Source organism: Scomber japonicus, chromosome 18 (genome assembly GCF_027409825.1).
Source record: "Scomber japonicus isolate fScoJap1 chromosome 18, fScoJap1.pri, whole genome shotgun sequence".
NCBI lineage: Eukaryota > Metazoa > Chordata > Actinopteri > Scombriformes > Scombridae > Scomber > Scomber japonicus.
Genome location: NC_070595.1, coordinates 4,477,454 through 4,549,542, shown reverse-complemented (window position 1 = coordinate 4,549,542; position 72,089 = coordinate 4,477,454).

Sequence of the window (72,089 nt, the reverse complement as noted above, 5' to 3'; positions counted from 1 at the left end):
GCAATCAGTCTGGGTTTCATTAAGACTTCTGTCAGTCGTTTGATGTCTTTTTCATGTTTGATAGGGGTTTTAGAGGCTGTGAGAAATCCTGCTCTCATCCACTGGCTCAGTTCCACATGTATTGCTCCTACAACATATGCTGAGTCTGTGTAGATGTTAACGCTCTTTCCCTCAGACAATTCTAATGCTGCTATCATTGCTTGAAGCTCTGCTAGTTGTGCTGACTCTTTGCCTTTCACTTTCCCTGAAAGTATTGTCTCAAACCCTGCTGGTGTTGTTCTTACTACCGCCCATGCTGCTTTCAGACCTTCTGTTGGATGTCTGAAACAACAGCCGTCAGTAAACAATGTCTCCTCAGCTCTATCTATTGGCTCTCCCTGTAAGTCTGATCTTATCCTGACATCTTTCTGCACCCTTTCTTCACATACATGGGGTTCCCCTTCTCCCATATTGTCTGCCATGTTAATACCCTCATGTGTGAATGTTATGTGTGGTGCAGTTAGGGTTTTTTCAAGCCTTGTTTGTCTTAGTGAGGTCATAGTGAATGCTTGTGAGTTCACATATGCCACTACACTATGTGTGGTGAGTACTGTTATTGGATGTCCCATAACAATGTGTGCTGTTTTGTTCAAAATTTTTGCCACTCCTGCTGCATGTCTTGTGCATGGTGGTTGTCTGTTCTCTGTTGCATCTAGCGTGACGCTTGCATATGTCAGTATCTTCCTATCAACCCCCTTTTTCTGAAAAAGCACTCCGTTAACAGAGCGTGTTTTTTCAGAAACATCCAAATAGAACGGGAGTGTGTAGTCTGGCACAGCCAGTGCAATGGCATTTGACATGAGCTGTTTGAGAGTTATAAAACTCCGCTCAGCAACTTCATCCCATTCTAATGTGGCTGTGAGGTTACGCATGCCTTTGGAATTAACCATAGCGCGTAGTGGTGCAGTGAGTTCAACATAGGCTTGTACAAAATGTCTGCTATATCCTGTCAGGCCTAGAAAAGAAAGCATGTCTTTGACCTTTTGTGGTTTTGTGTGGTGTAGGATTGAGTCTTTGTGTGCTGGGGACACCCCTGTACCTTTCCCTGAGATAACACGACCCAAGAAGGAAACCAACTGTCTGCAGCACTGAAGCTTTTTCTTTGAGACTTTGAACCCTACTTCAAACAATCTGCGCAACACCACGTCTGTGGCTGCTAGACACACTGATGGTGAGGGGGAAGCTATCAATAGATCATCAACATACTGTACTAACACAGAGCCCTGTGGTAGCTCAACTCCTGCAAGGAGATCCTTCAACACATGGTTGAAGATCCCTGGTGACAAAATGAAACCCTGTGGGAGTCTGCTGTATGTGAACTGTCGACCCTGATATGTGAATGAGAAAATGTGTCTTAAGGCTGGGGCAAGGGGAAGGCAGAAAAATGCGTTCGCTAAATCAATGCACGTGAACCACTGATGAGAGGGAGTAACTCTGGACAGAGCAATGTATGGATTGGGTACTGGCAATGTTGCTGTGGTGATGATGGTATTAATGCTGAGTAAATCGTGAGCCATACGAAAGTTGCCAGTGTTTTGCTTCTCCACAGGTAGAATAGGTGTATTCCAATTACTACTGCTGTCAATTAGCACACCAGCAGCTAACAAACCCTCAATGGTGTCTGCAATGCCCTCTTCAGCTACCTCTTTATGGGGATACTGGTTTAACCAAATAGGTCCTGCATCTGGCTTAACATCAAAAGTGATAGGATCAATAGTGGAGCAAAATCCAACATCTGTCGGTCCTGATGACCACAGAGACGGCGGCAGAGCCTCTAGCATACTAGAGGAGTCAGGATGATCAGTTTTCTCTCTGCCATGAAATCGTTCGATCTGCCTTTGCTCCAGTAGAACAGAGTCTACTGCTGTTTTGGTGATTTTGTAAGCTTTTTCAGACTCAGAGTATGAAAGCTGTGGGATCTGTGTTGTAACCCAATCAGAGACTTTTAACAGTCTTTTTGTCATGGGACCTAATTCTTTGGCTTGATGATCAGCATGTACGGCCAGAGTGATGTGCGGGGCTGCTTCAGCAGCCATTTCATAAATTTTTATTAATTCATTGGGTAAGGTTACTGCAGCAGCCACTCCCTCAGGACCTGCAAACAAACAGGTGGATGTCACTTCCAACCCCTTACCCTCCACATCCATAAAGGCCTCATGATACACCCAATTCTCATCGCGATCATAGAACAGAGTTACATGGAGAGGATCAGGTGGGAGAGCGTACGGATGTAACATGTGCAGCCAGGTTTTCCATTCAGTGTACAGAGAATGCACCCCACCCCCTTTTGACTCTTCAGGCTGTACCAACCCCCAATAAATGTCTGCCCATTGCCCCTCAGCCCCTGGTGAGTTATCTGGAGCCAAAAACATCTGGGAATGCGATCAAATCTGTCCAACTGAACAGTTAAAAGACTTTCCATTAGGAAATGTAACCACTAGGCCATCAGGGCCGCACAAAATAGAGGCTCCACTGCGCACCAGTAAGTCTCTTCCCATCAAATTGACAGGACACTGAGGGGAAGATACATATCTGTGAGTGAAACATTGTCCAGCTATCAGTGTAGGTAAGGGAGTGGTTAAAGGCAGCAGATTAGGTTGTCCCGAGAAGCCAGTTAATTCAACAGTGTCTGTAGTCATTTTGGAATTAGGCACGCCACAGTTAAGTGTAGAGTACCTTGCCCCAGAGTCCACGAGAAACGGCAAATTTCTCTCCAATATTTTGACTGAAAGATAGGGATCTGCCAGCCCTATCTCAGAGGCTCCTGGGCATCTTCATTGTCCATGAGGTGGGTCTATCCACTCAGGAGTTGGATAGAGATCGGGGTCGTTGTGGGGGCTGAGGGCAGGGTGCTGACCGCCTCTGGGGGCGGTAGCCGCATTAGGGGCTTGGTGGGGGTTAGGTTGACGCGCAGCTTGTGGGGGCGGGCCATGGTTATGACGGGGTTCATAATAACCTGGGGTTGGATTGGTGGGACAATCTCTAGCCCAGTGACCTTCGTGGTGACAATACCAGCACGCCCTGGATCTCTGCTGCTGTCCTCTCCCTTGTCCCTGTCCCCCTGGTCTATATCCTCCCCTCCCTATTCCTGATCTACGCTGAGAACGGCCAGGATACCACTGAGGCTGCGTGGGCGGATACACCGGCGCCGGAGGGGCCACTATCTGCCGCGGACCTGATTGTGGAGTCTCTACAGGTTGCTGCACCATCTGTTTAGGGCCCTTTTTACCCTCGTTGAGCTTATTACGCTCATTTGTTAGTTGCATTTTAACTAACTGGGCTGTGTTAGCAGATTGTTCATCAGCCAACGCTTTTTGCTTTGCTTCCTCTTGCCGTACATGATGAACTAGATGCTTTTCCCACTGTACTGTGGTGCATCCTTGTAAGTCAGGATTTGCTGCCATCTGTGTTTGTACTGATTTAGGCATACAGTCTAAGATAGCTTTTCGGAACAAAGACGTTTGCAGTGCGTCGTGGCTGGGGAGAGCCCCTGCCACGTTTAGCCAAATTTCAGTGCATCTCATTAGAAACTCTGGCATGCTCTCATTATCTTTTCTGCTAAAGCATTCATCTCAATTTGTTGTCTGGAATGGGCGGGGATCTGGCGGCCAATTAAAGCCCTCCAATCTCCCATGGCTAAAGTTTTTCCCTGTGTCAAATTGATCTAATTTGCTCATCCACTTATTCCCTCCCTCAGCAGGTGCAGGCATTTTCTCTAAAATGCAGTTTATATCTGTGAATGAGAACGGCTGATAAACTGTGCTCCCGTTCCGCTTAGTTAGCAGAGGGAAATTCCCTGCTGCAGGTGGAGTTTTAGGTGTAGCTTGCAACAGGTTGTGGTGATGTGTTTTTAACTTTGTCTGTGTCTGGGTTCGTGTGCGACTAGATATGGGGGACTCAACTCTATCTGCAGCTTCCATTCTAGCCTTCATCTCAGCTCTCTCGTGCTTCTGCTCACTCTCGAATCTATCCCTGTGAAGGTCGGTATAGCTCATCACCCCCCTAAAGGTACACGCTATTTCTCCCCGTCTACAATCTCCTTCCTCTAGTCCTCCTCTCTGCTCCACTGTGACTCCCTGTCTTCCTCATCTGACCCTTCCTCTTCTTTTCTACCGCTGTCTGCACCCTGTGTGGCAAACTGCACCTTGCATCTTTGTTGCCTGTCAGCAAATGGTTCAGTACTAAGCCACACTTCCCCCTGCTTCTCTGTCCCTGTCGGAGTTTTAGTTTTTGGTTTTACAATTTTTGGAGTGGAGGTTTGCATGCGCAAGAGTGGGTTATCAAATGGATCACTACGGGCATGGGGTTGCTAGGAGCCTGCGGTTCAGTCCTGTTTAAGTCAATCAATGATCGTTCTAGATCTAATATCCTTCTAGCTGTAACTTCTTTCTCCTTATGAAACTGTTCTCTCTGCTTGTCCATTGACTTCCTCATGTCATCTAACTGTCTCCCTGCAGCGTCAGTCTGCTCAATATCAAGTACTCCTCCTATAACCTCCATTAATGGGGCCTGTATGACGCTCTGAGATTTTTCTGTATATTTTGGCGGAGGAGAAGGGGTCGAGATTGTCACAACTGTGGTAAGTGGGGTCAAGTCTGGGTACAGTGGTTTTGCTACTGGTGGGCCACTTTTAGTCACAGTCTGAGTCGGAGTGTTTATTTTTTCTCTGTTCAAATAATTATTCACTGCCATGCAGGCAAGAGTCATACTATGAACTACTGCTCGCTTATCTTCTTTCTCCTGTAACTCTCTCTCCCACTTCTTTTTAACCCCAAACTTGCCTGGCTGCTTCGTCCTGTGCTCATTCACTTCCGCTAGCAGAGTCCTCTCTGTCCTAGCCAGATATGACAACAATGGCATCTTCTCTAACTCCCTAGGCATGTGACCTTGCTCCTTGAGCCAAGACCAAATACTATCCACTTCTTTCATTCTCTTATCTCTCTTTTTGCAAGAAAATCCACTAGCTAGCTGCTGTCTTCAAGTGAGTCCGGAGCACAGCCCCCGTACTCTTCACACTCTCTCACAAACTCTCCGTCCATGTTAACACACTTTTTCTGTTTTCGTACTACTGCACAAAGTTAGAGATAAATTTTACAACACATACAGGTTCAGTGTGAATGACTCCTCTTGGTCAGTTATTTCGTGCAAAACATTGCCCAGTGAGACAAGCTTCTAGGCTGAGCTAACCTCAGTCCGGTCTCACTCTCGGGGTCCTATCCCAGGCTTTACACGAAAACTTTTTAGACACACTTTCCCCGTATCAAACCACCTTTTTCCCCACAGAGCAGCCTCCGAGCGAGATGTCAGAGAATCTCACGAAAAGCTCGGTGACTGAAAAACCTCCCACACAATTTCCCTCCTTTGTTATTCACACAATATACATAGACATTTTATACATGTAGCGCTACTTTTATTTACACTAGGTTGCTGCTTTTATGCCGACTTAACGGACAAGGGGCTCGAAACCTAAACCTATGAGGCTGCTGCTTTTATGCCGACTTAACGGACAAGGGGCTCGAAACCTTAACCTATGAGGCAGTGTTGCCAACTCCTCAGTAAGGAAAGTAGCTATTGGCTGTCCTAAAAGTCGCTAGAAGTCGCTAAATGACGTCATCGCCTTATTTGCATAATTACCATTTGCATGTTATTGTAACGGACACTGTAAGAAAGAGGAATAAAGACAAAAAGTGAGTTAAAAAACCCTAAATATGTTAAGAACTACAAATGAGCTTTCTTATGTTGATTCTTGGTTTGTTTGTTTTTTAAAATGTAAATACATGTTGATATTTATTGTTAAATGTTAGAATATCAAATTGAATCAAAAGACTGTTATGCAGGGTGGATGCGGAGTGGTGTGTGGGGGGGTGTGGGTCTCCTCTCTGCTCTGACTGCAGCTGTGTGAGGCTACTGTGAACCTGACCGCCTGTGAGTGCTTTGGGACAGGGGAGGGGCTCACGGCAGCACCCACTACTCATTGACAACAGTAACGATACGTGCTTTCACTTCAGAGTCTCCAATAACACCAGAAAAAAGTCGCTAGATTTGTCGCTAGTCGCTTTTGAGGAAAAAAGTCGCTATGAGGGTTTGGAAAGTCGCCAGATTTAGCGAGAAAGTCGCCAAGTTGGCAACACTGCTATGAGGTTGCTGCTTTTATGCCGACTTAACGGACAAAGGGCTCGAAACCTTAACCTATTGGGCTGCTGCTTTTATGCCGACTTTAACGGACAAAGGGCTCTAAACCTTAGCCTATCAGGGTGCTGCTTTTATGCCGACTTAACGGACAAAGGGCTCTAAACCTTAACCTGTTTTTACTGCTTTCGTGGGGACTCTAACCACCATGGGGAAATCACCCCTCGGGCTTGCTCGCTGCCGCGAGTTCCCTTACACGCACTCCTTATGGGAGCCGCAAACCTATGCTTGCACACTTTACTGGTTTTACACTATTCTAGGACGAACTACTCACAAGTGACTTCAAAACAAATTTAGTTGTTGCCAATTGCAGAACTTTGATATAACAGGTGTCTGCTTACCTTAGTTTTTTCCGTTGGCCAACGAAGTTTTGCTGTCACTCGCGCTGCTCGTCCGTTGTTCTGGAACACACCTTCACACCTTCTAATTCTCCTTTTTCATCACGTCGGAGTCACCATTTTGTTGAGGAGTTTGTCAGTTTGTCCTCGCGTGTTCTTTTAATGAAATATAAGGAGAAGCATTTTAGTTCAAAACAATCAGTTTTATTTTAACACCAGTAGAATGTGCAATATTACAGAGCTCTGGGTCTGACTTATAGTATCCCTGACAAGCAACAGAATGTTCATCAGTTCACGAAGTCTGACTAACTATCTCTTCCCTGACCCAGTGTTTTAAAGCGTACAGAGCAATAGGTGTAACGCAAGGCGGCGTCCTCTTCTGATTGGCTCAAGACGTGTCATTCATTTGCCTCGTAATATCTGACTCCATCCGTTGTTGTGACGCCTTAGAGCCCAACCTGAAACACAACTGTTAAGAGACAAACATCCTACTTTCTCATACTTGCTGAAAACACATTCAAGGTCATCTTGTCACTCTCTGTACTTTTCCACTTCAAGTTACCTTGTGTATTTTTTTTTGGTACAGTGGTGTGACTATGGCTAAGACAATGCAAGCATTCACTTCTTATCACTTATAAAAACCCTTATTAATTAGTGCAACATAGTTCCCTTTAATCATCACAGTCATTTCCCGTATACTCAGAAAATTAAACAATGCAACAGTTCAAGGCTATATGAAAATAATATAACAACTTCAATATATTGACACTCTTACTATAATGCTCAAATGCAGGCAGGGGTGTGTGTGTGTGTGTGTGTGTGTGTGTGTTAGCACAGTGTATGTGTGTAAAGGGCTGTAGTGTAGTGCATGTTGCTACGGCCTTGTGCTCTGTGTGTGTCTGTCTGCTTACATCTCCTGTCACACTTGATGCTGACCATTAAGATGAACTTAATACTGCAAAAGTAAAGGTTATTTAGTTAGTGTTAGTGCAATTATCAAAACCAGAATATGATGAGGGTGACTTTTGAACACTGGAAATAAATCATGTATTCATCCAGGCAGCAGTCCAGTGGCACTCAAAGTTTGCATATAATATTAGTAATAAAAACAATAAAACATAATAAAAACAATAAAACATCAACTTCAGCTCCCGATGGGAACAGCTGGTGACGCAACCAGGAAATGCTGCGAAGGCTAGACTGTCTCATTTAGCGACGCTTGATGCATCCTTCAGAGGTTCCTCAGAAGGAGTCGCCTTCGAAGGCCACAAGGACCACGTCAAAGGATGCAGCACCTGAATTGGGACACGGCTTGAGGAGGGACAGCTGCAGGCCTCCATCGTAAACACACAAAACTGGCAGAAGCAGAGAAATGTGACACTGGCTTTCATAGCATCACTACATGTAAACAACAATATTATTTTTGTCAAAATAAATACAATAAGCAAGTCCACTACATGGGACCAGGGGTGAAAGTAGTTTTAAATTCTTACCGGTACTATTACCAAAACCTTCATCTCTCTCTCACTTCATGCATTTAGAAATAGCAAAGTAAAAATCCAACCAAATTAAAACATTCCAATATTTTACTGTAGGCTACCCGTAGGCCGATGGAAGGAATTAAAAAGACTTGACAATATGGTAAACTTTTTTTTATATATATATATTTATATTCAACACAAGAACATCATCCAGATACAATCTGAGCAAACCTAATGATGGTAGGTCTTACATTTTTTCTTTGTGCCCACATGCCCCCCAAAAAGAAAATAAACAAAAAAACACACACAAAAACAACCACATAAAACAGCAAAAGAATAATAAATAATAATAAATAATAGGGGCATCAAAACTCTCAAAACTATTTATTTTAATTTAATCTTTTAATTCTTTTAATTTTCTATCTATCTTATCTATCTATAACATTGATAAACATCCAGACTACAACTCTCTAAGAACAGATCATGAGGTCACAAGCAAAAACTCTACCAAAACACATCACCTAAAAGATTTTCCACACAGGCCTAAAGTAGTGATCCTCCTCTGAGTGGTGGTGAGCCATGCCACTTGTTGTGTGAGCTGCTCTTCTTCCTTTGCCCAGCCAGGTCTTCACATAAGGCATTGGGTCCCACTGCATGCATGGTGGTCCAACTGAGCTGACAAAGAGGAGGTTTGCAGCATTCTTTGCTGTCAGTTTGCTCCTGTACTCAGTGATGATATTGTTCATGGTACTGAACCCGCGCTCACAGTCTGCATTACTTGCTGACAATGTATCCACTGCCACAAGCAACTTCCTCATCTTGTCAGGAATGCTTCTTCCTCCACTGGCCTTGTACTCTATGAATCCAAGGTGTGCCTCTTGGTCATTCAGATGTAGGACGTGGCACAAAGCCCTCACCTCTTCTTCTCCATATCGAGGATTGTCATGGTCCCACTTGTCAGGGTTAAGGACTGCCATTTGATTTAGAAGGCCATTGTAAGTCTCTTTTCTGTTGGCTGTGACACTGGCGTATGCTTTGTTAGCTGTGGTTGTGAAGAGTCTGTCCTTCATACTCTCTGCCACTGCTCGACAAAACTGTGCAGAGTCAATGATGGGAGACTTGCCAACTCTTAACTGTTCTCCCTTAAATTTCATCTCTTCCTCTGCCCGGCTAGCTTCAACTGCATGTTGCCCTGGGTATGAACTGAGACTATCAATGCGTTTGACATACATCGTCATCATTTCATGAGCCTTTGGGAGTGTGGTCTTCCTGTTCTGAAGAAACTCTGACAAGTTCTTCAGTTCAGTCAGGACATCTGCCATCAATGCGAGACTTTTCAGAAAGTTTATAGAGCACAGCTTTGACAGCAGACCTTTGAATTTCGCCCTCTCTCTGCTGTCCCTTGTCTCATCCTCTGATGCGTCCCGGAAATGTTGTGCTAGTGCTGGATAAGAGTGCCAAACTGCAGTGACTGTCCTGTATGACGAAGCAACCCAGCGAACACTGAACACTCTTCCAATTCTTCGGAGTTGAATGTGTAAATTGTGAGCACGTTCACGTTCCCGCATGTTTTTTGGTGACTAGCTATACAATGAATATAAGCTGTCAAGGAAGGCCTGGAAGTCTTTTGTTCCCCCTGTTGCCTCCAGTGCCTGGTCCACAGCCAGCTCCAGTCTATGATTAAGGCAGTGCCACAGTACAATGCCAGGAAAAGTCATCCTAGAGCAGCTTCCCAACACCTGACTTCACTCCCAGCATCACATTGGCCCCATCACTGCAAAACCCTATGAACACTTCCTGCATCAATTCAGTGGTGAAGCCACTCTTGAACAAGCAGTTCATAAGCTGTTCTTTAATATGAGCAGCAGACAGGCTATCCAGCTCAATAAGGTCCAATGGAAAAGCTATGGGCTCCATCTCTCCATCAACACTGGCTTTCAAAAACACAATTAATGTTGATTTGTGTCCCACACTGGTTGACTCATCAGCTAGTACTGTGATTTTACACTTATTTTCTATTATGTTCCTCAGGAGTTCCTTCTTCATCTGTGATGACACATGATCAATTATGTCAACACAGACAGTTGTGCTGTGCAAAACACGTCCTAAATCAGCAGAATCGGCTTGCTGCAGTTCAATCAGACTCTCAAAGTCAGTGAATGGCTTATTATTTTTGGCTACATAATATGCTGTCCTGACTACCCTGGCAGTGGACTCAAAAGCAGACTCCTGACTGGTGGCGTTCATGTTCAGAAGAATGTCTTTCTTTGCTGTCTGAAGAATTTTAACCGCTTCATTGTGTGCTTGGGAGTTTTCGGTGCTCATGAATTTTTTTGCACAGTGATAAAAGCTGGACATCTCTTGAACTACCGAATGGGGTTATCTTTCCCTCAGCCTCATTGACACCACTGGATGCCATGAGACCAAGATCCTTTACATCGTGGCATGGAGTGCATCCCAGTTTTTCATGTTGGGCATACAACCATTCATTTTTTATCTTAAACTGCTCATATTGACACTTTGTCCAAATCAAAGGATGAGTAGGAGGCATTGTATTAATATCACCTGTGCTTTTTTCTGGGGGCCCTGCTGCTGCTTCTTTTTCCTGGCATTGGTCCTCCTCACCCTGACTCTCAGCTTGCTCAAAATCTTCTTTATTGATTTTTTTTGGTATCCCATCTTCAGTGTCCCTGTCTTTTCTTTTGAACTAATAAGTTATTTTTCTCTGCATTATAACTGTACTAACTGTGTTGTATTGTTTGTTTCTCTCCGCGGCGTTTCTTGACGTTTGTGGACCAGTTGTGGGACGTTTTCCAGTGCATTAAATCAAATCACTGATCCCCATAGCAACCGTTGTGTACCGAAGTAGATGCGCATGCGCACACGTAGCTGAGCGAAATCTCCGGTCGTTAGCCGTTAGCTCGTAAGCAGTTTCTTTTCTGAGCTGTTCTGTATCGTCAAAATTGAACAAAAATAACACGAAACACACCTGCTTACTCTCCTACTGATTTTAATTTGGACAATTTGCAACGAACGTTAATGCATTAAATGTGTTACACATTTTGAAGTCTGGGTACAGAGGAGACCACCGGGCGGGCTCTCTCCGAGGGGAAGGGGAGAGAAGCAGGGCAAGAGCCTTGAGGAAAAGAGGGAGATGCCCGGCCAAGGCTCTGTCCAGCATGGACTAAAACACAGCATGGACAGTTTGGAAACAATTGGAATAAGTTAAAGGGTTTTTTTAAACAGACAAAGTAGTTTTCACGATTGCATATTGCTAGCGGATCTATTTTCTGACACAGAGTGCGTCCGTGACTGGTTTTGAATGAGGCTTTAAAGCAGCCAGCCGCTCTCCCATCTTCCAGGTACTGCGTACCGCCACTGAGTCTTTTAGTGGTATGCAGTACCGGACCATACCGGCTTACTTTCACCCCTGGATGGGACTTATAAAGTATTTAACTATCTAGAGAAATCTTTGAAAGTATTCACAAAGTTAATTCCGGAAAGAAAATCGGTCACACGAAACAGGCTATCATGAGATCACTACATTTAAATATGGCACGTAGGGGTTGAGCATGGCTCAGCGGGTAGGGCGCCCGCCCCATGTGTGGAGGCTGTACTCCTCGTTGCAGGTGACCCCGGTTCGAATCCCGAACCGAGCGGTCTTATCCTGCGTGTCATTCCCCCTCTCTCTATCTCCACTGTCCTGTGCATTAAAGGCAAAAAAGCCCGAAAAAAATATACTTTAAAAAAAAAAATATATATATATGGCATGTAAACAACTAGGCTGATATTTTGTCAAAATAAATGAAATAAACAAATCACATATGATTAATTATATATATATATATACACATACACACATTCTTTAGTATCAATGTAGATCTCCATTAATATTTTCGTTACCAGTCCACACCACGTGGCTGCAATTAATTTTCTTTTAATTTGTATGTGACCGGGGAACATAGGAATGATCCCGTCTACAGTTAGCTGCCGAACTAGCAACCGAGTTAGCCGCCGAGCTAACAGAGGAGTTAGCCGCTGAGCTAGCAACCGAGTTAGCCGTGATCGGGGAACATAGGTACGCTCCCATGTCGGCTAGCAAACCACCCGAGCTAGGTTAATTGGCTAACATTTATATACTAAATTCCTGCCCATTATGTCGAATGGGTGTATGCTTTTATTAATTGCACACTTTAGCTTAGCCTGGATGTAGGAGAAAGAGTTGTAGTCGGCTATTTTTTGCCTGATTTCTGCTCTTTGCCTAAGTTTTCTAGTGTCAGACAGTCACCCCCAGGCAGCTAGCATGTTAGCTCGCAGAGATAGACTTTAGCTGTTTCTCCAGCTCCACCTGCTCCCCAACCTCCCCCCTCAGAGGATGAATTATAACCCTTCCTCAAAAGCCTGGTTCCTTCCCTGGAGAAATTGTCGCCCCAAAGGAAGGCATTTATTAAATTTCAAATACATAAACTTATTTATGAAGCCAGCACTGTTGTGCTCAATTTGGAACCTGCTGAATAGCTTATTAGCAATGGGGCAACAATCTCTGCAGGGAACGTACCAGACTTTTGAGGATTAATTCATTCTGTTCAAATATGTGTCCCTGAGGCTCTGTGATTTATTTTTATATGTTTGTGTATATACATATATTTTAAGTTTTAATTTTGTTACATAAAGAAAAGACAAAAATCTCAGCTGTCTTTCATCTACTCTTTCCTACAGTGAGAAATCTCACCAGACTTCAGATATTTGTTGCACACCTACATTGTGTACTGTAAACTTAGATTCCAGTTGTGCAGAGGTTATTCACATAAAGTAAACAAAAGTAATTTTAAAAAAAAAATGTTAATGTTGAAGTAGTTCTAGAATAGACAAACTGTTACCCTTATATAAACTGATAATGAATTTTTGTTCCTGTAATTATAAAATCATTAAAAAAGCATTATATTGGACATTGACTAATAATTTACAGGACAAAACAATAATACCAGATGGCACCATTCATATAATAGTCAGCATATTTGTCATGTCTGTATTTATTTTGATATTTATTGTATTGTTGCAGACATAAAGCCAAATTAAAGCTTTATTATCTCACAATATGATATGAATTGATAACCTAGCATTTACAAACACAGGCTTATTATTTTTGGTGCTTATATACATTTCATTTTTATTTCTGTGTCAATATAGTATTACTGCAGGATGTTTGCTCAATAGCAATGTGTGGGTGGCTCTTAAAAGAGCCGTTAAGGGAATGCTTGTGCATTAAACGCTGGCTTGCCACAGGAACGTTCCCTCCTTTGCCGCAGTGGAAAGGCCTCATCAGCAACGAAGACGTGTGGCTAGGGTCCTCTGTGGTCAGCTCCTGGTAACGGCCAGTCAGCAGGCAGATGGAGGGTGCCAGAGCGGCGTGCTCGACCAAAGGCTGAGTTAGTCAGGATACCACCACTGCTCTACCTTCCGTAGCCACCGACATCAGTCACCCTGAAACAATAATGGGCATCCACAACAGCCAAGAGGACTATGGAGAATGAATAGAATAGATCCTTTATTGTCATTGTCACCACAAAGAAATGTTTAAAGTGCTCACCAGTCAGTGTATTATTCATAAAAAATGTCCCCTTATAATTGAAAAGTTGGGATCCTGAGTTGGCAGGGGCTTGAATCACCTCATGCTTCCCATCCACAGCTCCACAGCGGAGAGGAATATTCCATCGCTCCTCAAACCCCTCTACGATGGACCTCCACTCCTCTGTGGTGGGCACAGCCATGAACTCCCCCACAAGGCAGTCCCAAACAGCAGAGACCACATCGGCCACAATCACGGACACACCGGAGACTCTGACATGGAAGCTGTTGGCGATGGTCCTGTAGGAGTCACCAGTGGCCAGGTATCTGCATCATAGAAAACATTTCATTTAGCAGTGATACTTTAGGTGTCAGTTTATAGTTTATTTAGATCCCCATTGGCTATTGTACATAAGTCATTTAACAATACTTCAGTACGGAAAATACACAAATACATAGTCATACAGTATGCATCAAATTCATCCTCACAAGCCTCAAAACACAAAACAACCACAGACACAAACAAATAATCACATATGATAGCTCATATGATATCACTACCACATATGATAGTTGTACTATTTTATTGATATGGCTGCAGATGTGAAAATGCTCAAGCAATCAATGCATGTAATTTCTTTGTTGTAAAGCACTTTGAGCTGCATTTCATGTATGAAAAGTGCTATACAAATAAAGATTTGCATATGGGAAAGGCGATCTGATTCTGTTTCCAAAAAACGGCAATAATGAGGCTCACTGCTCAAGTTATGGCTGGTGTTTCGGTTTAACTGGTCACTGTGTTAACTGGTGACTTTCTCACATTACATTACGTTACGAGAGGTGAATGAGTCATCTGAACGCAATTAAACTTGGGTCATTCCTACTATTAGGTGCCATTTCAGCTTGGTATACCTCCAACCAAAAATTAAAAATTTTCTATGATCATAATATTTCTTGTTATTATGACTTGTTAAACTATAAGAAAACTATATAAGTCCAGCTCAAGATATTACGATTTAATATTTTTACCAATTTCTTTGCACGCGGCAGAGACGAAATGTCCACCCTGTTACCGGACATTCTTATCTCTATTAATATATTTTTTAAAGCCATAGTTATTGTACTATTTACATTTTCTAAGACTCACAATGTCCCTTACTTTACCTTTTAAATATGTTTTAAAAACTACTCAAAAATAATTGTAATTTTGAAAAAAGTAATTCTCTATTTTGATGCACGATGCGATTTCAATGCATTACCTGTCGAATGAAAGAATTTTAGTGGAATTTTGCCATACTTTTAAGTGATATCATTTCACCAATTTATACCCTGCAAATAATCACAAAGACACAGGAAGTAACAGGGTGGACAAAACACAGTGAACAACAACACATTTCATTAATGAAAGTCAATTTATACATCAAGAATTCATCCATACACACACACAGCTCTTGCAAACAAAAGCATAGAGGAAGAGCACTGCTCAAAACTGCCAGCTTAAATCTTTTCACGTTGAAATGTACTCTGTTCCCTCAAACAAAACACAAGAACTATAAAAATTGTATAACAGTGGCTGCCAGCAGGTACATAACATGAGCAACACAAACACACACATACATACTTACTTATGTCCACTTTGGGGGCGCACATTTCAACACCCCCCCCTTAGAGGACACCACTTTCTGAATAGTTTAGAGAGATGCTGGCAAGTGGGATATATTACTGGGAGTCTCCAGATTATGAAAATCACTTGAGATTTTAGTTTTAAACATCTTTTATCCAAAAATATTTTTTACCTTGAGATTGGGGACAAATAATTTTAATGTGGTCTTCAGCTATACACAAATACACAGACTGATAAATGTCACTTTTGGGTGCCTCACTTTCCTTTGGGGACAAGACTCATTAAATGTCATTATCTGCATGCACATTCAGCTATGTTCAGTAAGGAGAGCATGTCGTGATCCACAAATGTGGGCACACATCAGTGGGCATCACATACTCACCCAGACCATGGAATAATGCAGATTAAGCGGTAGACTGAATATGTCATAGTAGCACCACAATGAAAATCTGCATGAAATAATAATACACCCAACAGACTTGTTTGCTGTTAACTTGTGTTGGAATAATTGTACATAAGTTATCTCATATTTACCTTTTATATTGCAACTAATCTTTTCTATTAGAATATACAAGTGTGCTGTTCTAAAGTTGCTTTTCAGGAAGCCTCCGAAGTGTGAGTGTGACCGGCTTATGGCCCTGCTGAGCTTCCGACGAAAAAGAGGAACCGAACCAAGAGGCAGAGGCAGCAGAAACCAGCTAATTTCTGCCACCGTTTCTAAGAAGAAGAGATTACACCTACTGAAGAACTGATATGCTAATGCAAACTTTAAGTTTCGATTACAATGCTGCTGTGTGACCCCCACCCTTTAGAGCAGCGACGATGATGTAAATTAGGGAAAGTCCTGAAGACAATAAAAAGAAAGGGTTCGGCAAGATATGCTCAGAGCGGAAGGAGATGTGTACTGAGCATATCTCTCCGTGTCTCCTTGCAAGTAAAAACTCTAACGCTGTGTCTTGTCTTCCTGTGTCTGATATTTGAATGTTATAGGTTGCCTGAACCTGACAACTTGTATTTTAGTAACATAATGCATGGACATAATGTACAAGTGCCACACAGCTCAAATGGAATGTCCTTGAAAATTACAGGTTTTTAATTATTTAAACACAGTTAAATTTGTAAAAAAAAAAAAAAAAAAAAAAAAGGCTCCCTGCTCCAACGACATTAGCTGAAGAAAGCATTGCCTTTCTGGGAGCAGAGCTCAGGTCCTGACGATATCATACAGACATGAACAGAAAGAAAAAAATTCATGATATCGACCAATAGCTCTTAGAGGGTTACGCCTTTATTCATAGAATCTGGAGTTACAATACGTAACGTTTTAAGCACTTTTCAAAGTGTTACTACTTAAACTTAACATTCTTCTCCAAATTCAATTGTTAGCTGCAGTTGTACTTGAACACTTTTTAAATCAGAGATTTTAGTATCAAACAACTTTTTAACAGAATTTTAACCTTAAGACTGAGGACAAATCATTTTAATCACGTCACGTCACTTTTGAGATCTTCAGATGTACACATATATACAAACTGATAAGTCACCTGTTGGTGCCTAACTTTCCCATTAGGGACAAGAGTCATTAGATGTTATTATCTGCATGCACTTTAATTTCTTCCTGTTGTCCTCCCGGGTCAAATTGACCCGTCTGTTTTGACTGTTCCTTTCTTCCTTCCTTCCTTCCTTCCTTCCATCTGTGCTTCCTCTCTCCTTCTCCCTTTCTTCCTTCTTCTCTCCTTTCCTCCCTCCCTCCTACCTTCTTTCTTTCCTTACTTCTTTCCTCCGTTGTTCCTTCCTTCTTTCCTATGTCCTTCTTTCCTCCCTCTCTCCCTCCCTCCTACCTTCCTTCCTTACTTACTTCTTTCCTCCGTCGTTACCTTTCCTTCCTTCCTTCTTTCCTATGTCCTTCTTTCCTTCCTTCCTTCCTTCCTCCCTCCCTTCCTCCCTCTTGCCTTCCTTCCTTACTTCTTTCCTCCTTCCTACCTTCCTTATTTCCTTTCCTCCCTTCCTTCCGTCCGACCTCCATCCCCCTTTCTGCCTTCTGTCGTTCCTTCCTTTCTCTCTCCTTCCTTCCTTTCTCCCTCCTACCTTCTTTCCTTTACTCCCTTCCTTCCTTGACTCGAACACAACAGGAGGGTTAAGCTATGTTTTGTAAGGAGAGCATGTTCTAATGTGAATATGAAGTTCAGCCTTTGTCTCAACAGAGACTGCAGTGCAGACTCTGCCATAATGACCTTCTTTAGGCTATCACGGACAGACAAGTTGTCTGTTAGTGCAGTAGACAGACACATTTATAGGTAGGTAGCAAGACCGGCAGCGAAGCATGGTAAACAGTGGTAATGTCTAAGCTGGGAGGTGCCGGGAGGGACAGCTAGGAGTACCATTAGCCATGTTATTATTACGTTATTGATCGTTGTATTTGTAAGTCTTTCATGAGGTCGCTGGTGTAATATGTTTTAGACATATATTAGATTTAGCTGCATTTTCATTCAATTTTGTAAAGTGGACCAACACCTTTGAACGTTTTGCCCTGTCAGCCATGACTGGGGAGCACAGAATGTAAACACAAAGTTACAGCATGTCAAATATGATTACTGACACCAGCATCTTCATCATTAGGGGACGATTAAGAAAAATGCCTGCTATGTTAAAATAAATTCATGTTTTATAAACACTCATGGCAGCAATATTTCTTTACTGAATAGTCAGGAACAGGTACCAAATTAGTCTTGTTTCTCCCATCCCTACATATTACTGATCAGTTGTTAATGATTAGTATGTTTTAGTATGTCCATTTATCATTAAATAGCCTAAGTCAAAAAAGGACGTTCTGAATATGCGTCTTTATTTTTACCACAATTCAAAACCGTGCCAGAGTGGCTGGGATGGTTTGGCTGCAGAGTTACTTGAAGGGCTCAGTATTCACCTGTAAGACCAGGTTTATTAGGTTAGATTTATATTGTAGATACTAACTTTCTTACATTAAAAAAAGATCTAACCGAAGCCAAAACAAACCTTGATTGCGAAGACCAGTGGGAGGAGTGGAACTGGAAGCAGTGGCCGGAAGTAAAGGTGTAGTTTCTGGTGGCTCCTGGCCGTCCTCACCTGTAGTCTCAGTAGACGACTCAACAGACTCATCCTCATCACTTGACGCATCCTGATGTTGGGAGGAATCAACTTTATCTGAGGAGAAAATGTAAGAGAATATTTAAAAAAATATGGCATAGCCTCAGCAGTTGTAGCCTTAAGATGAAAAACCAACAGCCAATTCTGAATGTATTGCCCACATTATTGCAGTTGCACATTTAATCAAAATAATTTGATCTAGTGTAGTGTTCTATATCAATTAACCATACATGTACGCAATATCTAAGGAGAAAGTAATCCATATTTGACCTGATAGACTACATTTGCATTCTTTCAATTTGAAACAGATTGATAAGGTTCCTAATTTCTAGACTTCAATTACCAAATACAGCATAAACATTACCTTACTGTTAAAGAAGTACTGATGATGCATTTCTCATCAGGCAAAAACCATGGGTTGCCCCAGCATCTGAACTACATATATTGTACTAATATACACTAAGATACACACATGTATCCATACCTTCAGGGTCAATCTCAATGTCATCAAGGGTTTGACCTTGATACTGTGATAGAGTCCCCTTCTCCACTGCCAAAAGCATTTTGCTCATTTTGGCAAGCTGAAGTGTTCCCTGTGGAAGGCGGTAATACTGCCTGTGCACACGAAGGTCATGACCCAGAAAGTCAGCAAGTTGGTCTGCTTCATTTTCTTGAAGATTAAGAACTTGAGACATCGTTGCTATGTGCTTCCGGAGCCTTGTTGAGGTTAAGACCTCGGGATGTTTGGCACCACACTCCCTTGCAAACATTTGGATGCATTCTCCCCCTGTGTAAGCTGATGATGCTCCTGGTCTAGCAAACATGTAGATGTTCTCTTTGGAGACTCCACACAGTTCACGAGTGTCAGCTAGAAGCTCCATAGCTCACACCATTGATGGTTTTAGGAGCACAGGGACTCCTCTTCCTCGTTTCCCCCTGATTTCTACTCTGGTGAAGAAATCACACATCTTGTTCTCAAGTGGGGTAAGACATAGGGCCATGTCCTCATTGAGTTCTGACTTTCTCCTTGCTTTGAAAGTAGCCAACTCCATTCTTTGACACCTCTCCTTCTCTTGAAAATGATCAGCTGAGCTGAGTGTCACTTTGGCAAGCATTGCATAGTTCTTTGCAGAGGGACACAGTCTCAGCATTCTTTCAGCAACAACTTTAACATTCTCCATGTGAGAGTCCAAAAGTTTGACATCCTCAGTGAGAGGTATAATCTGTGGTGCATTCCAATTTGACTCTCTCAGAGAGGTTGTTGCTCCTCTGGTAATCATTCCCTTCCATCTGAATTCTTTTATGAATTATCTTTCTACAAGTCTCCAGTCTCTGTCAGCTACGGACAAATTATCACTCTCTACCAGCTCACAGATTATACCCAGGCTGTTACCAAGTTTGAGGGCTAAGGAAGGTGTGCGGAATGCGTTGTTCTCTCTTTCACTGCAGATATCACATGATTGAAGTTTGCAGGGTAGATGAGTTCCTCTGCCTTCCGGATGGGAGTATTCTTCTTAGCCACAAGTAATAGTCGCCCACGTTCTCTAAGTCTTTGCCTTATGTAGTCATGTCTGTTCTTTCTTGACCCATTCAGATCAAACAGGTGTTGTCCAAACTGCAGGAGAAGTTTGTCATTTTGAATCAGCTGAGTGACCCCATCATAGGTCATGGAGGAAATCACATTCTTCAAGCCCTCACTAATCTCACGCACAACGGCCGTTTTAAGGGCACATTTGGATCGAACTCGACTCTTCCCACTGCTGGATTCATCACTAGTTTCTTTCTTTGCTGGGCAGATTTTCATGTGCTTCCACAATGTTTTCTTGGCGTAAAGTCCTTGACAATGAAAACAATGAATAAATTCAGAGGCACGTCTGGACTCTTGTGGTCTGTAGCAGGCCTGGAGCTCTCCAGCTCCCTCCCTCACAACATTGGCGTTGTGGGCAAAGTTTCCACGTCTTCTAAGAATGTCCAACTTTTTGCATCTCTCTTTGGAATTCTTTGGATGCTGAAAGGCTAGGGCAACCTCCATTTCATCCCCATGTACAGCTTCCAGGTGTCGTGAAATTTTTGATGAGGGATGGAGGCAGAAGGGACAGTAGTTCCTCTTGTTGTACACTCGACGAGTTTCAGAATTTGAGGGAGGCAATACTCTTATTGAGCCACAAATTTGTTGGATTCTGCTTTTCTTAGCAGTTTTTTCTGGGCTTCCTGAATGAATATCTTGTTTTGATGGAGGTAAAATGGGATAGCGTAGAGATGGCAGGGGCTTTTTTTCGCAAGTGGATACAGTGGTGTGTCTTCATCAGGCTCAGAGGAACTTCCTGCTTCAGAGTCTGGGACATAGTCAAGATCACTATAGTCTGTGACATCGGAGTCATCAAGGGATGTTTCCATATATGAAGTGGCCTTGGAAAAAAGGAAAAAAGATTCTGTTTTGTAACATAGGTCATCCTTTACTATACTGAGTGTCATGTACGGTATTGATGCATTGGACTTTTATTACAGGAAGATTATCTCTTTTAGCTTTGGGATATGACATATAAAGGCTACATTTATCAACGTTGATTTAATGAAAAGCCACATTATAATGGATTTAGCTTTATGTACACATCAAAATGTATACAAATGTTATTAGACTGTAGAAAAATACCTGTCTTTGTCTTGAGGATGTCCTTTTTGAGTAATCCACTGAACAATTCCAAGATCTTTGACCATCTGATGATGTAGCACATGCAAGAGGAGCTGTTGTCTTTGAATAGAAAAAAAGACAAAAAAATAAAAGCATTCCATTTAGTACAAATTACTCAGCAAAAAAAAAAAAAAAAAAAACATTCAGAAGCGTTTTTTAACTTAAAGTAAATGACATAATAAATAATAATACATAATAAACACTGGTATGATTGAAAATGATGTAAAATGAAAAAAATTCCACTCCCTATAATGATCGAAGAGTGATCAACCTTCACTCTTTTTCAGGGATAATACATTGGTAAATAAACAAATTATATGAGTATGTATTTTTGAAGAGCATCATGAAAATTATTGGATTAATGATGGTTTATTTAACGATGCCAAATGATAATAGTGATATTATCCACACTGAATATACGTGTACAATTGAAAAGTAAATAATAGGCTATTGTTCAAATGCAGCAAGCAATGCAGTGTTACCTGTGTTTTTGATGCTAATAAAAAAAATAATAATTAAAGGCTGTATCTGCCCCACTGGCCATCAGTTGAAGAACCCAGCTTTGACTGTGCTGCATTGAATAACAAGTAATAAAAAAACACAATCAAGTTCCTAGGAATGAACCATAAGAGGTTGGGCACAGAGAGTAATTTCTGCAAGATGTTCAAGTATATTACTCACAAGCGTATCCAGTTGTGCCAATTGTTGAACCAGTTGTGCACGCTTTAACAAATTCATTGTATGCCATCTTTCTTTAGCATTTCGCTCCTCCTCTGCAATTTTGTAACGATTAAAGCATTCCTCATGGTGCTGTCTATATTTGGCCATTCGAGACTATAATGACAGCAATCAAATAAAGAACAGATTGTTTCAAAGACAGTTTGCGAATACAACTACAAATTATAACACCTCACAGCCAAAAATGAACAATAGTGATTACATTTAAAGATGAAAATGGACTCTTACTGTATGTGCCGCTGGATTGCTGCTGTTTATGTTGATCTCATCATACACCTGAGATGCATTCACAGGACTAGATGACAGCTAAAATAAAATATAATTTAAATTGTGTGTGCAGCCCACATGATTTTTGTTAAGTGTTACAGCAACTGATGTCATGTAATTGTTATCCTAGCGAATAGCAAACATTAGCTACATGCCAACACCAACTGTTAATGCTAAAGAATCGTGGTGTTCATAAGGCATGGGTTGGCTAAATTGATCTTACAAAATTATATTGTGTTAATGTCGTCACAGTGAGACAAAACCTAGTGGGGGTTTTTTCCCCAAAGTGTTTTTCAGATTAAACGGGAGGGTGTGATCACCTACCAGAGGTTTGTCCCTGACATCAGGTGTCAGTTGCTCGCTGACATCAGGTGCCATTTTCTGCTGGAAAAGGAAACCGGATAAAGTAAATATATAATCAACCTTGACACAGTTGAAATCTCAAGACATATTGAGACGAATGTGCTGCATGACCCCATTTAGGCATGAGTATTGTGTGTGTGTTTAGAACGACCCCAAAAGTAATAATATAATAACAATAACAATAATAATAATAATCTTTACAGAAGGAGCACTTTTCTAAATCCATGTCACAAGGTGCTTCATAAAGGCATCAACATAAAAGTCATAAAATCATCAAGTTTTCATACCTTTATCACATAGCCTTTCCTGATTATCATAAAGTTTTTTATTTTCTATGTATGGGTTTTAGACACTAAATTGTTGTCTATATATTTTCATTTAAAACTTTTAGGGACAACTGAGATTTTAAGAAAAACACATTTTTGAGCGTGCTGAACTCAGAAAGCCACAGGGGATGGTTCGGCTGTTACATATAACACTCCTGTATGAAGAGCCCAGGGTCACCAGTGCACCCCTCTGCAGCCTGTATTTTTTAGAATTTTTCCAATTGTTGTTCTAGCGATCATTTGTTTCTCCCGTTCCTTCCTGGTGTTTTGGTATTTATTTTTGATCTCTTGAATTATTGATTCCTGCAACAACAATCTTCTCCTAATGTTGTTGTTTACTGTTTGATTGTGCAGCAGGGCATCCACTACAGAACATGGTGGTTTTTTTCACCCCTCTCAAGCGCTGGTACCTCTTCTTGTATTTTTCTTTTTTTTTTCTTTTCCCCCTCCAACAAGGCCTTCAGTTCTTCAATTTCATTCTGCATTTTCCTTCTCCCACGCCTCACATTCTTCCTTCCAACAATATATTGCCTAAAAGAAAGTGAACATATTGTCACAATTTATAAGTATATGGTTTTGTAACAGTACCATGCCCATAATCACATGACAGTAAAGTGAGTTGGCTTTATACTTATTTATTACTTTGTTCACCCCATAAGCTATGTGTATGTGTGTGCTCACTCACTCATTCTCACTTTGATGGCCCTGGTTTTGGGGTATTATATGGCCCTGAGGGAGTGCCTTAGTCCTGACTCTCTCCCTTTGATTTCTCTTCCTTTCCTTCCATTTCTTTCTCTGTTCTCTCAATTCTCTTCGACTGAGGTCTACTACCTTCTTTTTTCTTCCTTCTTCTCTGTCCCTCCTCCACTTATCCTTCTCTTTATTTAAATACTCCTCTCGTTTTACAGGGTCTGCATCACGCCGTGCCCTGTAGTGCCTCTGCTTTTCTTTGCAGACGGGGCGCCACTCCCTAACAAATATACACATGACATTTTAACAAATATTTTAAAAGGTAGCCTATATAACAAATAATTTCATAATTATTAATACCAAAACATCTAGTCATCTTATGTCCCCCCTGTTACTGTGTGTCCCTCCTGTTACTGTTTTGGGACAGTAACAGGGGGGACATTTTAAGCTAAAATTAGCCATTGCTACTTATGTGATACACTACAAGCTAGCACTTTGTGACAACCAAGTAAGATTTTTGTAATAAATATTAACCATATTTTCAAAATTACCAAAAATAATCAGCTTCACTGAAACAAAAGGGGTGGACACGTTATGCTTTAGCACATAATTTAAGCACTCAAAAACATGGGAAAAAAGGTATATAAAAGAGTGATACTTACTTAGCTTTTTGTTTGAGCTCTTCCCGCCAAAAGTATATACTACATCCATAGATATAAAAGAAATGGACGTAACATCCGTGACGTCACCCATTGGTTTGTGGACTGCTGCTCGGATGCCGATAGTATCAAATCTAGGCAGCGCCATCTTTCAGGTGCATGCCGGGAAAAAAACACGGATTCTACTTATATGGGCATGAGGCGGAGTCATGGACAGACGTATGGGCGGGACCAACGGCGGAGCGGGGAGGCTGCGATTGGTTGCGAGGGCTGGATCTCAAGGACATTGGTCAATCAACCCGTCAATCACAACGTAGCCACGTAGCCTGCTTTATCGTCAAATATAAAATCAGGGAGGCCAAAATGTCCCAAATGAACATCATACTGCATTGAAGAACGCTTTAAACTAGCGATTGAGACCATAAACACATTTTGAAAACGTTTACTGAGGTTAGAAATCAAGTGAGAAATTGGTGAATTCTCCATTGACATGTATAGAGACGGAAGTCCTTTTGAACACAAAACGGTCGCCCCCTGGTGGCCTTTTGATAGAATGCAGCTCTAAGTTACTTCCGCATTGGCTTCTTTTCAGAGGACAGGAACTCCCCGCCTGACTACATCCCAAAGTCACATGACTATAGGAATAGTCAGAGGGGGTGTTCAGAGTTATTTGCATCAGAGTAACAGGGGGGACAGTTGACTCGGGGACACAACATATTTTCAAGATTTTAAATATTAAAAATGTTTTAATCTCAACAAATAACGTTTGGTAAACAATATTGTTAATACAGATATAAAACAAAAAACTTTTTAATTTTTTTTTTAATTACATGTGTAACTTAAGTTGAGCAAACATGATTGGGGACATGGCAGTTTAGCCCACTTCTGTTCAAATCTGAGTAATTATTTTAAGTTAAATTAATTCTGTGCACATAACATTATGTTCTATGGTAAAGGAGGGTTAACAATGTAAAATAAGCTTTTAAAAACTAGTATAAGTATATTTTTACACAAAATATACCATATTATGTCATGGGGACTCAAATGGCACTGGATAGTAGGAATGACCCACTTACATAAATGATTAAATGTTACACAGATTATCGTGTATTTTATCAAAGGCTGTTTTATGAGAGTCACCTGTTAACACGGTCACCAGTTAAACCGAAACACCGGCTATGAAGCAACAGCTCTAGACAAACTGAATATTTATTGATTTAATAATACACTGCTACTCACCGGAGACAGATGGACAGGCCTTCCGCAGCTGAACTGGAGCACCAGCCTGGAGATCCTGGCTCCTAGCTAGCAAGTCCTCAAACTGAGCAGCAGTCAGCCTGAAGTACGGCTGGAAAAGACGGAGCTCCTTTGAAATCTTGAAATCTTCGAAAGTATTCAAAGTTAATATGGAAAAAAGATCACACGGTACTGGCTATCATGACACTACTACATTTAAATATGACGTAAACAACTAGGCTGATATTATTTTGTCATGTCACTAGTATATTTTTCTGTGAGAAAAAAAATTGGCTGCAATTCATTTTATTCTATTCCTTCCCATCTTCCCTACCGGCTAAAACATAAGAGAGAAGACAGAGAATTTGGAAAGTCGTATCGGTGAGTGAAATTACGTTTCTATAATAAATGAAATTGAAAAACTTTGTTCACATCTCATGGCGCTTTTGTTACTGTGTGTGTGTGTGTGTGTGTGTGTGTGTGTGTTTTAACAAAAGTAATCTAACGTGGAAATGTTGTATTTATATATAAATGAATTAACCTAAATGTAAAAGAACACTAATGCAGTCTGATTGGATGCCAGACAGCCAATCAGGAAAGGAGTTGAACATTGGAGCCTCCCACAACCATAGACATATATACGTATGTCTATGCCCACAACGATACTGGGTTGCATCTATAGCAATGGCATAGCAACCGTATGTACCAACAGCTTAGCAACTGTCTATCTATGGCAACAGCATAGCAATTTAGTTGTCAGGCTAGCTCAACAGCCAATCAGGCTGCGTTCTGCCCTCGCAGTCTGATTGGCTGCTGGTTTTGTGGTTCATTTACATACACTGTGCCAACTCGAGCAAGCGCACATGAAGTTTTGAGCGAGCGCGCTGGGTGCCTGTTGTCATATCGCACAGAGCAGAGTTGAGCGAGCATGTAGGCAGAGCTGAGCGCGCACAGGACACAGTTTTGTTTGCTCAGATTAATATTTTCTGTTCAAAATATAAAGTGTGCGCTCAGTTAAGTCTCACTTTGCTCTCACTAATGTGGCAAATATAATGCCATACCTTTTCCCCTACCCATTACAAGTACGTGTGCTTCTGTAGGTGCATCGTGTGTGAGGCTGTGAATAGCTCTAATGTAATACATATTTTGCCTTGCAGAATACCGTATCTGCAAATGCAGTCTTGGATGCAGAGACCGTTCACATTTCCACTGCCTCAGCTGTCTCAAAAGTATAATCAGGAGAAAATGATTAATTTCTCACAAGACCTGCAGCAAAACATCTGTTCCCAAAAGCCCTGTAACATCCCCCCTTGCTCAGAGCCCCATAACAGCCCCCGTTGCCACACAAGAAGCACCCCAGCCACAAATTTGCGTGCATGGACCACAGCAGCCAAAAATCCAGTGTGTACACTGTGGTCTTTCACTGAATAGGCGCAATTTAAGGATGCATCTGAAGAGGAAACACACTGGAACAAAGGACATCACTGCTGAATGCCATTTAAGTTGCTAGTGTGTTGACCCACAAAATGGCATTTATGCAGTGAAAAGGAGCACTCACAGGACCAAGCAATCCAATTACGTGATTAAAAAAAACTGCTCAAACCAACAGATTACATGTGAAATTGTCTTGTGCAAGGCAAATGCAGAGTTTGCAGAAAGAAGTAACTTGATGGCATTTGAGTGTCATCACCTGCGGTCGCTCACCTATTGAGGGGGTTCAATGTGTTCATTTAATCTTATGTTACAGGTTTTGACACCCTGAGTGTTTTTTCTTTTCCCCAGGTAACAGGTTTGTGGTACGACCCAGTTACCATAATTGGTCCACACACACACACACACACACACACGATTCAGATGTGGTTTGTGGATTTTGTTGTATTCAGTGTTTAAGACCACTGAATACAACAAAATCCACAAACCACATCACCTAAATGAAGCAGCAGAGTGCTCGATTACAGAGGAAAGACTCACTGATGAGATTCTTAAACTTAAAAAAAGGTATTTACACTAACGTTTTTTTCTTAGGTTAGGTAATTGTTTAATCCATCAGGACCATAACATCTGCTATTAAACATCTTAGATGGAAGCTGTGCGTAGTCTTTGCAAGGAATGTGGCATAGACTCCAAGGGCTCCAGGATGGACCTAGTTTATGAGGTTGAGGACAGAAATGCAGGACCGCTCAACATTTGACAAAGTGTTTTCAAAGGTCTGGGGGGTCTCTGGTGAGTTGATTCATATTCACAAGTGTTTCCATCAGTAATTAGTTTTTACTTTGAATATGTACTCCTAATGATGCTAACTTTCTTTCAAAAAGGTGGATGGGCTGTTGTCACATGCCCCTGCGCTTCCCCAATGTGACTTTGTATGACTTTGTAAGGGGACTGGCAACACATACAAACATTAGGGAACCACTGTCCTTGCCCTTTAGTCCTCAAGAGGGTAGACTGATGGATGCTACTGAGGAGAATATCAGATTGGCCTCTGCAAGTCATGCGAAAGTCAGCTTGACGTGGCTAGCGACAAAGAAGCCAGAGCCAGATGTAGGTGGTCACCCTCTGACAGGATCTTCAGAACATGCTTTGCCTCATGGAAGCGGTCATACAAACACAAAAGACAAAAAGGATGTGTTGCAGAAAATAGAACTTGTTCCTGAGTTATGTGGCTGGGTCAATAGTCAGTGTGCTGAGCAGCTCTTCGGTGGAATGAGGAAGAATAATCATTTTTTAAATATGATGATCCCATATATTTCTAATGAGGAACATTTTGCACCATTATAACAATCGACATAATGCAAAAGGGATTGATGACATGAAGAAAACTTTGGGGAGTGGACTGGAAATACAGTTGAACTCAAATGGGCAAACAGTTGCAGGTATGTAGTTGTACAGTATATTGTGGTTTTAGGTAATTTAAATCCAGTTAGTACATTATTGAATAGGTACAGTAAGTTACCATGGTGATTTAACCCGGTAAGAAGTGAACCAGCGTCGTAGGGCGGAAAACCCAGGGTTAACCCTGAAGTTACCTCGATAAGAGAAAATCCAGCTTCGTAGTACAGACCTCTGAAAGACGCTGCACCAGCTTTATCCCCCATCGAACATTTCTCCTGCCCAGCCAGCGCTAAAGATATATCGGCAATATCTCTTGACGGAAACCAGGAAAAGAAGCGCATTCTTTGACAGCACTTTTTTGCAACAAGGAAGTGGCAGACTTTGTGGAGACTATTCGGTATAGAGGCCAACCTGTGAGTTTTACTATTGATGGCTAGATAGAAAATAATAAAAAAAAACACAGTTGATGTATCAGATAATAGAATATTCTCTTGGCGTTAAGTATCCAGCAAAAGAAAACAGGCCAAATATTGTCAGCATGGTGCACTGTAACAAATTTCTGTAATTTCTACAGTAAAAAATTACAGTAACTTCTTGCTCTATCATTTTACAAGGTGTAACTGTATATTGCAATGCATTATGGGTAAAAATTACAGTAACTTAAAGCATTTTTTCACAGTATCACATTGTAAAAGTACAGGATGGTTGTGTTTTCACTTGGTTCTGACTTTAAATGATACATATTACAGTTAAACACTGTTAGTAGAAGGCGCGGTGTGAAAGAGGACACCACATTTGATGGCGGACGCAGGGGAGCGCCAAGGGGGGAAGTTGTGGGTTCTCCGATTGAAGACCACTTCCGCGTTCAAAAAGCTGCAGTCCCCCCCGCGGCCTCTGGGGGCTGGACCCAGAAGTGAGCAATTTCCCATTGAGCCCAAGGGGGGAGTTGTGGGTTCTCCGAGTGAGGATCACTTCCGCGTTCAAAAAGCTGCAGTTCCCCCCGCGGCCTCTGGGGGCTGGTGCCAGCAGTGAGCAATTTCCCATTGAGCCCCATGTTAAAATAGCCGACTTTACAGCTTAAAAAAACATATTTAAAGCCTGGTGCCTTTGACTTTTTTGGTCTTTACCGATAGTTTCCACCTCAGTGAACACTCTGGGGGGGGTGAATTTTTTTGTATTTTTTTTGTTTAAGTGTTATTTAGGCTTACAATTCTGGCATAAATTAGGGCGTGGCTACGTTGAGTCACAGGTTCATAGACTGTTGCCAGCAGTTAGCTCTATGCTAAAGCATCGGCTGGGCTGGCTAGGCTAGGCTAGGCTACACCACACCCAGAGGTCCGCGGCTACATCCAGCAGACAGGCGCTGCGGTGTCCGTGTTTGTTTGCCTATTTTCGGGTAGTTTTTAGCTGGCAATATGGCGAGTTGTGCTGTTGATTGTACTAACCGACCGACAAAGGATTCTGTGTTGCAGTTTTTTCGGTGAGTAAACCGTAGTACTATTTTACCCATAGACTGTATAAAATATATGTTACCTGGATTTTGGCACTGTATAATGACTTTATGACAGATGACCAGAGCAGCTAATGTTAGCTGCTGTTGTGGTGTGTTTTGTGTTCTCAGAGTCCGTTTAATGCGGGATATAATATAGAATATACATAATGTTGTGTATTATCTTTCATTTAATATTATTATTATTATTATTGTCTTTCGTTTAATAATACTTATATACAGTGTCAAGAGTAACTTAAATGAATAAGGGTTAGGGTTAGTGATCTGTGTTGTATTGGTGATACTGATTTCAGAAATGTTCAAAAACAAGATCAGAGCACCCATAAATAAATACAATTCATGTTTCTTATTATATTCATTGTTGGTATTATTAAAGGTGAACTGTGTAACTTTGTTATTTAGGAACTTTTTATCAAGCAAAGCCCTTTTTATTACTCCATATCCTCAAATAGCTGTTAGTATCATAAAGGTTTGTGACCTCTGATCTGTAAGTTGCTGAGCATCTATATGTGTCATTTTAAAGTTTCCCTCTAGGTGATCCGGACAGGCTGGACAAGTGGGTCGTCAGCATGAGGAGACAGAACTGGACCCTGCTCTCCAGCCCCCCCAATCCTGCCCTGTGCTTTCAATAAAATCTGTATTGAGCATGAACTCAGCGTCTGCCTGCCACCTGTTGTCACAGATACTCTGAAATGTTTTTTTTTTTTCTGACTTTCTTAAAACTAGATGTATAACATGCATCTTAAACCTTATTAAAATCAGTTAATCATGTGGAGAGATTTCTCATGCAGGTAGATAATTATCTACATATTAGAGTTCCACTGTTAGTAAAGGTAAGACATAGACATATGATTTAGCACATTTGAAAAAATATTTACTGGTAAAGACTTTCTAAGGTCCCATGGACTCCCTGGAAAGGTCAAAAAACAGAAACACTGTTGTGAGAATTTTTACAATTTTCAGTAAAACTTTGCAATTGGTGGGTAAAAACTTGAGCTTTAATGGTTAATATTTGTGTTTAAGTTGATATTCCTTTTAACTGACTATGACATTTTTAACATTTTCAATAAGTGTAGAAGACAAAAGGAGTGCAATTATGAAAATTATTTATTTGAACATGAGGTACTCTTTAAATGAACAGACAATGAACAAACAAAACAATCAGTATATATAACAAATAATAAATAAACTTTTAAAATAAAATAAAAAAATAGGGGCAGTGTTTGGCTCGGTTGGTGGAGCGCCCACCCCATGTGAGGCTGTAGTCCTTGCTGCGGGCGGTCCGGGCGGTCCGGGCGTGGAAGCTGGCCGGGGCCTGATCTGGGCAACCAGCAGAGGCTGGACGGTGCCTGGCCGGGGCCTGGGCAGCTTTCTTTTCCATTTTCTAAATATAAAGAAAGACAAACATCTTGTAACCAGTGGTGTACAAAGTACTGAAATGCCTTACTTCAGTAAAAGTAGCCTACTAATACCACACTGTGAAAATACTCCACTACAAAGACCTGCATTCAAAACCTCATTTTTGTGAAAGTGTTAACATTAAGTTTTATCTGCAAAATGCAATTAAGTATAAAAGTAAAAACAGTCCCTCTCTGTTTTACTGTTATAGAATGTTTGTGGATTGATATCATTGATGAATCAATGCATATGATGCATTTTATTGCTGAGGCTGTTTAAGTTGAGCACAATTTAACAATTAAATATACTATTGAGTCAATTTATCTATATCTATCCCTGTCATGTGAGGACCCTGTATCTCACTTCTTTTAAAAAAATGTTTAAGTGTATAAAATGCTTAACAGACTTTCTTTACATTATTCTACATAGTAATTTCACAGAGTAGTAACGTTAACCCTCAGATCCTGTTGCCACATTTTATGGACCATCAGATTTTTCATTTGGCTGTGATCATGCTATAATGTTCATAGGTTGCAGAGAGGTGGCTTTTGCAAGGTACGTCATGATCCTAAAAGATCTCCTGTCTTCACCTTATAATTCTCTGTTTATCGCGGCTCCCGGGGTAGCTAAAGCTACTCGCGCTGCCCCCAGGGGACTCAACGCCCCCGGAGCCGCAACTGGGGCGCGCTGGGGGGGATCGAGCTGAGGGATTTCATCGGGCTGATGATACTGGAAGTGATTTTGTCTCTGATTTTCACCAGATTTAACATTTTATCAACATTTGCCGTAAAAAAAAAACTAAAACGAGAACCAGTCCCAGAAGCTCCAGCTCCAACAAAAAATAAATATTGTAATACCTATTTTAACTTTATCATGGTGTGTGTTTGCAAACAACAGGAGGACGTTAGTCATTTCTAACAGGATCTGAGGATTAAGATGAGTTTTGGTCCCCAGCGGACTTATTTAACTTTATCTCTTATGTAGTATAATCTCAATAAAACATTATTTCAAGTGCTGCAGCGTTATATTTGTTTTATAAGGAACTTAACGTTACCTGCGGTCGAGTCGCTGTCAGGTCGCTGTGCTGGAGGCTGGACTGCCGGGTAGCTGCTGCCAGTAGCTGCTTGTTAGCCTAGCCTAGCTGATTAGCCTCAGGCTAGCTCCGTTCGGTGCGGTTAATCCGAGTTCAGTGGGCGGGATCTCGGCCGGCTGACCCCGGCTGACCCGTAGAGTTACCGCCTCTCCTCCAAATATGGAAAATACACGCCCACTAAAATCCAAGATGGCGCAGTCCTAATGCCCATAGTAGAGTCACAAAACACACTCCCCCAAACCAATGGGTGACGTCACGGGTGCTACGTCCATTCTTTTTACAGTCTATGATTGAGCCCCATGTTAAAATAGCCGACTTTACAGCTTAAAAAACATATTTAAAGCCTGGACCCTTTTATTTTTTTTGTTGTTACCGATAGTTTCCACCTCAGTGAACACTCTGGGGAGGGTGAATTTTTTTGTATCACAACCGTTTAAGTGTCATTTAGGTTTAAAATTCTGGCATAAATTAGGGCGTGGTTACGTTGAGTCACAGGTTCACAGACAGTTGCCAGCAGTTAGCTCTATGCTAAAGCATCGGCTGGGCTAGGCTAGGCTAGGCTAGGCTAAGGAGGATGGGTGATGAGGTGAACCGATCCTTGAGGGTCTGGAAGGCTGCTGCAGCTGGGGGTGACCACTGGAAGGGCACTTTTGAGGAGGTCAGGGCAGTGAGAGGGGCTGCCACGGAGCTGTAGTTGCGGATAAAGCGACGGTAAAAGTTTGCAAACCCCAGGAAACGCTGAAGCTGTTTGCGGTTTTCAGGAACTGGCCAGGAAGTGACAGCAGAGACCTTGGCTGGATCCATCTGAATGTTGCCTTGTGCCACAATGTTCCCCAGGAAAGACACAGATGAGACGTGGAATTCACATTTCTCTGCTCTGAATTCTCCAGGAGGCGCTGAAGGACGGACTGGACATGATGGATGTGTTGCTCCTTGGACTGGGAGAAGATGAGGATATCATCGAGGTAAACAAAGACATATCGATTGAGCATGTCTCTGAGCACATCGTTTATCATTGCCTGGAAAACGGCAGGGGCATTGGTCAGGCCGAATGGCATTACGAGATACTCGTAGTGTCCAGTTGGGGTGTTGAATGCCGTCTTCCATTCATCTCCTTCTCTGATGCGGATGAGGTGGTAGGCGCTTCGCAGGTCAAGTTTGGAGAAAATGGTGGCCCCCTGGAGCAGTTCGAAGGCAGTGGGTAACGGTTCTTTATGGTGATATCATTCAGTCCTCTGTAGTCGATGCAGGGTCTCAAAGTCTTGTCCTTCTTATCGACGAAGAAAAACCCCACCCCAGCAGGAGACGAAGAAGGACGAATGATGCCAGCGGCCAGGGAGTCATTGATATAAGTCTCCATGACTCTTCTCTCGGGCTCAGAGAGAGAGAGTACAGGCGCCCCTTGGGAGGTGAGGTACCAGGCAGGAGGTCTATGGCACAGTCATAGGGGCGGTGTGGGGGCAGTGACGTAGCTCTGGCTTTACTGAAGACCTGGCGGAAATCATGGTACTCAGGTGGCACCCCGGAGAGGTCAGGTGAAGAGCTGGAGCAGGGACCCGGGGAGTGAAGTGGAGCAGAGGCATGCTGCAGGCATCTTTGATGACAGGAGGAGGATGGCCCCGGTGCCCCAGTCGATGTGAGGGTTGTGAAGACGGAGCCATGGATACCCCAGGATGACAGGCTGGCAGGAAGAGCTGAGGATGTGGAACTGGACTGTCTCATGATGATTACCAGAAAGCAGCAGGTGAACAGGAGAGGTCTGATGTGTGACAGTGCCCAAGATGTGTCCATCTAAGGCTCTAGCAGGAACTGGACGAGGCAGAGGAACCCGCTTGAGCCCCAGCTGAAGGACCACCTCCTCATCAATGATGCAGACATCGGCCCCAGAGTCAATGATAATAGCCAAGGTGTGGGGCCCATCCGGGAGCAGAAGACGGCCTTGGAACAGAGGTCTCTGGCTTTGGGGAGGTGAAAGGGCAGTTGAGCTCACCAGGGTCTCCCCAACTACTGGTGAGCTCTGGCTTTTTACTAGACAGCTGGCTGCTGTAGTACCCTCACGGGAGCGAGGTGGAAGAGAGCGTTGGGCCCCCCTTTGACGCTTCTCTCGTCGACGGGCCTGGATACGTAGGTCAATGCGGATGGCCAAATCAATCACCCCGTCCAAGGTGATGGGGGTGTCATGCGAGACCAGTTCATCTTTAATATAGTCAGCCAAACCGTGGAGGAAGGCCTCACAGAGGGCAGAACTGTTCCAACTGCTTTGGCTGGCTCTGGTGCGGAAGTCAATAGAATAATCTGCCACCGTTCGCTCACCTTGCTTCAGGCCTATCAGTCCCCTTGTTGACTCCGAACCACAATTCTCGAACCCAAAAACCTTGCGAAGCTCGGCAGCAAACAGGACAAACGAAGCACAGGCTGAAGACCGTCTCTCCCACTCAGCTGTTCCCCACAGTCGAGCTCTGCCTGTCAGATGGTTGATGACAAAAGCTACCTTTGCCGGTTCTGTGGCAAAGGGGCGGGGCTGCAGGGCGAACAGAAGAGAGCAGTTGGTGAGGAAGGGGCCACAAGTCTCTCGATCACCGTCGTAACGCTCCGGGGTTCCCACCCGGGGCTCGGGAGCATCTCTGGGCGGTGAAGAGGCTGGTACAGGTGCAGGAGCAGAAGCCGATGCTCCTGAAGCAGGGACGGACTCAGCAGATGGAGCGAGCTGGGAGAGGCAGGCTGCTAGCTGTTGCATTTGTCCAGCTAATGCTGCTAGCGCTTGTCCATGAGTCTCTGCAGCTTGTCTGGCTTCAGCAGCAGACGCAGTCATCACGGCCTCATGCTGCTGCAGGACGCCCTCAATCGTCTCGAGGCGACTAAGTGGTGAGGGATTGTGCGCTGGGTCCATAACTGGCCAGATTGTACTGTAACGGGTATGGAGTGAACCCAATAGCAGCACAATAGAACCAGGAACTTGTATGAAACAATCTTTATTCAGCAGAATAAGCACAGCAGGTCAGAGGATGGCAGCAGAGAACCAGGTCCAGGTGAGCATGGCAGGTAAGGGGGGGAAACTCACTGCTAATGGAAGTCCCGCTGGAGAAGTGAAGCTGATCAGGTGGGTTTCTTGATGAGCAGAAACCGGCCAAGTGCCAACCAGCCACAGGCAGACGAGGAGCAGAAAACAGACAGGCAATACTCGAGGTCAGGGACAGAAGGCTGGTGGGTTAACCGGGACTGAGACGAGAGGCGGTGGTCGGTGGCAAGTCGGGTCGATAACAGGTAAGCAATCCGGGAGTAAGTACTGGAGAGTCAGGCATGGAAGCAAAGACAATCTGGCAAAGAGTGAGTGGAGTGAGGCTGCTCATATACTGGCTTGATTGGAGATGGTGAGCAGGTGAGAGCAGCAGGTGAAGGCTGTTAGACTGATGAGGGGTGTGGCTGAGCAGCAGAGCAGGGGAGGAGCAGAGCAGACTGTGACAAATATAGAATATACATACTGTTCTGTATTATCTTTCATTTAATATTATTATTATCTTTCATTTAATAATACTTATATACAGTGTCAAGGGTAACTTAAATTAATAAATTAATAGCCTAATTAATTCCACACTGCAAAAAGCAAGCTTGTAATTCAGAGAATGTGTGATCTGTGTTGTATTGGTGATACTGATTTCAGAAATCGTCAATTATGTTCAAAAACAAGATCACGCCACCCATAAACAAATACAAGATATATTTCTTATTATATTCATTGTTGGTATTATTATTAAAGGTGAACTGTGTAACTTTGTTATTTAGGAACTTTTTATTAAGCAAAGCCCTTTTTATTACTCCATATCCTCAAATAGCTCTTAGTATCAAAAAGGTTTGTGACCTCTGATCTAGAAGTTGCTGAGCATCTATATGTGTCATTTTAAAGTTTCCCTCTAGGTGATCCGGACAGACTGGACAAGTGGGTCATCAGCATGAGGAGACAGAACTGGACCCTGCTCGCCAGCCCCAATCCTCCCCTGTGCTTTCAGTAAAATCTGTATTGAGCGTGAACTCAGCGTCTGCCTGCCACCTGTTGTCACAGATACTCTTAAAACTAGATGTATAACATGCATCTTAAACCTTATTAAAATCAGTTAATCATGTGGAGAGATTTCTCATGTAAGTAGATAATTATCTACATATTAGAGTTATACCGTTAGTAAAGGTAAGACATAGACATATGATTTAGCACATTTGAAAAAATAAAAAAAATGTACTGGTAAAGACTTTAAGGTTTCATGGACACTCTGGAAAGGTCAGAAAACAGAAACATTGTTGTGAGAATTTTTACAATTTTTAGTAAAACTTTGCAATTGGTGGGTAAAAACTTGAGCTTCAATGCTTAATATTTGTGTTTAAGTTGATATTCCTTTTAACTGACTACGACATTTAACATTTTCAATAAGTGTAGAAGACCAAAGGAGTGCAATTATGAAAATAATTTATTTGAACATGAGGTACTCTTTAAATGAACAAACAAAACAATCAGTATATATAATAAACAATAAATAAACTTTTAAAATAAAATAAAAAATAGGGTCAGTGTTTGGCTCAGTTGGTGGAGCGCCCGCCCTATGTGAGGCTGTAGTCCTTGCTGCGGGTGGCCCGGGCGTGGAAGCTGGCCGGGGCCTGGTCTGGGCAACCAGCAGAGGCTGGCCGGGGCCTGGTCTGGGTGACCGGCAGAGGCCTGGGCAGCTTTCTTTTCCATTTTCTAAATATAAAGAAAGACAAACATCTTGTAACCAGTGGTGTACAAAGTATTGAAATGCCTTACTTCAGTAAAAGTAGCCTACTAATACCACACTGTGAAAATACTCCACTACAAAGACCTGCATTCAAAACCTCACTTTTGTGAAAGTGTTAACATTAAGTTTTATCTGCAAAATGCAATTAAGTATAAAAGTAAAAACAGTCTTTGTGCAGTAAACGGTCCCTCTCTGTTTTACTGTTATAGAATGTTTGTGGATTGATATCACTGATGAATCACTGCATGATGCATTTTATTGCTGAGACTGTTTAAGTTTAGCACAATTTAACAATTAAATATACTATTGAGTAGATCTATCTATCTATCCCTGTCATGTGAGAACCCTGTATCTCACTTCTTTTAAAAAAATATTTAAGTGTATAAAATGCTTAACAAACTTTCTTTACATTATTCTACATAGTAATTTCACAGAGTAGTTAAAACATTAACCCTCAGATCCTGTTGCCACATTTTATAGACCATCAGATTTTTCATTTGGCTGTGATCATGCTATAATGTTCATAGGTTGCAGAGAGGTGGCTTTAGCAAGGTACATCATGCTCCTAAAAGATCTCCTGTCTGCACCTTATAATTCTCTGTTTATCGCGGCTCCCGGGGTAGCTAAAGCTACTCGCGCTGCCCTCAGGGGACTTAAAAAGCCTCCGGAGCCGCAACTGGGGCGCGCTGGGGGGGGATTGAGCTGAGGGATTTCATCGGGCTGATGATACTGGAAGTGATTTTGTCTCTGATTTTCACCAGATTTAACATGTTAAACATTTGCCGTAAAAAAAAAAACTGTAAAACGAGAACCAGTCCCAGAAGCTCTAGCTCCAACAAAAAAAAAAAAAAATTGTAATACCTATTTTAACTTTATCATGGTGTGTGTTTGCAAACAACAGGAGGACGTTAGTCATTTCTAACAGGATCTGAGGTTTAAGATGAGTTTTGGTCCCCAACAGACTTATTTAACTTTATTTCTTATCTAGTATAATCTCAATAAAACATTAATCATTATTTAAAGAGCTGCGGCGTTATATATATTTTTTTATAAAGGAACTTAACGTTACCTGCGGTCGAGTCGGTCGCTGTCTGGAGGCTGGACTGCCATGTAGCTGCTGCCAGTAGCTGCTTGTTAGCCTAGCCTAGCTGATCAGCCTCAGGCTAGCTCCGTTCGGTGCGGTTAATTCGAGTTCAGTGGGCGGGATCTCGGCCGGCTGACCCCGGCTGACCCGTAGAGTTATCGCCTCTCCTCCAAATATGGAAAATACACGCCCACTAAAATCCAAGATGGCGCAGTCCTAATGCCCATAGTAGAGGCACAAAACACACTCCCCCAAACCAATGGGTGACGTCCATTCTTTTTACAGTCTATGGGGAGCGCACATCCATCCACTCAAAGTGTAAGTAAGACATTAGCCTACAAAATTAAAATGTGATTCAAGTAGTAACTTCATGCAATATAATTTGACCGTGTATCAGCCTGGTTTGTTTATAAAATAAAGTGTTAAAATACCACTAAGTTAGATATCTATCTCGTTACTCTGTAATCTCATTGTAAAAAGCTGCAAAACCAGCATGTTGGTTAGAATATTGTTTCTTTATTTGGGTGAGTGACTGTATTTCATCATTTTATTTATCTTAGTCGTGTTTTATACAGAATATACAGGGTGTGGGACTCAGACTGCACTGCTTTTGCATATGTTAGCTAGCGAAAAATTGGTTAAGCTAAGCTAACGCTAGCTACGTACATTAGCCCCGTCACCTGCAGGACAGAGGGAATGGGTGTTTCTCAACGGGGGCGGTACCGCCCCCCAGGGGGCGTTAGGACAGTGTCGGGGGGCGTTTTGAATGATCCAGCTGAGAGGGGGGCGCTCAGACACAAATGGGGGGCGTTAGTTTATTTTCACTTCTCAGTATTTTTTTTTTTTTTTTTTTTTTGCCAGAGAAATGCTTGTTAATCTCAATTTACGCATTTATATGAGGAAAAAATATATAGTTCATACATGAAATAAGTCGTGTGGACGCTCAATATGGCGTCGCCCTATTGTTTACCTTCCTCCCATAATGCATTTCGCGGTTGCCAGGCCAACCGACTCTGTTTGACAGCTCCTGACAGTTGACAGAAGTCGAACCTATGAATCGAACCCGAATTCGCGGGTTAAAATGCCACACCCAATCAAAATGTACACAAGCACAATTACGTATAAAAAGTTTAATATCAAAACTAAATCAAACAACATGGCGGAAAGCAAGAAGAAGTGCAGACAGTACAATATTGAGTATATTAACTATGGATTTATTCCCTCACCGACAAATATCCATCTCCCGATGTGCCTGATTTGCGAGCAGGTCTTTTCAAACGAAGCCATGAAACCGTCTCGTTTAAAGGACCATCTTAATAAGATTCATCCAGACAAGGCATCTAAGGGTACGGCATATTTCCAGGCCCTCAAGGAGCAGCACTCCAAACGGAGCATCTCCAGTCTGTTTGCCCGGAAGGTAGATAGGTCCGAGAGTGGGTTAGTTGCTTCCTACAACATATCTTTGTTGATAGCGAAGTCCGGCTTACCTTTTACCGTGGGGGAGAGGTTGGTTCTCCCTGCTATTAAAGAGGCCATCTCCACTGTCATGGAGCGGGACCCGGCACCGGTGTTAAAGGCCATTCCCCTCAGCAATGACAGTGTGGCGCGGAGAATTAAAGAGATGGCGCTGGATACCGAACAGCAGCTGTGTGCCACACTGCGAGAAAACTATTTTAGTATCCAGCTGGATGAGACAACCACTGCAGACAACAATGTCATGTTAATGGCATATGTCCGTTATGTGTGTGGGAGGGATGTGTCTGAGGACATACTGTTTGCAAAATATCTATCCACTGACACAAGAGGAGAGACCATCTTCAACGCCTTGGATGAGTACCTCCAGGCCAATTCCATCCCGTTTGGCAACATCCTCGCCTGTGCCACGGACGGAGCTCCCGCTATGGTTGGGAGGTACCGCGGGTTCGCAACTTTGTTAAAGGAGCGTGTGCCAAAAGTGTTGGCAGTGCACTGCGTGCTGCACCGCCACAACCTCGCATCCAAGGCAATCAGTCCATCCCTCCACCAGTCGCTGAACACTGCAGTCAAGGGCATAAATAAAATCAAGGCCCATGCCCTTAATGACCGGCTCTTTAGGCAGTTGTGTGGGGAAAACAATGAGGGCTTTGAGCGTCTGCTGCTGCACACAGAGGTGCGCTGGCTCTCGAAAGGCAACTGCCTGGCGAGGCTGTGTGAGTTATTCGCATCAGTCCTAGAGTTCCTCGAAAGGGTGGATGCAGAGCTCAGGGGTATGCTGTGGTCCAGCCGTCACGACATCCACTACCTGGCAGACTTCTTTCAAAAAATGAATGAGGTGTCACTGAAGCTCCAAGGAGAGGCTGAGACACTCGTCCGCTCAAAGGCCACTGTCCGCAGTTTAATTGCCAAACTGGACCTGTACCGGCACAATTTGGGCAGACGTCAGCTGAACAGCTTCCCTTACCTAACCAAGGTTTAATAATATTGAGTTATTATTATTATAAAATAATAATAATAATAATAATAATAATAATAATAATAATAATAATAATACTTATTATTATTATTATTATTATTATTATTATTATTATTATTATTATTATTATTATTAATATCAATATTATTTATTGTAGTAGTAGTAGTGATATAATACCAATCATATTAGCAATAATAAAGTAAAGCATAGCTTTCATTTTTTGAATATTTTTATACTTACATTCAGGTGCTGGATGACCTGTCAGACAGCCATCTGCTTCGTTACACGGAGCACTTGATGGCTGTGAAAGCAGACCTGGAGATCCGTTTCAGGGACCTAGAAGAACTGGTTGTCCCTGAATGGGTAACAGAGCCATTTCAGATGGATGCATGTAGCTGTGATGTGGCACTCCAAGAAAGCCTTATTGACCTCCAAAATGACGAGGAGGCCAAGGCAACGTTTCGCGTCTCTGGGTGGCGCGCCATGTGGGCTGCGCACGGTGCGCGTTTCCCCCTGCTGTGGGAGAAGACCCGTCTTCTGCTTCTGGCTTTCCCAACCTCATACCTCGTTGAGCAGGGATTCAGCCAAGCTCTCCACATGCAGACGAAGTACCGCAACCGTCTGAATTTGGTGGACTCCGGTGCACTGCGACTGAAACTGACATCTCTGCACCCCGCTGTTAAAAAACTCGCAGCAAGCCACCAAGCACAGGGCTCACATTAAGTTGTCCCTAATGTTGCCCACTAAATGTCCAGATCACAGCATTTGTAGTTCGTTGTTGTGTGCTGTTTTAAATTGGCAACTGCTGCTGCTGTCTTGTTCTCCACTTTCCGTTAGAAGGCAGTTAATTGTATATAGTTAATTGATGGTCTGCTTAATTAAGGGCGTGACCAAACATGTTATTGGCCAATTGAGGCATGTTGTTCACGTGAACTAATGTTAAATGTGTGTTTGAATGTGGAAATACAAATAATACATTTTTTTCAAACCATTTTCCGTCATTGTTTTTAATCATACCCTCACCTCACCCTCTGATTCCTTAAGTTTTTATCCTTATGATCATTTTGACCACAGCAGCTTAAGCCTACAAAAATGATTATATTAAAATTGTTGCTTGTCTAAAAGGCCAGTCAAATGAAACCTTATGCACCTATGGGAAATGTGCAAATTATCATACAATGTCACTGACTGACTTAAAATTAGAAATGGCCATCTTTTCTGTAGGCTTATAAGTATGTTAATTCCACCTCTGCTACAAGTTTGACATTTCAAATAAATATGTCCTTGTGAATTGGTGGTGCAGAAATTAACCTGGTAAAAGTCATTATTATCATTATTACCATCTTCATCAATAAGCTTTTTTCCCCCCATGGTTGGTTGGGGGGGGGGGGGGGGGGGGGCAGAGGAGCCTCGTGATGAGGTGAGGGGGGCATTTGTTCAAAAAAGGTTGAGAACCACTGCTTTAAGGCATAGTTGCTCGGTCTTTTGTTTCCAGAAAATATGTTATTTATGCTGTATACCTCCTGTATGTATTTTTTGCATTCATTTATTTGTTTATTATTTTTTTATGTCAAATTGATTTGTTAACATCTTAAATGTTATGTGCACTTTGATAAACAGGTTTATATAAATACTGTGACCAAATACTTTTCACCTTATCAGGACCATTTTTCCTCTTGTTACACACATCATAACATATCATAGATAAAAAATTCTTGAACTGCTGTCTCGTTACAGGTGCAGAGGAAGACCGTGAGCAGTGAGTGCTACTGCAGAGGGCACAGTGATCATCACCACACATGTGAAGACGATTTTCAGGTAAGAATTTGTCAGTTCCATTTAGATTGCTCACCATGTTATCCTTTTCTGTGAGATTCTGAAATTTGATGTAGTTAAGATTCAGCACAACCTCTGTGCTAATTTAGCATTTCAGCAAACTCATTCAAGCTAAGTTTACTATTTTTGCTGTACTAAGTGGATAGTGAAATACTTATCTTTACATTATGACACCAATGATGGCACAGCACGTTGGAATTCATCCAAACGTATGTGCTTGAAGGGGATGCTAGTGGATTATTATTTTGTTACATTTTCCATTATGAATAACATATGGAGTTTTTTTTATAACTCCCTGCATTTCCATTGTTTTTGCAGTTTTGAACATTTGGAAAACTGATAAGCTTGTCTCCAGAACTTGATGGGTTCTGCTGTCTCTTGTAAACAATGTATTCAATTGTCTTTTTCTCTGATTTTGTGACTTCAGATGCTTCATCGGGATCAACCCAACCATTGGCACAAAGGTTAACAAGTGGATCAATCCAAGAAGTGGGAAGGTGCAGCAGAAGAGGAATGGCGGTGTCAGCCTTCATGTCTCTCTCCTCAAAAAGTTAATGGACTTTGAATGGCTTTGATCCTGTCACAAAAGACAGGACAATGGCTACTGGTTACTTATTACACTTTAGTGAGTATTAATAAATGTTCTGTTTTGTTGCAGCACTGATTCTTGTTTTATTTAACATCTGAAGATAATCTAATGTAGTGTTGATACATTTTGGATTATAAGCAATCACAGTGTGCTTAATTTGCTAAATATGACAAACAAACAAAGAGTAACTGTAAAAACATTTTACAATAAGATAAATTACAGCAATTTACTGGCAACATTAGTTGCCAGGTAACTCATGTAATTTGAATGGAATACAAGATCATGCTGTAAACTAATACAATTAATGGTTGTTTCTAATATTAAAAAAACAATACATTGCTGTAATTTATATACAGCAAAAAACTGTAAAAGGTTTCCAGTTATATACTGTTATTTTTACAGTAATTAACAACACTTTTACAGGACTTTATTGGCAACTTTTTTGCCTTCAATTTACTGTAAATTCTACAGGTAATTCGTTACAGTGTGTGTACAAGTCAACATTATTGTATTTTGGTCTTGTGTAACAACTAGTTGCCATTATTCAATGAGATGTATGTGCATTTAGCAAAGCCTGAGGCCTGCACTACGAAGCTGGATTTTCTCTTATCGAGGTAACTTCAGGGTTAACCCTGGGTTTTCCGTACTACGAAGCTGGTTCACTTCTTACCGGGGTAAATCACCATGGAAACTTATGCTGAACAGCTAACCTGCTCCGGAGCAGGTTATGTTCTGGATAAGAGATCAGCGAGTATAAAAAGCACCGCCGCCTGACCAATCAGTTCTCTTGGAAAATGGCCTGCCCATTCCTGGAAGATCCTGCTGACGTTGGTGCGCAGATCGTGAGAGGAGCGCTTAGAAGAGAGAGAGTGTTCAGGGACAGATGTGATCCTTTGATGTCCCCGATGACATCCTGTATGAAAGATACAGATTCACATCAGCTGGCCTGCGCTGATCTGATCTGATGTGGTGGACCCCATCACCCTTGATTACCCTGCAGGGGTGGCTGTGAGAGAGGCCATTACAAGGCAGTTTTTTTATTTGAACAAGGATGTGGTCTTTTGTATTTATTTCAGTGATTTATATTTATTTCAGGGAAATATTTCTTTTGCTGCTGCAACAATGTTGCTTTTGGCCTCAATTATGTTTTAATTATTCATATTTATGAAGGATAATTGTGTGCTCCTCCATGCTGAACTATGCTGCTCTGCTTCTGCGGGTTTCTCCATGTTTGCGATTGGTCAGACGCTGCAAACACCTCCCCTTTTATGTGAGCTCGCAGTGATCCAGATTGGAAAATCCTGGGTTCAATTACAGAGTTGATAACCAGCTTCGTAGTACCGCTTATCCTAGATTGCGAATGTCTGGATAAGTCAACCCAGGTAACGGAGAGATATCCTGGGTATGTTAATCCAGCTTTGTAGTACAGGCCTCTGGTAATACAAAAAAAATGCACTGGCTGCAGTTCAAAGAATGTCCTTTGACAGCAAATGGTGTAAATATACTCCTTGAATATCTTTACAGTCATCCACCAAAACAACCGAGCATGCCTTCCTTATCAGTGTGCAAATCTTGATCAACACTCGCCATTTTCTGTAACGGGTGGAGGTAGAACCCATTAGCAGCACAAAGACACCACAGGGAGCATTGGTAAAGATTGTTCATACTCAAGACAGGAGAAGTCTTGCATCAGGGGCGAAGAACAATCTGCCAATATGTGAGTGAGCAGGACAGGCTTATAAAGTGGCTTGATTACAGATGAGTTGCAGCTGAGTGTCCAGGTGAACAGTATTGGCTGATGAGGTGGGTGTGGCTGACTGGCAGAGTGAAGCAGAGGTGGGGTAAATGGAAATTTACCAGCAGGTAATGAGAACTGACTGACAATTTTCAACTCGTAGGTCTCAATATCTGAGGTTTCTTTTGTTATCGTTCTCCGAGGGGACTGTGAAAACTGCAACAGGAAGGCAGGACTTCCCCCGGGTGGCTGATCCACCCAATGCAGGGTCTCTGCAGGTTGCAACAAGCCAAATTTAAGACTTTTTAAGACTTTTTTAAGACCATTATTATTACAATTTAAGACCTATTTTACATCGATAATCGCAAAAAAGTACAAAAAACTTGAAGGAAAATTGGAGGCCTGGAATTACTTGCAAAGTATATACATTTATTAACAGCTCTTTGAAATACAAAATCAAGCAAGTCAGAACACCTGTTTGGAAGTCAGAACAAAAAACATGTTTAAACTCTACAGCAACAGCCATTGTGTGTGTGTGTGTGTGCCTGTGTGTGCATGCACAAAAGAACTATCTGAGCTCTTGTCCTATGGCTGCAATCTCCTCTGCAGTATTCTGTAGCTCTGCTATTTTTTCCTTGTAGCTCCTCCTCAGAGCATTTGATTTTGCGATGAGCTGGGCCATCTGAGTGCCCGCCTTGCCCTCTGCCTCTTCTGCAAGGTTGTCTGCATCTCTGGCCAGACTTTCAGAAACCTCTTGGACAGTTTTCTTTTTCTTTTTTAGTTCTTCCAGGTGATCCTCTAAAGCCTTTCTCTTCTTTCCCTGTTCATCTAACTCCTTCTTCCTTCTCTCTTCATCAAGGTAGACACGGTATTTGGACCTGGCCGATGCCACAGAACTCAAGAGCTCTTTTGTGATGGGAATCTTGGTCACCCCACCATGTTGCGTGACAAAATCACTCACAAGCCTGTGTGCAACAACAGTGTTCTCCTGCATGTTACATCTCTCAACTTCCTTGTTTACAGAAAAACCTCTCTCTACAGTGGCCTGTCCATGGGACAAAATGAGCAGCTTCTGGCAAAAAGCCCAAAGTTCTGGATATGGCCTTCTGAGGAAACCACACAAGAAGGTGTCTAGCCTCTCTTGCATAGGTTGGAAGGAGGGGAACTCTTCACTTCTGCTCTCAAGGGACAGGAAGGCCTCAAATTGTTGGAGAATGATATCACTTATATAACAAACCAGATACAAAAAAAAGGACAAGAAAAAGGGAGCAGATAAATCATTACATCAACATCCTGTAATGGTTATAATGGTGAAGAAAGTCACTATTCTAAATGTGGTTATAATGGTGTACAATGTCAAAGCCTATTCCAATACAACACGAGTAAACGCACACAGAACAGGTGCAGTAGAGAAAAAAAAATTATAGGTCAACTGAAAATAGAGAAACTTGTAGAAATAGTACAACAATTCATTTTGTGAATTTATGTCTATGATTGGCCTGTTACTAACAAATTACTTGTCAATTTAAAAGTGTAGCAAAAAAAGTCTGGCTGTAACACACAGACTATTTACTGTTCACTATGCTAGTGCTTACTTTTGTTCAAAACCAGAACTAAAACTCCAGAACTATTCCTACCAGCAGAAACACCTCCTGTCAGCTGTTTGTCTTGCAGAAATGTCTGAACAAGACATTTCATCGGCCTCTTGCACCTGTCTGGGTCTCTGAAAATGGCAGAGGGGTCCAGACACGCCATGTGCCTAACTGTTGGATATTTCAGGGGGCTCTTCTCCTGCACTTTCCTGACGATGTTTGACAGTCCCTGTATACAGTCCATTCTAAATTGAAGGACTCTGAGGTCTGAACTGTTGCTGCTCTGAAAAAGGGAATAAGCTGTAAATATTATTTATACTAAAATGATATGTACTACTTGCATCCTGACTACAATCCATAATCTTTCTTAATAATCATACTACCTTGAGGGCTGACTCAGCACCCAAGCCGATGTCGATGTGCTTTGGCTGGTGCCAGTTTTTTTTATCAGCTACATCTAGCTGCAGTGTGCTGATGTCTTGCAGGACCTCTCGCTTGACAAAGCGCCTGAGTAGACCCTGTCAAAAGAGAATCTCAAATGTAGTCCCCCAGATACACAATACATCATTATCAAAATTCTAATGCATGAACAAAAATTGACAAATGTATCTGTACCTATTCTTCAATAACAGTGAACACATCAATTAGCTGGGTCTTATCTGTAGTGACGAGAATGCTGTGATGATCATGTGGTATGCTTTCCATATATCATTACCTTGATCAGTTCAGCCAAGTCTTTGCTGAAGAAAGGCATCACTGGCTCATCTGTTTGATACCTCTTCAAAAAGGGGTTGAATGTCCTGGCAACAGTCATGTAGAACTCTAACTTAGCCAAGATGAGTGGATCTTTCAGCGCTGTTTCGATTGTGTCAAAGGATGCTGTCCCTGGGTTTGGGAGTTTCTTTCTTCTCACTGCATCCACATACTGCTGAATTGATGGCCAGACTTCAATAACTCTCTCTACCACAGGCAAGTTTTCTATCCACCGATGACCACAAAATGATAAGGGGAAGATAGGGTGTGCATGGCTCTCAAAAGTTTTTCCAACTGCCACATGGTGAATCCACATTTAAAGGCATTATGCAATGTGTGCAGTCCACAGCTGCCCACAGAAACAAGCGGAGCACCTGTTGGAAGAGTTCCAAAAATTTGAAATTTACATTGGGCCCATCCATGGAGATGGACACTACGCTCCTTAGGTTAAGTTGGTGCACACACTCCTGAGATGAAAATAAATAAAAACATTAAATACAACCATTGCAATTTTATAGTTCAAGTTATTGTCAGTTTTTTTCCTCTTACTATTAGTATTATTATCTAGTATGTGCTGATGATAAGTGAAAAAAAACATTAAAAATTTAAATAAAAATTGTGCAATGCTATGTTGCTTACCTTGACATGTTTCAGTAAGTCCTGAGCCGTTGCATGCCCCATAAACTGGGACCCCAGGTACCTTGACTGGACCCGGTCACACACCTTCCCAGGTTCAATTTTGCCCCCCTGCATCATTGTAATAGGCTGAAAAATGTTGTGTTTGTGGCCTGATTTTCACTGCCTGGTGCAAGTCACCCAATTCAGATTTTTTATTATAAGAATAAGAAAAACTGAAAAGCACAAAGTGCCTTCTTTCAGAAACCGTTTGAATTGTTTTTATTATAACGATTCAAGAGTTACGGTAATTTAAATAACATTGGAAAATCCTGTCGTCGGTGACAGGTTCGGTTTTAGTGGGTTAAGACCATTACATGTTAATAGGTGACTTTCTCATAACTCTCTTAAAAAAGCCATTGATTGTAGTTTAATCCTTTAAAAATACACAATAATATGTGTATGCATATTTACATTTATGTAAGTTTGGTTTTGTTCAGATAACTCATTGACTTCTCGTAACCATAGACTGTAAAAAGAATGGACGTAGCACCCGTGACGTCACCCATTGGTTTGGGGGAGTGTGTTTTGTGCCTCTACCATGGGCATTAGGACTGCGCCATCTTGGATTTTAGTGGGCGTGTACTTTCCATATTTGGAGGAGAGGCGATGACTCTACGGGTCAGCCGGCCGAGATCCCGCCCACTGAACTCGAATTAACCGCACCGAACTGAGCTAGCCTAAGGCTAATCAGCTAGGCTAAACTAACAAGCAGCTACTGGCAGCAGCTACACGGCAGTGCAGCCTCCAGCACAACGACCTGACAGCAACCCACTCGACCGCAGGTAACATTAAGTTCCTTATTAAAAAAAAATATAACGCTGCAGCAGTTGAAATAATGATGAATGTTTTATTGAGATTATACTACATAAGAAATAAAGTTAAATAAATACGCTGGGGACCAAAACTCATCTTAACCTTCAGATCCTGTTAGAAATGACTAACGTCCTCCTGTTGTTTTCAAACACACACCATGATAAAGTTAAAATAGGTATTACAATATATATTTTTTTGTTGCTTATGGTTAGGTGTCTTCTAATGAATCATGTGTAATTTTATCAATATTGTTTATAATTTAACCCTTTCATGGCCTGTTTTAGTGAGGGACCGCTAATATCCATCATAAAAAATGTTGAAAAATAGCAATTTAAAAAAAATTGTTTCCTCCAACTATTATGAGAACAGTCATATGTCTGCCTTTGAACGGGACCAACATTGATTTGTTTGCTTATAGTTCGCTGGAGCATTTTTTTATTTTTATATGGCCTGTACCGTAGTTTTTTGTGACATGTTGGCTAAAAGGCATGATCATATGACTTTCTGTGTAAAAAAACATGACATCATAATACACAGCGCGATCCCCCCAGCGCGCCCCAGTTGTGGCTCCGGGAGCGTTGAGTGACCTGGGGGCAGCGCGAGTAGCTTTAGCTACCTTGGGAGCCGCGATAAACAGAGAATTATAAGGTGCAGACTATGATGGAGCATGATGTACCTTGCAAAAGCCACCTCTCTGCAACCTATGAACGAACTTTATAGCATGATCACAACCAAAATGAAAAATCTGATGTCCACAAAATGTGGCAACAGGATCTGAGGGTTAAACGTTACTACTCTGTGAAATTACTATGTAGAATAATGTAAAGAAAGTTTGTTAAGCATTTTATATACTTAAATATTTTTTTTAAAAGAAGTGAGATACAGGGTTCTCACATGACAGGGATAGATATAGATGAATCGACTCAATTGTATATTTAATTGTTAAATTGTGCTAAACTTAAACAGCCTTAGCAATGAAATGCATCATATGCATTAATTCATCAGTGATATCAATCCACAAACATTCTATAACAGTACATTGTTAATTGCATTTTGCAGATAAAACTTAATATTAACACTTTCACAAAAGTGAGGTTTTGAATGCAGGTCTTTGTAGTGGAGTATTTTCACAGTGTGGTATTAGTAGGCTACTTTTATTGAAGTAAGGCATGTCAATACTTTGTACACCACTGGTTACAAGATGTTTGTCTTTCTTTATATTTAGAAAAGGGGAAAAGAAAGCCACCCAGGCCCTGGCCGGCCTCCACACTCCAGCCGCCCGCAGCAAGGACTACAGCCTCACATGGGGCGGGCGCTACACCAACCGAGCCAAACACCACTTTATTATTATATATACTGTGAAGGGTTGTTATGTTATGCATAAATATGAATCCATTATACACACAGAACTGTTATATAATCTTTTAATAAGCATTGAAGAAATGTATATTAAAATGTCAGTGGAGAAGAAGTCTCAGCTTTGTAGACAGGGTGCAGAGCTGTGTCGCCATAGATAACAATAGAAGGAAGTGTGGAAAAGTTGCCAGGCAATGTGGGGAGACCAGGGGGGGGGGGCGACACAGCTGTTAGATATATTGAATATGTGTAGAACAGGATGTGCAGATCTTAAAATAAGCAGCAGAATAAGGTAATAGTTTAAGGAGTAAGCAACAGAAATAGGTAATAGTTTAAACAGCAAAATATCTCCTAATAAGGGAAAGGGAAGTGTAGAAATTAGGATGATACAAAAGGAGAAGCAAAAGAGAAAGAGAGCAGATCTCTCTGGGTGAAGGGCTTGAATACTTTTATTCGATGTAAGAGTGAGCTCCGCTTTTTGCAAACAGCGTTAAATAAAAAAGGTGATTGAACCAACTCTTGTCTTCGGAGGTGCTCTCTTCTGCATCAACCAACTCGGGAAAGCAAAAACGCTTAGCTTTAACAATTTGGGGGCTCGTCCGGGATGCAGAAAGAGCGGTAAAAGAATTTGACCAGACCTCCTTGAGACAGGGACAGGACACCAGCCGGCTAACATAAGGTAAGCAGAAACCTATTATAATAAAATTCTGCATATTGGACTTTACCAAAACAGGTGTCTCTGATCTGAACCGCTGAGGAAACTCCAAATTGAAGACATTAGAGTGGTATATTTAAAATAAAGGGTGTGTTTTTTTTTTTTTTTAAAAAAAGAGAAATTAGGAACAGACCGATAAGCTTAACAGGCTGTCCTTGGTCCGTGGCAGGGCCCTACCAGCCCCTGACGAGGGGTGGATCGGTTGCTGGGTGAGCGTCCCGGGGAAATTGAGGACCCCCAAATGCTAAAAAGTGAAATAATTCAGAAATTATTTTGAATAAAGGGAACCCTCTGAGGTAGATCTCAGTGGGCGAAAAGCCTGCGGGTTAGAGTCCCCTAAAAAAAAAAGCAATATGGAGTCTGTTCTAAGGAATAAGGTTAATATTTTCTGGTGTGATATAATAACCTTATGCATTATCTTTTGTGTTTAGTAGGGTTAATATTGTCTGGATAATATTTTCAGGTATGATATAATAACCACATTATTTTTGTGCTTAATAATATCTTTTCTTTTTCTTTTTGTGTGTATACAAATAACGAGGGACACTGGGAGTGGGAAGAATAAAACTCTGAGGTGTCTTCAGTGAAAGATCATTTAAAGCAGTGTCTTGACAATCCCGACAAACGGACAGAGGAAACCTTTGCGGTGTTAACGTAATCTGTCCGAGCCTTGGAAACCTAGCGGTGTTAATGAAAATGGCCTGGACTGTCATTAGGGTCAGTTAATCGGATTTAAACTCCAAAAAAACTGACTGGCTGCTTATCTTAAGATACTGTCTAAGTATGTCTGGGCTTGTTGCTCGGTTGAACTACATACAAACCGGCTGGCTTCAGAGTTCAGGATAACTAGAAAAAGAAAAAAGATGGACGGAGAGTTTGACAGGGAGATAGATGATGACGGATGGGGTCCCGTAAAAGGGACGTGGAAGCCCCTTGAGACACAGCTGAATAATGTAATGATGGCAGCTGCCACGGTGGTTGAAGGAAAGGAAAAGGAGAAGAAAATGACAGTGATAAAAGAAAAGATAGAGAAATTTATTAAACATAAAGGAAGCTGTCAGATGCTGGCCTGTTAGGGGCCTGGCTGTGGGAAAAGGTAAAAGAATATGCAGCCAGGAAAAAAGAAACAGCAGAAAAGGAGAAGGAGGCAGGGATGTTGCAGAAAGGAAAGTGGAAAAAGGAAGGGAAAGCTCTAGAAGAAGAGCAACGAGGCTGGTCCGAACTGGCGGTCTGGTGGCAGAGCATGAGACACCTGCACGACGATAGACGAGAACAAAATGACAAATCGGAGGTAAGACCACCCCACACCACACAACCACCACCGTATGCACCTCCAAGCGGCCTGTACCCAACCTTACTGGTATCAGGAGGAACAGTACAGCTAGGATGTGAAGGGTCAGAGGAAGGATCCGAAGTAGGGGCCACAGCGGGGAGTGTGTCAGCAGTGGGCGGCGGAAACAATCCCTTTATCGATTACAAAGTAAGGTCACAGGGAATGCCCCCGCAGCCACGACCATTTGAAGACAGAACACAGAGAGAGAGAGAGAAGGAAATAAAATATTGGGAAGAAAAACAAGAGGCTGAGGACAGAGAAGCAGCGGAGAAAGAAAAAGAACAGGAAAGACAGTTCAGAGAAAGATTGAGGGAATATGAGGAAAATAGGGCAAATCTGAAAGCGGGTGGGAGTTCTTCCACTCCCGTAGAACAAGGAGTAAAACCAAAAGGAAAGGTTAAAATTAAATTAAAGGGAAAGTTGATAGACGGTCCAGGAAAAGGTCACCGAGCAGCTCTAAAAGCAGCGCTTGAGGGAGAGTGGACCAGTACAGACGAGGAAGATTGGGAAGAAGAAGGAAAAATAGATGAATGGTATAAAAGGATGGAAGATGAACAAGAGCAATTGATAGAGGAAATAGAGGAGTCATTGGGGGAAATGAGAAACATAGAAAAAGCTCTTAGGGCCGGAGAGAGGAACTCAGGGAGAGGGAGACGCATCCACCCAATGCAGACTAGACATGGACCGCAGGTACCGCCACGAAGTAGCATGCCAGTAGTGACTACCGGAGGGGTCCCAAGGTATAAACCATTTGGTGTCGGAGATATACAGGCATTAGTGGATAAACTACCGCCAGTAGCCGAGGGACGGAACCTATGGTTGAGTAAATTAGATAGTCTAACAGCGGGCCAAAAGTTGGCATTAGGGGACTTTAGGGCAGTGATAGCTAGGTGCCTGACGGGAAACGACATCCGAGACATAGAAACTCAGGCAGGGATACTAAAAGTAGCAGATGACGTCGAATGGTGGAGACTTAGTGACTTAATAGGAGGAGTAATGAGAGAAAAGTACCCCCTGCCGAATGCGTCAGTTATGCCAAAAATGAAGTGGGATCCTAAACAAAACCCTAGAGAATACATAGACCAGGGGAAAGAAATGTGGCTGAAATACACAGGGTATCATCCAGGGAAGGAGGGATCTCAGAGGGAGTGGTTTAGACAGGCTATATTGGAAAGGATGCCAGAAGAGGTGAGCACGGCCATGAAAAATAACCCAGATATGTTAGGTTGTGAATCACATAGGTGGGAGAAACACCTCATACATCATCTGTCCCGGGCACAAGATACGTGCCAGAAGGAGCAGGAAAGTCTCAAAAATATACAAACACAGCTCCTGAAGTTACAAGAAGACGGGTAAAGTAATGATGGCGGCAGAACAGGCAGCTACCCCTGACCTGTTTCCCGTCCCGCCCTGGGGACTGCAATTACAGCACCAACGACAAGGGGGATATGGGGGCGGATATGGAGGTGGGCCCATGAGGGGCAGAGGGGGGTGGAGAGGTAGAGGCGGAAGGGGCGGAGTCCCAAAGGGACCGCCGGGGGGAGGTCGTTGCTTTTGCTGCAATGAGGTAGGACACTGGGCGCGAGACTGCCCTCAGCAAGGAAGGGGGGGGGGGGGGAACAACATCAGAGGAAGGGGAAGACCTTCTCTGCCACCTACTGGTCAAGGACAAAGACAACACCCCGTACCCTCAATGCCTCATCAGATGGCACAGTGGGACGAGGATGAGGAGTGGGGCACCTACCAACAACAATGACACGCCCCACAGAGAGACTCAGACAGCATTCAAACGACAGAACCAATGCTGTCAGTGCGAGTCGAAAAGAAGACTCTGCCATTTTTGGTTGACACCGGGGCAACATGCTCAACAATGAGGAGCGTTCCCCCGGATACACCGTCAACTTAATCTATCACACTAATGGGATTCTCTGGGGAAAAACAGACTCTGTCAATTACTAAACCATTGTTGACCCAATTGGGCAATCAGAAGGTGAAGCACCCTTTTGTGCACTCACCTACAGTCCCTATGAATTTGCTGGGACGAGATCTCCTAGTAAAGCTAGGAGCATCTATACTGTGTAGCGCCGACGGGCTGGTAGTAACCCTACCCGATGGCACACAGTTACCTTGTACCGGTCTAGCCACCTCCGGACAATATTTGTTACAGCCTGTGAACGAGCAATATGCTGATATATATTGGGGTCTGTTACAACCAGAAACGACGGAGCAACGTGGCATACTCTCGGCCTACCTGAGTTGGAAACCCTGGATAGCCCTCCTCGAACCCTACATCTCCCCTCCGGACCCTCCTCATGTCACTTTGTTTTATGACCGATTACAAACAGATTGGTATCAGGAAATGTTCCAAGATCAATTAGAAGGGCATAAGTGGACAATTGACACACAGAATATTTATGTCGCGCCCGAAGGAGTGGCGGCTGGGTTAATCTAACCTCTGACCAAGCCTTATGGTATATGATGTCAGAAGAAGCAGCCCCACATGTTTCATTGGCCCTACATCCTCAACATCAGGCAAAGGAATTAGGGGCAATAGTAAAACGGGCGTTGGCACAAACAGATTGGGTAAATACCACCATTTCTCAAATTCAATATTCTGCGGCGGCGAAGACGTATCGCATTAACGTCAAAGCCACCGACATAGCCCTAATGGAACATGCACAAATTACCCGTCAACATGGCAGGGAAAAAACTGATCATCCTCAGGTGACAGACATGATAGAATCTCTCCCCCAACATTTATGGGCACAGAACCCCACAGACGTTGGCAAAGTGAATTGCCCCCCAGTTACATTTAAAGTGCAATCTGGCGAACCATTATGGGTTAGGCAGTATCCACATAAACCTCAAGCCGAAGCAGGCATAAATGATACTATCGAAGGACTTCTGGCCCGAGGAGTGTTAGAACCCTCGTCCTCACCCTGGAACACCCCTATATTGCCCGTAGAAAAGAAAGGAACAGGCAAATATCGTATGGCACATGATTTAAGAGCCATAAATGGCATACTAACCACTCCCACGGTCCCTGTACCTAACCCATATGTGGCACTGGCAAATTTAGATCCATCACACAGTTGGTTTACGTGCATAGACTTAGCGAATGCATTTTTCTGTCTACCCTTAGCAGAAGAATGTAGGGACATTTTCTCATTTTCGTACCATGGTCATCAGCTTCGGTACACACGTCTGCCACAGGGATTCGCTTTATCCCCAGGCATCTTTAACCAGACCTTGAAACAATTTCTCACCAGATGTCCATTACCAGATAATGTCACCCTGGTGCAGTATGTAGATGACTTGCTATTAGCAGCACCGACTGCCACCTCCTGTCTGGAAGCCACACGCATGGTACTCCAGCATCTGGCTGACACTGGATTTAAAGTGAGTAAAACTAAATTACAGGTGGCACGCAAACAAGTCTCATTTTTGGGACGAATGATTTCACAAAAGGGGGCAAGTATGTCTCCCCAACATAGAGCGCGGCCATTTTACATCACCCTCGGCCGATTAAAGTCAAAGACATGTTATCCTTTCTGGGTTTGACCGGGTATAGCAGAAATTATATCGCTAACTATACTGGTCTGGCTAAACCATTACGGGACTTAGTTAACAGCAAAGGCATGCGTAATTTGAATGCCAGCCTGGAATGGACACAGGTTGCTGAAGAAGTTTTCATTGCACTTAAACAAGCTTTAGCAACGGCAGCTGAATTAGCGATCTCTGATTACAGCTTACCTTTCTATTTGGATGTCTCTGGAACAGAACACTGCGTTAACGGTATTCTGTTCCAGAGAAAAGGGGGAGAGAGCGTAGTACTAATGTACATCAGTGTGATGCTAGATAATTTGGAAAAAAGACACCCACAGTGCACACAACACGCAGCGGGAGTAGCAAAGCTAATACAGAAAACGGCACATATAGTTATGGGACATCAATTACAGGTGCTGACAACACATAGCGTGGTGGCATATGTGAACTCACAAACGTTCACACTCACACCACTGAGACAAAGAAGATTGAGCAAGATCCTAGAGGCACCAAACATTTCCTTCACACACGAGGGAATAAACATGGCAGACCAAGTGGGCACAGGAGAGCCACATGAATGCGTTGAACAAGTACACAAGGATGTAAAAATCCGACCTGACCTGAAAGCGGAACCCATACACGGAGCAAGGAAGCTGTACACGGACGGGTGCTGCTTTAGACATAATCAAGAGGGACTTAAGGCAGCATATGCAGTAGTGGAAGACGTACAGGGAGACATGATAACCAGGAAGGCAGAAAGACTGGAGGGGCAGCAGTCAGCACAAAGAGCAGAAGTAATAGCTGTGGTTGAGGCTCTTAAATTAGGACAAGGACAGGAGGTGAACATTTTTACGGATTCTGCATACGCAGCAGGAGCAGTTCATGTGGAGTTAGGACAGTGGATGAGAACAGGATTTTTGACAGCTACAAACAAACCTATAAAACACGAGACAGAGATGAGAGAATTAGCCGAAGCACTCTTGCTCCCCACAAGAGTAGCAGTCATAAAGTGCAAGGGACATGACACCAGTAGCACACCAACAGCTAAAGGGAATAGTGCCGCAGACAAAGCAGCAAAACAGGCAGCGGGATATGAGGAAAAATCAGTAATGTTGTGTTCAGAGTCTGAATTTGAACCCGACTCTGAATCCGATATAACTGGACTAATACAGTTACAGGCACAGGCGTCCCCACAGGAGAAAACCCTGTGGAAAGCCAGAGGAGCTGTAGAAAAAGAGGGACTTTGGAGAGCCCAAGATGGTCGCCTCATCTTACCGCCAGGGTTGAGATTAGATGCGCTGGAGGAAGCACATGGTGTGGGACATGTGGGGGTGGCACAAATGATGCGAAACCTGGAAAACTGGTGGCATCCATATTTGAAAGACATGGCACAGCATTTAGTAAAGACATGCACAATTTGCACTAAATCCAACACCAGACCGACCATCAGGCCAACACCGGGAAAATACCCCCTAGAAGCAAAGACAGGGAGAGAAATCATCATTGACTATACAGATATGATAAATCCAGTATGAGGGTATCGGTATGTATTGATGTGTGTGGATGCTTACACAGGGTGGCCAGAAGCCTGGCCTACCAAAAGAGAGGACAGTAAATCAGTGGTGAAGTTTCTGATTAACCAATACATCCCTAGACATGGGTTCCCTGCCAGAGTCCGAGCAGATAATGGGACACATTTTAAAAATCAGGATCTACAGGAAGTAGAGAAAATGTTAGGGTTGAAACATAAGTTTGGTACAGTATATCACCCACAGTCTCAGGGAAAAGTGGAAAGGATGAACCAAACGGTAAAAAACAAATTGGCAAAAATCTGTGCACAGACCAAAATGAATTGGCTAGACGCATTACCACTAGCGCTCCTGTCTATTCAGAGCTCGGTGAATCAGAGTACGGGATTCACACCACATGAGTTGCAGACAGGCAGGGCTTTTCCAGGGCCCCAATCTATCGGGAACACTAAATGATGACCAACAGCTAACCACTAAAGCATATTTCCATGAACTACAGGGTCTCGTTTCAGCTTTTTCCAAACAGGTAGCCAGCAGGAGCGAAGGAGAAGCCACCACCACGTCACCAGAGACAGGGTGGGTCCTGCTGAGAGTCATCAAACGCAAGTGGTCTGAACCTAGGTGGACAGGTCCATACAAGGTGGTCGAGAGAGCGACTCACGCAGTACGGCTGAAGGGAAAAGGTGACACCTGGTTCCATTGGAGCCAGTGCGCAGCAGCAGAGGAGCCACAACGGTCCCTAACAGAGATCCTCGGGTCTCTACAAGCTGAGAGCACTGGGCTGGCTAGCCCAGAAGCAAAGCCCACTAACCAAGGGGCAGAATAATCCCCTACTGTCAATTTGGGAATAGGGTAGTCTACCCCTGTTCCTGAAGAAAGAAGAAGTCAGAAGGGAGGAGGTGAAATAAGCGCTCCTCTCCTGCATGTAGCGTGCCAAGCTACCAACCACAGAAGGGAGGAGGTGAAATAAGCGCTCCTCTCCTGCATGTAGCGTGCCAAGCTACCAACTAAAGGAGAAGAATAGAACATTCGTTTTTTGTTTTGTTTTTTTTTTTGTTTGTTTTTGTTTTTCTTTTTGGTGACATGAGTCCAACCAAATTAAGTGTGTTTAATTTAGGTTGGGTAATTGTGATGATTGTGTTCGGGTGGGCGTTAAGCAGATTGATTATCACAGGACACACAAGATTGTAAATTAATAACTCCATATATAAGGGAAGAAAATCTTAATAACTTGTCGCTAATTGCCACAGAGTTGGGTGAACAGACCACGATAGGAAGGTGAAAAGCCCCTCTAAGGGTAACCCCACTTAGAGTAACAAGAAGAATAGGATCTGTACACCAAGAAGGTCTAGCTTGCTAACATAATAAAAAAACATTAAAAGGCAACAAAAATGCCACTATACAGAAATTATAGGCTTCTAGTAGGGCTAGGTGCATTAGCCCTTTTGATAGGGACCATTGTTTTTTGGGTATGTGAATCCATTGATCAGCCAGCACCGACCATGGTCCCCCGTGCCCGCCGAGCCGAACCTCAGAAAGATAAGTGTCTCCAGCAATATGGAGGATTCGAATTAAACTACACCAAAGGATCTACCACGTCGTTTAAATTTGACCTGTGCGATGTTATTCCGTGCGGAAGGAGTAAGTCCTCCTGGAGAGGATATGACGTGTACCTGTGTGGATTGGGATGGCCAGGAAATCAGAGATGGTGTCCCTCATGGGGACACGTCTGGCAAGCAACAAATAGAGATTTTAACCCCGTGACTAGAACGGCGGATGGAAAGTTGAAAACGACAGGACACTTTGCCATACAAAGAGATTACAGTACCATTTCAAACCTGGTAACTCTATCCATGATTGAGCTACAACAAAATCGGTATAGGGCTAGACCCTCAGGGGGATGTTGGGACCCTAAGGAAAAATCCTTTTACGTCCTGCTGGGAGTCGATGTGTCTGGAAAATATCCCATGGCATTATTAAAAGTAAATCTAATTGAAATCCCCGCACCTCCTTCAGGAAATAGCACTGAAGGAAACAAAACTGAATCCACAGACCAGACTATGTCGCCCGAAGTAACCACCTTAGACTATTCCCAATCACAACCGTCAGAAGTAATTCAGATGGCTACGGGATACGCTGATGACAACCTCTGGCTGAACTGGGTAGCCCGATCAGCCAAAGAACAAAAAATGGGAGATTGTGTAGCTTGTGCGTCAGCTAGACCCCACTTAGTCACCGTGCCAGCCCCATTGTTTCCCGACGAGGACCCCACGGGGTACAATTGTATGGTGAGACTAACCAAAGGCCGATCCCAGAATTGCACCACCCTCGCTAGTTTGTTTCCACCCATTAGGAATGATACCATTACAGGACCATTCACCCCAGATAAGGCCAATGGAAGTTATGTATGTTTTAACTTCACCACGGCCCGTAATGGTTTCAACCACAATCCACCCACTCGCAATATTTCGATTGGAAATCTTGACCCCTCATGGTGTAACATCACCAAACCCGGAGAAGACTTAGGAACATGGGCCAGAGCAGGGCTATATTATTATTGCGGACGACGCAGGTTACTCATGAGAATTAAACCTCATATGTATGGTATTTGCGCCATGGTCCGCCTTAGGACTCCCCTTATGTTGACAGGAAATAGACTGACCACCGCTCAAGATTCTAGAGTAAGTAATGCGGCCCTTACCCGTCACCGCCGCCGTCATGTCTTAGCCAAACGTTCCGCGTCAGGATTTGACCTGTCTGTTAATTCACCCACCTACCTGGATGCAATAGGCGTCCCGAGAGGAGTACCAAACTAATTTAAATTAGCTGATCAAGTGGCCGCCGGATTTGAGAATATACCCATAGTCTCCGCTCTGTTTCCCGTTACTCCTAACAAGAACGTTGACCGTATCAATTATGTACATTACAATGTATTGCGTCTGGCCAACCTTACAAGAGATGCGATCGAGGGTCTTGCGGACCAATTAGCGCCCACATCTCTCATGGCTGTTCAGAACAGGATGGCCCTAGACATGCTCCTAGCGGAAAAAGGGGGTGTTTGCGCGATGTTTGGTCATATGTGCTGTACGTTTATACCCAACAACACAGCTCCGGACGGCTCGGTTACTAAGGCACTAGAAGGCCTAAGGACCCTCTCCAAAACGATGCATGATCATTCTGGGATTAACAACCCATTGGAGGATTGGATGGCGGGCATGTTTGGTCAATGGAAGGGAGTCATTATGTCTATGTATTTCAATTACCACTTTTATCGCAATTCTGGTAACATGTGGTTGTTGTTGCATTCCTTGCCTCCGGTCCCTTTCTTTGCGACTGATTACTACCGCAATTGAAGGTAGAGAAGCCCAAATGATGCCGTTGTTGGAGTCGCACCGGCAGGGAACGGAGGAGGGGGACCCAGAGTGGACTCAAATGATGTCAATTGATCTCTAAAGAGAGATCAAAAGGGGGAATTGAAGGGTTGTTATGTTATGCATAAATATTAATCCATTATACAAAAGTGAGGTTTTGAATGCAGGTCTTTGTAGTGGAGTATTTTCACAGTGTGGTATTAGTAGGCTACTTTTATTGAAGTAAGGCATTTCAATACTTTGTACACCACTGGTTACAAGATGTTTGTCTTTCTTTATATTTAGAAAAGGGGAAAAGAAAGCCACCCAGGCCCCGGCCGGCCTCCACACTCCAGCCGCCCGCAGCAAAGACTACAGCCTCACATGGGGCGGGCGCTCCACCAACCGAGCCAAACACCACTTTATTATTATATATACTGTGAAGGGTTGTTATGTTATGCATAAATATTAATCCATTATACACACAGAACTGTTATATAATCTTTGAATAAGCATTGAAGAAATGTATATTAAAATGTCAGTGGAGAAGAAGTCTCAGCTTTGTAGACAGGGTGCAGAGCTGTGTCGCCATAGATAACAATAGAAGGAAGTGTGGAAAAGTTGCCAGGCAATGTGGGAGAGACCAAAGGGGGGGGGGCGAGACAGCTGTTAGATATATTAAATATGTGTAAAACAGGATGTGCAGATTAAAATAAGCAGCAGAATAAGGTAATAGCTTAAGGAGTAAGCAACAGAAATAGGTAATAGTTTAAACAGCAAAATATCTCCTAATAAGGGAAAGGGAAGTGTAGAAATTAGGATGTTACAAAAGGAGCAGCAAAAGAGAAAGAGAGCAGATCTCTCTGGGTGAAGGGCTTGAATACTTTTATTCAATGTAAGAGTGATCTCCGCTTTTTGCAAACAGCGTTAAATAAAAGAGGTGATTGGACCAACTCTTGTCTTCGGAGGTGCTCTCTTCTGCATAAACCAACTCGGGAAAAGCAAAAACGCTTAGCTTTAATACACTACACAAATGCAAATATCGTAACACCTATAATCAATAATCAACCGAGCTACCAATTGATTTATCAAACGTTAGATATAATGCACACGACCAGGAGGAGGGTCAGCAAAACAGCGGAGAAGCGGACTTGCAGATCTGAACGCTAAATTGCATTCAGCATCTATGCTGAATGCAATTTAGCCTATAAAACTCGTATTTTGTTCAACATTTAGCTAGGTCTCAAATTAATTATTTAACGCATTACAAATAAACCCCTTTGCGCCCGGTTTTCAATGAATTATATCAGGGTTTAATTATCCACAACAACGTCCTCACCAATCATTCCTTACTGTACTTAACACAGCTCACTAACAAACTTAATTAGGTAGTTACGTGCAAACATAACTCATGCACCTTTATTCTTAAAAGTTTCACTTACTGTCACAACTGTAGCTCGTAAGCGATGTAAAAATGTCGGAGTCTCCTTCTGTTTTTGCTGGCTTTGGTGGTTGGTCAAAATGTCGGACTCTTGTGGAGGCTTGGAAAAGTTTGTTATTTCCGGGCCTCACGCTGGAGGTAGGCCTGAGACGAGAGCCTGCACAGCGAGAGGCCTCACGCGAGACGTCTGCAGCCAGACCCCTCTCGGATTATTTGGCTGGTGTGAGTGCAAGTGTACCGTGCTTGAGTAGGGTCCACTTCCCTGGCCCAGTATGGTTGGAAGAGGTGTGCTTGAGCACTGTACACTTAATTAATTAATATTAATTAATATTTCTTTTAAATATTGAATATTTTTCCCGTGAAATCAACGTTTTTTAAAAGGCAACATTAGCTGAGCCCTGGTCATTTCAAGTAACACTAAATGCAACTAGGAGACATTATGCATATGGGTTCCCAATCCAACCATTTTTTTGTGTATTATTTTATCATTATTAAGGCAAAATAACTCAATGTATGTCCAACCATATTATAATGAATAGGCTATAGGCGTAATATTAGTTTGCATCCACCGTGCTGCGTGGACTTCATTACATCTGCTGCACCGCTGTTACCACAATTATGAAATGCTAAGTTTCTACAGTCTGTGACTGTGGCCCTCATAAAAGTAATATTTTACAAATCTGCATTATATAAACTAATGAAATTCGTTAAAGCAAATCATTTGGCGACTTCTAAGACATTCAGTTAAACTAAGTCTGTTCTATAGCTGCTCCGCTGGAGAGGCTGCGAGTGTGAATGATCACTGGAGTAAAGAGTTGAATCAGTACGTCTTTTTTACACAAGTATCTGTAGTAGGCTACTTCATGACTCAGGCATGACTCAGAAGAATATGCTTGTACTTTTTAATCATCATGCGTTGTGTTAATTGATCGGTTGTGTTACCGGCTCAGCACGCGTTATGTTTTTGCGCGACGTATGTGTCGGAGGCAACTGTGCTCGACTACACTTGGGTTTTGAGGTAATGTGAGTGCGGGCCAGCGGGGGACTGGGGGCATTCGCTTTGAAAGACAATGGGATCAAGACACTGTTTGTGCCCCCACTATGTCCTGCACATATGCTACTGAAAATATGTATGGCCTGCTTGTGTAATGTTAGTTGGCCAAACACAGTAATACTGTCAGGGCAGTACACATAATAATAACCATAGTGCTACTGCTAACCATGCTTCACTGGACCAGTCCTTGCTATTTCAGAAACTTTGTACAAAACCCCAAATGTCTGTTTGCCAGCAGTGCTCATAAAATCCAACAGAAATGATCAATGTGAAGTTGTTAGCTTGGCTACTATGTTCAGCTTGTTAATTTTTCAACTATTAACAGTTAGCTAACGTTAGCATCGGAAAGCTAATAATAACTGTTACACTACTATAGAAATACGTTACTAATACGTTACTCTCGCTATTATTACTTACTTCGTTACTTGACGTCACAACGGTCCGTGGGTCCTGAGTCAGCTGTTTCGTCACGGATGGAAAGTGCTTCACTGAAAACAGGCAGATAGAGGAGGAGGAGCCGACGGAGAGCGAGGGGGGGTACCCCTTAACTAGTTTTGTTTTGGTTGCACGCAGTCCAGAGCTGCGACGTCCAGCGGTGAAATTGAAATCGCATTTAGCCCCTTTAAATAAGCAATATCAGGGAACCTGAACCTGATTGCAAATCTCATGAATATTGCACCTGCAATGTTTTAAATCATCTTTCAACATTATGCATTTTCATTTTATCCCCTTTTAACTAGAAGTGATGGCTTCACGTCATTTAAGTTGAATTCATTTAATGTTGATTGCTGTAAACCTACTGTGAATCGATCCGCATTAGACTATTTTCCAGTTTAATTCGAACCTTAACAGGACTCGTACACGGGGCCTCTAGTGCTTAAGATATATAATTACTTTTTGCCATTCTAACTTTTTGCAACTAAACCGTCAAACTGAATTGATTTAGTGATACACGACCAGTCAATCAACACGGTTACTTCCAAAAATACATACAAATACAATTAAATACCGGTAAATAAACTTGCTGAACTTACCAGTGCGTGTCCGCGCGCATCGCATTTTGATTGATCACTTAGGTCACAGGCCATTGGATGACGAGACACCAGATTGTTGTTACATCACCACTAGAGGGCGCATGGCTTTAAAACGTAACTATAGGGTCGTTTTTTTGGGGAGGACAGGCTGGTTTCAACACAAGATGTGTATAAAAATGCACAGAAAGCTTAACACATTTAATGTGTTGGACAGTGTGTGTGTTACTTTAAGTGGGGGCAACCAGTTTAACACAATGGATGTGTTACCTTAAGAGGTGGTTAGGGGTCACTCTTTACCAGGATTGCCAACTTTGGGTACCTGGCTGGAGTGACATTTTGATGCCATGGACTTAATCACACTTATGTGCACATCACAGGCACATATTTGAACTCAAATCACCTTTATGGTTTAAAAAAGTATGTAAAGATTTAACGCCTGACTGGCCAAGCATAAGGGTGTCCATATGTGCACTTGGCACCAGGACACCCTAGGCCGCAGTTTGACGATTGACTCGATTGAGTCGTGTCGTCGGACTTGCAGCCGCATGTCTTGGACACTCGGGTGAAGAGAGGGGTGGAGCTGTCAACTGATCACCACCTGGTGGTGAGTTGGCTACGATGGTGGGGGAGGATGCCGGTCAGACCTGGCAGACCCAAACGTATTGTGAGGGTCTGCTGGGAACGTCTGGCAGAGGGAGTTTCAACTCCCACCTCCGGGAGAGCTTCGACCACGTACCGGGGGAGGCAGGGGACATTGAGTCCGAGTGGGCCATGTTCTGTGCCACCATTGTGAAGGCGGCCAACCGGAGCTGTGGCCGCAAGGTGGTCGGTGCCTGTCGTGGCGGCAATCCCCGAACCTGCTGGTGGACACCGGCGGTGAGGGATGCCGTCAAGCTGAAGAAGGAGTCCTATAGGGCCTTTTGGGCCTGTGGGAATTTTTAAGAATTAAAGAATCAATTACAGGGGAATCACACTCCTCAGCCTCCCTGGTAAGGTCTATTCGGGGGTGCTGGAGAGGAGGGTCCGTCGGATAGTCGAACCTCGGATTCGGGAGGAGCAGTGTGGTTTTCGTCCAGGCCGTGGAACAGTGGACCAGCTCTACACCCTCTGCAGGATCCTTGAGGGTGCATGGGAGTTTGCCCAACCAGTCCACATGCAGGCCTGATAGCGCTCCGGCGCCACGCCGGATTTCCGGCGTACCAACGTGTTTGGGGAAAAAAAAAAAAATTCAACTGTTTAAAAAAATATTTAAAATAAATGGTGCATGTTTCAGAAAAATGAATGTCTGGTTGTTCATGCCCTGTTTAGTCAATGGTTAGGCTACAAATCAATTACTAGTTACTTTTGAGTATTATAATTGTTATGAATTCTTCAAATCAAAGGACATTTATGTATGCATGCTTTTATTTTGAAGTAGGTGGTTTTATTATGAAGGCAGTTATGCAGTTCCTCTTCTTTTCCTCACGTTCTCCACTCGACATGTTTACAGCGGTGCAGCAGTCACTGACGATGTAAATTGTGTTCATAGGGAAGTGAAATGAGAGTGTACATGTTACTTTCCTCTTCTGATTGTGTTGTTAGCTGCTGGTGTATATTTACACTCTTTGAAAGTCCGTTTTTACTTATTAGCATGATCGCGATTTAGCATCATTTAAGCTAACTCAGTTGTGTGTATGACTGCTAACTTTCATATTACACCAGTTTAAATGTATATGCTGCATGATTCAGGGTTAAAGCAGCACTTACGAATATTAGATGATTGACACTGATATAAATGTATTTTTATTTACTGTGAAATGTTATTCACTGTATTTAATTTACAGCAGTATACAATGATAAATCAGTCCTTTTATTTCTTATAATTTCAGAAACTGCTCTGTACCCAGAATACATGGTTGTACCCGTACAGTTCTACAGTAAACAATATAAGGGCAAATTCTACTGATGTCAGTGCAGTGTTCAATTAGGCAAACATCAGCATCAGAGGTCGCATTCCTCAACAATAATGACTGACCTTTGCTGGTATGGCTGTAGTATCCGTAGTCTCAGTATGCTATACAAGCAATACGGATCCCACTTTACAATTACGCTAATCAGGGCATATACCATGGCTTAGGCTCCTCCCAGGGAAAAAAGTTCAGCCTCAGGATATTTTTTCACTATCACCCCTGCACATGTGTTTTGTGGACTTGGACAAGGCATTCGACCGTGTCCCTCGCGGAATCCTGTGGGGGGTTCTCTGGGAATACGGGGTATCGGACCCCATGATAAGGGCCGTCCGTTCCCTGTATGACCGGTGTCAGAGCTTGGTTCGCATTGCCGGTAATAAGTCAGACTTGTTTCCGGTGAGGGTTAGACTCTGCCAGGGCTGCCCTTTGTCACCGATCCTGTTCATAATTTTTATGGACAGGATTTCTAGGCGCAGCCAGGGTGTGGAGGGGTCCGGTTTGGTGACCTCAGGATTGGGTCACTGCCTCGGGATCCCTCGGGAAGAGCTGGACGAAGTGGCTGGGGAGAGGGAAGTCTGGGCTTCCCTGCTTAGGCTGCTGCCCCAGCGACCCGACCCCGGATAAGTGGAAGAGGACCAGACGAGACGGGAGCCTGACTGGCCACCCCAGGATTTCCACCAAGGGAAATACTCACAATTTCACAATATTAGACATATACTACCCAGGCGGGGAGTTCCAGTCCTCTGAAATGAGGCCAACGCGGAAGTAACTTAGAGCTGCATTCTATCAAAAGGCCACCGGGGGCAACCGTTTTGTGTTCAAAAGGACTTCCATCTCTATACAAGTCAATGGAGAATTCACCAACTTCTCACTTGATTTCTAAGCTCAGTAAATGTTTTCAAAATGTGTTTGTGGTCTCAATCGCTAGTTTAAGGCCTTCTTCAATGCAGTCTGGTGTTTATTTGTGAAATGTTGGCCTTCCTGATTTTATATTTGACGATAAAGCAGTGTATGCATTGGGGCGTGGCTACGTTGTGAATGACAGGTTAATTGACCAATGTCCTCGAGATCCAGCCCTCGCAACCAATCGCAACCTCCCCGCTCTGCCATTGCCTCCGCCTCATGCCTATATAGAATAGAATAGAGCTTTATTTGTCACTATAACAAGTACAAGTACAGCGAAATTACAGCAATCACCCATCCGTACATATACAACATACAATACATAACAAGACAGAACCGGGTGACTGAGCACAATAAAGAGGGGAGAAAAGGGGGAAAGAAAAACGAGGAGAGAGGGGGATAAAAAAAAGCAGCTCCCAGACTGTGCTCTCGGGAGTACAGTGTGGGAACGGGAAAAAAAACCCAGCAACATGAGCACATATAAGCACATTTTACAACATAAAAACACCAAAAAAAACCCAACTTTTGCACCGGGGGAGGGGGAAAGGAGGGAGGAGGTGTTCCAGCTCAGACAGACAGACAGCCGCGGCCGCAGCCATCTTCGGCGCCGCCATCGGACCCCGCCTGTCGCACTGGGGGGTGAAAGTGGCGAAGGCGTGGGATGGGGGGTGGGGAGGTGTAGTATATGTGCATGTGTGTAAGTGTTCATTTGCGTGTGTGTACATAGGCCTGGAGAGTTGCTTTGTCTAGCTTCACAATCAGTGCCTCAGTTCGTAGGGTGTCATCGCGATAACACGGCAAGTTGCCATGGAGACGTCCCTGATCGTGTCCAAGGGGGGAGTTGTGGGTTCTCCGAGTGAAGACCACTTCCGCGTTCAAAAAGCTGCAGTCCCCCCCACGGCCTCTGGGGGCTGGTGCCAGAAGGGAGCAATTTCCGATTGAGCCCCATGTTAAAATAGCCGACTTTACAGCTTAAAAAAACATATTTAAAGTCTGGTGCCTTTTATTTTTTTGGTCTTTATCGATAGTTTCCACCTCAGTGAACACTCTATGCCCAGAACGCAGAGGGCAGGGCTCTGATCTAGATGTGTCCCGAGTACTCTGTTAATTAGCCATATTATGTTTTCCCACAGGTTCTGTGTCATTTCACACTCATATAGCATGTGTAAAAGTGTTCCTCGGTTCCTCCCACATCTCCAGCATACATCTGATTCACAAAGCTTCAACCTGGCCATCTTACAAGGGGTCCAATATGTCCTATGGATAATTTTATATGTAATTAAGCGAGTCTGAGTTTCTCTTGAGATCTTACACCAGGATCCAATAATGTCTTCCCACTGTTCCATAGGTATCCTGATCTGTAAGTCTTCCTCCCATGCCCTCTTGAGACCCTCGAGCTTTGGTGGATGAGATTGTCTCAAAAGGCTATAGCATTTAGATGCCCCGTCCCTAGTTAACTTAATGCCCTGTACTAGTATTTGCAAATCAGTTTGTGGAGACAGGGGGAGCTTACGTTGTACTGATGTTAAACAGCTCCTTATTTGCAGTTATCTCCAAAAGTCCCGTCCAGGGATTTTGTATTTGGTCATCAGTTGTTCAAAAGATATGAAATGATCACCTTCAAAAACGTCCCCAATAGAGATAATCCCTGCCTCCACCCACGACTTCCAAAAAAGAGTTCTTTTACCAACTGTAACTAGTTTGTTATGCCAGAGAGGTGATTTCCTAGTAAAAAGAGGGTTAAGCTTTGCCAGATGATGTGACGTCTGCCAGGTCTCCCTTGAAAACACTAATAATGTGTTTTTAAATGGAATTTCACCCCGTTTGATATATAAAGGCTTGTAGTGGGATAGGATCAGTAAGTTCTTTCTCAATTGAGATCCAGCCTAGTGCCTGCTCTTCTAATACATACTGTAGGCGCAGGGGATGAACTTGGTCAGCATGCCTGTCACTTGGTCACCGGTAGTAGTGAGGGTGTGTGTGTGTGTGAGTGTGTCTATGCGTCACTGGAGGTGGCGCAGTAGTAATTTAGATCATCTTCTGCACCTGCTGGGTTTTTCACCTTTTGTTTTGTAACAGAGTGGGTGAGTAGGGAGCCGTAACTTCTGTTGACCGCTACATCTACACTCTTTTTGTCCAAAAATACCATCTCAACAGAGCATTTTGGTCGTCACAGTGTTTTTGATCACCGGTAAAATAATAATAATAAAACATCTTTAAAACGCAGCAACAGACCTCATGCCTTTGTTTTGGACACAGCGCGTCAGACAGATCACCCTACATCATTCATTCAGCGGCCAATGGTAAAGTTTTTGACATGCGATGGCCGCGACAACATTGTCAACAGAAAAGGCTAAGGATCTCACACGTGTAGCCAACTGTCAACTTCGCTTTACCTGTGCACTATAAACGATGGACCACTCAGCCCCTGTGGAAGCGGACTGTGAGTAAATTTTATGAATGAATCAATGGATGGACCGCAGCGCACAGCAACTACGGTATGTGTAACTTTGCTTGTTCATACTGTACGTTTCATCTTGCTTAGATTTTGGACGCAGTTTGAATGCGATTTCTGCTGCATATATTGGATGGAGAGCATGCTGTGTTTGCTGATTGATGCATTTATTGTCTGGCTCAAGTTGGAAATTAACCTGTGGAAAGAGTGGATTGCTCGTTTATGCCTGTTAAGTGGCGAAGTTGGATGTGGAGGATTTATGTGGAGGTGGATTGTGTCGCATGTTTTCTGATGTTTTAACGGATGCGCACTGTTGTTGATTGATGTCAATATGAGTGGATCAAATGCTGGTTCGACCGTAAATGATGGAAAAGTCAAAAGAAAAGTCACTCTCTCTGAAAAGGGCTTGGCATGTAAAATTGAGAGACTTCATAAAGATCGCCAATCCATAGTGAACAAAATTAAAGGTGTAATCGCAGCATTGAAAAGGCTGATGGAAAATGACGACAATGCTACACAAGTACAAAATCAGCTGGGGGTTTTGGTGCAGTTGCGGGAGGATGCAATGGCACTGCACGAGTCACTGATGCCTTTAATACCTCAGGAGGAGCAGCATAAACAAAACGAGTGGATCACAAGCATCAATAAATATAATCAAGGGTTTATTATGGATGTGGAACAATGGCTATCTGAAAGTGACAGGGTGGTCTCAAGACAAGAAAGCTTGGGAGAACTGCCTAATACAGATTTCGAAACTCTTCCAAGCGTGGTGTTGGATGAGATACATCTTAATAATAAACTTCATTCAGATGAGCAACATGATGCTTTGCCTGGACCGACACAGGATGAAATTAAGCCTGGTGACAGCATCTCAAATGTTAGCAGCAAAAAGCATGGTTCAAAATCTCAAACTTCACGCACCTCAACTTCCTCTGCCCGTGTTAAAGCAGAGGCTGACATGGCTGCTCTTCTTGCACGTCAAAGATTACTTCAGGAAAAACATGACCTGGAAAAACAAGAGGAGGAAATAAGAAAAAGGAAGGAGCAACTTGCGCTCGAAGTGGAGATAGCCGCATCAAAGGCTAAGGTGGATGTCTTAAGAGCCTCAAGTAGTGTGAAAGGTGGCACATCAAATAAATCTGATGGTATGCAATCCTACATGGAGAGAGGACTCCACACTGTTCTTAAAGCTGATGCTGATTCATTTGTGCCTCATGGCCAAGAAGATCATGGGAATCCAGTCTCAGTCAGAAGTGTTCCTCAGTCTTATGTGACCAAATCAATGGAAATGAAACAACCTGAGAATATTAAGTCTCAAATACACCAGCAGAGACAGACCAAGCTCGGGGTGATTCATAATGCACAGCCAAATTTCTCAATGTCTCAGCAAAGCAGTACACAGGCTCCTATAATGGCCACAGGTGATGACAACAATTTGGTATCTATAATGGCAAGGCAAAATGAGATAACTGCAATGTTGGTGCAGCAACAAAGTCTCTCATCTTTGCCAAATCGGGAGATTCAAGTGTTTGATGGAGATCCTCTACTGTATCATGCCTTTATGAGAGCCTTTGAGCACAATGTAGAAGAGAAGACAAGCGATGCAAGAGATTGCCTGCACTTCTTGGTGCAATACACCAGGGGTCAGCCAAGAGAGCTGGTGAGAAGCTGTCAACAAATGGCTGCAGATAGAGGATATTACAAAGCAAAGTCTTTGTTGGAAGAACATTTTGGAAATGAACAAAGGATTGTGTCAGCTTATATGGACAAAGCACTTTCATGGCCAGTGATTAAAGCAGAGGATATCAAAGCTCTTCAAGCTTATGGACTTTTTCTAAGAGGATGTTGCAATGCAATGGATGAGATACAGTACATGTCTGAGCTCAATATGCCGGCAAATATGCTGACAATAGTAAAAAAGTTGCCATACAAGTTAAGAGATAAATGGAGAATGGTGGCTTGTGATATACATGAAAGATGTCATCACAGAGCTACTTTCCCTGATATTGTGGATTTTGTTGAACGTCAGGTGAAAATTACAGCTGACCCTGTGTTTGGTAATATACAAGATACTCCAAAATTAGTGCAAAGCAAAAGTGGCAAAAGGGAGAATTGTCAAAACTATAGCCACAAAAAAGGAAGTAGCTTTGCAACTACAGCCACTTCTGTGGATGAAAATACCCATAAGAGAAAGGGAGGAAGTCTACTGGATAAAGGGGTTTGCCTGTACTGCAAGGGTGAACATGCACTGGAGTTGTGCTCTCTATTGGAAAAGAAAGCACATAATGACAAGATTGTCTTCCTGAAGGAGCATGGAATTTGTTTTGGCTGTTTGTGCATAGGGCACATGAGTAAGGACTGCAGGAGGCGACTGTCATGTAAAATATGTGGATCCAGACATCCTAGCATGCTTCATATTCACCCGAAGGACAAGGAAAATGAGAAGAATCAGATAGTTGCAGCTAATACCAACGCAGCAGTGGGCAGTGCTTTCGTTGCAGTACAGACTAGTGGTCTTACTGGGGCCGGTGAGCAGGATTGTAAACTCTCTATTGTTCCAGTTAAAGTCAAGTCTAAGAAAGGCCAAAAAATTGTGGAGACTTATGCCTTTCTGGACCAAGGGAGTTCAGCCTCATTCTGTACCATCTCAGGAAGAGGAACCAGGATTCTGTTACGCACTATGGGTCATGAAAATATTGTGCTAAGTTGCATCGTATCAGATCTGGAGATAGCTGGCCTGGACAGTGGTCTTTACTGTGATTTGCCAGATATTTTTACACAGCAAAGGATGCCTGTGAGTGAGAGAAATATACCACGACAGCAGGATCTGGTCAGATGGCCACACTTGCATGAAGTAAATCTTCCTGAAATTGATTCAGGTGTTGAACTTTTGATCGGCTTGAATGTACACAACGTATTCTGAGTCTAAAAAGGAGGTTTGAGAAAAATGACGCATTTCATGC